Raw genomic sequence first — 72,089 nt, 5'->3', positions numbered from 1 at the left:
TTTGATCCTTAGATCAAAAGTTTAAGTTTACGACTTTGGGAATTCACAAAGGGCATTTGCGAGTACTATCTTTATGTCCGCACTCAGGCCGGATCTCCACCCCAAGTGCGGAGATAAAGACACTATTCGTAAATGCTCCTTGTGAATTCCCAAAGTCGCATACTTAGACGTTTGTGACTCTGGCCTGTAGAGTGCAGTGCGTGCGGGATAAGTGCATGTGGTGGGTGTATGTGTACCTGTAAGTGGTACAATACATGAAGAGTGCAGTATAAGTGCATATGCTGGGTGTATGTAAGCCAATGAGTGGTACAATGCATAAAGGATACAGTGCTGGGTAGTGCGCCCATGTTGAATGCAAGTGCTGGATGTATGTTTGCCTCTGAATGGTGCAGTACATGGAGGATACAGTACTTAACAGTGCGTATAAGCAGTATACATGCACTGGTTGTGTATGTACTTGTGGATAGTACAATACATGGAGGGCCTTGGTTCCATTTTGGGAAACCCAGGCCTGCATGTTGAAACATGGAGTGGAGGTAGAGAGATCTCCCCATTGAGTTCTGTGGATTGTTGCATTCCTGTAACCTGGGTGGACACAAAGGGCCTCGCCTGCACACTTCAGAGGGTGCTCTTTGATTTAATGAGATCACAAGGGAGGGGCCTGAGCACATTTCAGGAAGAAGATGTGGGTGATAAGAGAATCATAAAGAGTAGGGCTGTGGGCGCTGGGCTAAACTTTTGATGCACATGCCACCGTGGAAGAGATCCAGGTGTGAACTCTAGTCACTCCTATCTCCTGTGTTGTGGAACTATTAGCTTTGAAGAGATCCCTGATGTAGCAGACTGTTTATCAAGAGGAAGAGGGAGTTGAGGAGTGTGTGCTTCAAAAGAAGCAGAACCCAACATAACACTTCAAAGACTCAGACCATGAAGCACATCTGGTGTCTGAAAGTGGGCTATTAGAAGGGAAGTTAGAGACCCCAAACATTGTCTTCTCCCAAGCAGCCAGACAGGCTGTGTGAGGAGGGGAATCTCTGCAAGACTTCTGCCTGTGACCAAGTCTGAGGGTCAAGATCTAACACCCATGGAATCCAAGGCCACCTGCTCTGGAGCCTGTAGCACCAGCTAACCATGGCCAGGTTGCACAGTGCAGAAGAGGTGAGGATTGGAGGGAGCAAGATCCAGTGGAGAGCTCTGTTGATTGGACTCCATGTGCAAGATATGAGGAAATGACTGCTGCACTGATTGGGTCATTGCTTATGTGCAGGACTGAGTGGGTGACCCCACGTATGCCAGGAGAGGGCTGCCATGAAGACCGCATTGTGCGGTAGCAGTGTGGTACCCTGTATGCCACGCAAACGTGGGACGCATAACAGGATTGTCATAGCCACCCCCTCAGGAGTGAACTAACACTTATCCTGCAGGAGAATTTGCAGGAAATCTCCAATCACTGCAGGAGCACGACTACGAGGGAAAGAGCCTGCACCCACTGTGTCCGGGTTTGGTGGACTCACCTGGTTTGGGCTGGAGCCGCTGTGAGCACCCAGGGACAGGATGCACTCCCAGACTCCGATCACTTCCCTCCAGCTACTGTAGGTGAAATCTGTTGCAGGCCTGATGACCCTGGGGTAACTTGCTGCTAATTTGAGAGTGTGTGCGCTGGAACACTGTTGACTTTAAATCACAGTCGTAGTGGACTGTTGAGACTCAGACTTCTAGTAAGGCATACACTGATGTTACCAATAGTGAAGGAGGAATAACCATGATCACTAACGTGAGGAATGGGAGGGACAGGGAACCGCCAGAGAGCCCTGACCTCAGAAGAGGACTGTGTAATAGTTTGTGAATGTTGTGTTCTTGCTTTGTGTGGGTAGTGTTAGAAATAAAAAAACTTCTCTTTTTTCATAAAAAAAAGAGTATTTGGCTGGACAATGATTTATTGCTGCATGCATTTTAAGTTGTGTGCCTGTGTTCACTAAGCTGTATATGGGAGTCAAGGAGAGAGGGAGTGTTTTGCACAGTTACTCAGGATCCATAGTAAGTTGGCACCTGAACATCAGGAGTAAAAGGCCTCAACCAACATGATTGGGCCCAGTAGCCACTGCATGCCCTGTGGCCCTCTGACAGGGGTCAAGGGAGGTCTGGGAGCTCATTAAAGGGAGTGACCTGCAAAGAAGAATTACTACTCTCCTGGAGCCTCTCATGTACTCGGCATGAAATACCCTGTCATAGCCATAGTGAGCTAGGAAAGTGCATTTTGTTTGGATAAGATGATTTTCTCGGAGTAGCACTACTGCAGGTGCATGGCGCTTCACATACTGGAGGAGGAGCCCTGTTTAAATTCGATCTATTACTCCATTGACAATCCAGGTCATAACAGTAAATGCATACATGGGACAGATAAGTGGTTCTTTGCAGTATACTCGTGGTGACCGCGTGACGGTAGCTCATGCATGATGACCTCATGTGGCCCATCACGAAGTGTGTAGATGCAAGTCATGATGTGTCTGAAGGACCCTCATCAGGGTTAAGATGGATGTTATGTGCACACCAAATCTGACAAAAACCATAACTGTCCGCAAAGAAACCTCTCATCCCACAACTCCTCTCCTCCCCATACTTCCTCCACAGAAGCATTTATCACTGCCAAAAACAAACCCGCAGAAATCTTCCTCCCAGTTACAACTGCTGTTGAAATAAAAACTGTATTCAAAGGATACAGTAGTGCTTGCACAAGGTAATCAACTTCTGAAACGCAAGGCTGCACCATATTTACAACGATATGGTGCAGCCTTGCATTTCCCCCTGCGCTAGCGCTACACTTAGCAGTGCAGCGCCAACGCAGGTGATCGAGCAAGGTTTCGTATTCTAGAAACTTGCTTGTATGCAATCCTCTCAAATAACATGTAACATGCTTGCCTATGTGTATTACTAACAAGTAACCAGAGTGTCTAAAAATGGCCGCCAAAAACGCGAGAAAGTCTCTGCGCATGCGTCTACTGCATCTACGTAGAAAGACGTCTTCTTTCGCTTGGTGGGAAAACTTTGCATCTGCGCAATAGCTTTAAAAATAGCCGCTTGAAACTCACATGGTAATGCACATGCTATTGCATAACCTAAACCTATAAGTTCTACTAAGCACTAATGTGAAAAGATTAAAATAAGTAAATGGGGATAGAGTAGAGATAAGTGGTATACAGTGAAATCATTTAGTGTCGCACTCTAACGTGTCTTTTCCTGACTTTATTATTAGTTCATATTTGGGCCTCGGAGGGCGACTGAAATCCCTACCCTACCTGAACCGTGCGCAGGTGCATAGAAACTTGCCGGAAACTATGATGGCACACTTGAATCACAGCCAAGGCCACATCGGACGAAGACGCCTGGGAAAGAAAACTATTGACCCGGACAAGCAACAATTTTGAGTAAAATGTATAACTTGTATTGATCATAATGTGAAATGCGGGTGAGAATAAAGCTATGGGAAAGTAAATTAAGGGGCGGAAACATAGAACAATAGTCCAAAGAGAAAATATTACTTTTAATATGGTGTGATGAACTCACCTCCTCACCCTGACCAATCAGAATAGGGGAAAACATGAAGATTGAAACTTTCGGGGGTGGTACACGAATACAGAATAGTATAATTGAGGTAAGTTAGCTAGAGACTTTGTCAGACTTGTCAGATCTGTCATTCTGACTCGTCACCGACCCAACATGTATGCTGATACAGATTCTGTCCAAGACACTGTCTCAGACCCTGCTGCTACCAGAAACTCTGCTTGAGAAAATGAGATACTGATCGATAATCTAATCAGGAGATTTCGGAAGAGGGACATTCGGGGAGAGTAGTGCCAGAGAGGGATGCGACGCTGGCGTTGCACTTTAGAAGAGGTCACCTTCCCAGATCTGAATCTTGCCAATCCTCTGTCTACATCCTGTCCTGGGAGATTCTATCTGGCCTATCTTCAAGGTGTTGGGTTCATCTATCACCTTAGGTAAATATAATTCTGTGAAATCTGTCTTTGTACCTGCTCTCTCTCTCTTCTCTCTTGCAGGTACCGTCTTCATTGATCATTATTATGACTTTGCTGTATTTGACTTTTATCTTTCCTTTTGGGAGAAGGTGTTCAAGCTATATTTGATTTTGACTCACAAAATTATTGACTTAGATAAAGTTTTTACATTTTTTTGAGTTTGTGGTTATTTCAACCTTAAGTTAAATGTCATTTTCTACCTTAAACTATCTCAGCAACCTGATTCATTGAGTAAAGGAATTCTTAAGGAAATCCAATTGGTAAGACTTGGTAAAGGTGAAAATCAAATTACAGGTACAACTCAATATTGATGTCAGTGGGGTTTACTAGCTTATCAGTGTGAATGGTTTGGGACCAGGTGAGTATTAGGTATGTGTGTGTGTAACCCGAGCTGGTAACCCACTCTCCATCAGTTCTGCTTGGTAGCAAAGGCATGGTTAGGTTCTAGTTAGTTAGGTAGAGAATGTTGTGGATTGAATTATTTGATTTATGCATTAACAACCGTTACTCGTTAAATGTTTATGTATTGTTTTATGTTGTCTGGAATTTCCCTGGAATATTGAATAGTGGGTGGCGAATGGAAGCCATACTGCAGTGAGGTTACTTGTCTGGATCAGGAAAGTGCTGAAAGTTACTTAGGACTAGAAGCACTAATTTAGGGATTATTTTTCTTTCGTATAAAAGTGAGAGTAATTGGTAGCAAAGGAGTTCGCTGGTAAAACTTTGGTCTTATATCACCTAGAAAAGGGGTAATACTGAAGGAGTAGCAGGATCTCTGATGCTTGTGTGAAGAGTAAGCGGAAGAGTTTTACTCGTAGTGTGTGAAGAGTAAGCAGAAGGGTTTTACTCGTAGTGTGTGAAGAGTAAGCGGAAAAGGTTTGCTCACAGTAAAAGGTTGACTATTCTTTGTATTTGGAGGATCGGACACAGTAGCGAATGTTTCTATGTTGTTGATTAATGAAGATTACATGTAAAACTGTGAGAAAATAAGTTTTTGCATTACCTTGAAAAGGAGGGGTCTGTTGCGGGTGCTGCACTTACATCACAAAGAGCAGCGCTGGGATTGGCTGAAACAGCAGGTGTGTGACTGACGCAAGAATTGTAAAGGAGGGGTCAGTAGTGAGGAGTGATACTGACATCACTGAGATCCACGCTAGAATTGGCAAAACTCACAGTGATAAATGAACCTTGATTGGTTGCAAGACTAGAAGACGCTATATTATTGGAGGAGTGTATTAAGAAAAGCGGACATTGGAAATAGCTGTAAACATAGAAATCTCAAGAATAATAATAGATAGTGGATTTTGTATGTACGGCCCAACATTAATAGGGACCCGCCCAGACAGAAGATATTTAGGCTTTGCCCACGAACAGTGCATAAAAGGGAGATCGCGCAAAATGTATGGAGAGAAAAGAAAAATGTCATTTATGCAGAAAATTAAGAATTATTTTAAAAAGAATAAACCCATTAAAACTAGAGAAGGAATTCTCATTCCTCCTCCGAAAACTCCCGCATTCTATATGATGGTAGAAAGAGGTTATCATATTTGCGTATGGTTAGAGAATTGTGTAGAATATACAAAAGATGATGGAATACTGGCGTTCCCAGAGTATGGAACATTTAATGGAAGAATATTACATAATTTACGCACTAGAATGAATGAGATAGCGCCAAGACCCAGATTAACTCAGTATGAAGCACTAGAAGAATGGGAGACTGAGGCATTTGAGCGAGATAGACCCCGGAGTGACAGAAATTTCAGTAGATTTTATCCAAATTTTCCACGTGAAACTCGAGATAAGCAGATGAAACAGTGGAGGCAGGCCATGTTAACTGAAGGATTATATCCTGTATTGATGGCTGAGGAACAGACAGGAGGAAAGTGCACAGAAAAGAAAAGGCATTTAACATTAACGGGTTGCAGAGACTCAGAAGATGATTATTTAGAAGATATATTAATGAAAAATCCTCCGCCTTATCAAGAAAGACCTAATAGAACTACTCCGAGTGCTCCGATTTTAGATACACCCTTAGTGCCACAAATAGTACATGAGAGAACAATGGAAAGGGTACTTCAAGAAAAGGAAAGAGAAGCAATAAATAAGAATAGTGACAAATTAATACAGAAGATAACACAGTTAAACGCACATCCCAAAGCTCTGACTATACCAGTGACTATAGGTCCTGTTGTCCCCTTGTACGGGGATAAATCAAACTGTCCTAAAACACCTGTCATGACTACACCCATTGTTGAGCCAAGAAAGGAGAAGCTAGTAGTTGATGACCAAACTAGTGATTGCAAGTCTGTAATTTCATTAATGGACTTGCCAATAAGAGGGCAAATAAATGACACACCCAGAAGAGTCACACCAGGTTGCTCAAAAGTGGTACGATTTGAGACATCCACCGGATCAAAAAGTGCCACGATTGTAACTCCTGAAGAAATAGAAAGATGGGCACAGGAAATAGAGAAACCAAATCCACCACCCAAAATATTAGACATATTCAAATTAAGAGTTGAATTAGAAGAAATGATAGCTGGAAATGTAGGATTAGATAGGTTAAATACCTATAGTGAGGAAGAATTGCTGTTTATTTGCAGAAGCATAACCCGAAACACAAAAGCATTTCATGAAAAATTTGTAAATTTGGCTTCTAAAATGGGAATAGAAATAGGGCGATCCAAAGTATTGCAAACACCTTATAGAGCAGAATTTACTGATAAAGATTTGGAAATCATGAACATATCAGAAAGAAAATTGCAGGTTAAGGAATTAATGACAATATTGCAGAAATGAGGAGACTTAGACAGGGGGAAAGTACGGTGGTCAAAGAAAAAGGAGGAAGCCCAAACAAATCGAGTAGCATCTGAATTTTTAATTAAAGAAACAGAGAAGACAGAAAGGTTATACCCAATGAGAGAAGTTCCAGTAGGAGGTTATGTACATGTCCCATGGACCCGACAGGATATTTTTATCATTTACGAATGATTTCCCTAAATTGAGAGAAAAACCAGTGGAATGGTACAGGCAAGTTGAAAGGTTTGTGAAGGTGTCGAAAGTTTTGTTGAAAGATCTATATGATCTTTTTGACATAGTGGTGCCTGCTGATTTATGGACTGAATGTAAAATTACAGTTGATTGGCCTAATGATGAGTACCCGAGAAATGAGAAAACAGGAGCTCCATCAGAGGAGGTTATGAAGAAATATAACCAAGTAATCACTTTCTTAAAAGGGAAAATACCTCCAAAAGAAACAGATTGGATAAAAATAGATAGAACAACTCAGGAAAAGGATGAGTCTGCACATGCGTACTCTGAGCGCCTCCTACAGGTGTTCAAACAGTACAGTGGATTTGAGAGTATTGGGGATGAGGACATGACTCATTTTGCATATCGGTTTGTGTTAGGGTTACGAAAAGAAATATCTGAAATGATTAAACAGCATAATTTGTGCTGGCAAGCAAAGCCAATAGATGAGATTTAAAAATATGAAAAATATTGTGGAGATGAAATTGACAATAGACAAAAGATTTTTGAAGAAAAAGTGATGTGGGCTCAAGTGGAATTGGCAGAACAGCAAGAACTCCAGTTACAAAATGAGGCAGGAAATACAGGAAGGGGGCAACGTCAGGATGAAAATAAAGGGGATAAACCGAAAGGGCGGTTGAGCAGAGAAGAGGCCAAGAAAAAATTCCCTTGTCATGGTTGCGGAAAATTGGGGCATTGAAAAAACGAGTGTAAGAGCATACAGCATAGTAATGGCCCAAATCCAGATTTAAATCCACAGACACAGAATGAGGTGCTAATGAATCAACCGCAACAGGTTGTAAACCTACAGAGTCAATTGCCACCTGCCCCTTTGCCAAATTTTGTGAGTCAAGCCAAGTACAGTGCGGACACTGGATTCCAAGAAGGAAGTGGTAAGAAAAATTATGTAACATCGCAATTTATTTTGCAGGAGACGTATTTTGGATATCAAGATCAATGACGGTGCCTGAGAGGGGGGGAAGAGGAGTGCGTATGTGGCGCATCCTTACCGGTAGATCAGTCAGGTCCGTATATTGATGGAAAGGTAGAAGGAAATAACATTACCTTTTTATTGGACACTGGTGCTACAGGTTCTACTGTGAGAACAGCAGATATCCCAAACCTAACCCTCTCGGGAGAAGCGATCCAAGTAGTGGGCGTTTCTAATAAACAAATTAGGACCCCTATTACAAAACCAATGGATGTGTGCATTGGAAATTTTAAAGAAATGCACAAGTTTGTAGTGTGCGACTATAGTCCTGTAAATTTATTGGGAAGGGGCTTGTTGTGCAAAATGAATTGCACCATATTTTGCACACCAGACGGTGTTGCCAGTCAAACCCCTGATGAAGATGGAATATATAAGATCATGTTAGCCAAACAAGGAACAGAAGTAGATGAATTATATGCAGTAATGACCAAAGATGACTTACCCGATGAGGTCAAAACGACAGTGAATCCTGAAGTGTGGGATTTTACAGGAAAAGAAGTAGGGTTGATGACAGATGTAGACCCTGTTAAAGTGACTGTGAAAGAAGATGCGGTCTATCCAAATACTCGACAATACAAGATGAGTCCTGAAGTGAAGGCTGGTGTTGCAGCAGAAATTGATCGAATGGTCGAGCAAGGTATACTAAAAGAAATCATGAGTAGTCCCTGTAATTCACCTATAATTGGCATTAAGAAACCAAACGGAAAATATAGGGTAGATCAAGATTTAAGGTAGGGTACCTACCGTCCTCATTGATCATTATTATGACTTTGCTATATTTGACTTTTATCTTGCCTTTTGGGAAAAGATCTTCAAACTGTGTTTGATTCTGACTCATAAAATTATTGACTTAGATAAAGATTTTTTTTAAATTGAGTTTTTGATTATTTCAAGCTTAAGTTAAATGTCAGTTTCTACCTTAAACTATCTTAGCAACCTGAATTATTGAGTAAAGGAATTCTTAAGGAAATCAAAATGGTAAGACTTGGTAAATAAAGGTGAAAATCAAATTACAGGTAAAACTCAATATTGATGTCAGCGGGGTTTACTAGCTTATCAGTGTGAATGGTTTGGGCCCAGGTGAGTATCAGGTATGTGTGTGTGTAACCCGAGCTGGTAACCCATGCTCCATCACAGGCACCCTTTCACCATAGTACAAATTATGTCTGTGTGCAGGGGAGGATTGTTTATGTGTAGGAAGGTGTCCCTTCCTGCACATAAAAAATCCTAAAATGTATTTTTGTCACTTTTATGTGGGCTGCTTCATGCAACACACATGAAAGTCACAAAATGGCTTTTTCTTTTACAGATTGTTGATGTACAGGAAGAGGGACCTCCCTGTACATAAACAATCAATGCATTTTGCTTTTTTCATGTGTGATGCACAAGGCAGCACACATGGAAAAGGCATAAACGAGGAGAAATAATGCATTTCTCCTTGTTTCGCTAAGTTAAGACCAGGTTTTCCTTGGTCTTAATTTTGGTGCTGCCTCCTATGTATGCTGCCCTTGTACATAGGAGGCATCGTCAAAATTAATGGGTGTTGCGGTGGAACGCCCATGGCAACACCCACTGCCCACCCCTTTCAAGCTAACCATAGCATGAAAGGGGGCCTTATTTATAAGGCAGCGTTAAGCCACACTAAGTGGCTTAACGATCCCTTATAAATAAGGCTAAGCCCCTATCGCCACCACAGCGTCAGAAAAAGTGATGCTGTGGCGGCGATAGGGGCTTGTACATATGCCCCCTGGTGTGCTAACACAGAGGATAGTCAACGATTAAGCATGGGCGACTTGGAGCTTAGCTCTGGGCATCAACCATCTTGGCCATGCCCTGAATAATATTTAAAAGTATAACAAACATAAATTTAAGATGGCCGCCAGTGCATGTACTTGCATCTTGGCTGTTTTGGGATTATTTTTCATAAAAGTCCCACGATGTCCACTCATACATATGTGCACATACATGCAACCATTTTGAAATGGAGGAAGTTTAATATGGGAGAAAGAATAAATGGCACTTTGCGTTTAAATCAAATTAGGATTTTTGAGGAATGATCAAACACCACTGAGACTCCCTTTATTGTGTGAAAAGTGTGCTCCATTTCCGAAATAGATTGAGCTTAAATTACTAATCCTTTTTCTAATGCTCTAGAAGCTAAAATGTCCTATTGACTAAATTAACTTTAAACTCTAATAACCTTCAACACTGAAGCAGCTCATCCCAAAACGCTTCCCCACTATCACCCCCCCACCTGAATCCCATCTCAGCATACTCATTTCTTGCCCTCTTTAACTCCTAACTATCATTCTCAGTTCCCTTTCATTCTATTCACATTTGTTCTTAATTTCTCTGCAATCTTTGATAGACTGCTTCCTTTCTCAAGTCCCAGAGCTGGCCACTGTTGTTCACTAACATAGGTCTCCACCGTACAGGCAATAATCGTTCTCTGATATGTCCCCATTTAACTCGATCAAAGCTCTTTCTTCACCTGCCTCACCTCCATTCATCTGACCTCCTGGTTAGCCTCAGAGCGGCCAGATATTATCCACCCCCTTTCAGGCCTTTATAATTCCTATATCTAATCCCCTTTAACTCAATCTGAGCTGTTTTGCCGCCACCATAAAACGTGATAATCTTGATAAATTGCAAACCCACTTTTTGCAGCGGTAATTTCCCCCAAGTGGATCACAATAGGATCAGATCTCTGTTAATTGCCCAAATAGATATAACACAGGCAGCAGCTGCCACCTCCTTACACTGCCTTTCTCAAACCATCGCACTGCCACCTTGTCACAATCCATGCCCAACCTCTGTTCGAAACGTTATCTTCTGATCTCCACCCAGACCACTTACCAATGTCAATAGACTGTTCACAGATTCACACATCCAAGTCCCTTGTTCTTTTCTGACATCCTCCTAAACATAATCACAAACAAGTCATTCCTGGATAATCCATTCATCACCGTGGGACTGAACGTAATCACACCTGCTGTCAGATTTACACCTGTCTAGGCCCTTCAACATCATCTTACACTGTCACATCAGTCACAGGCAATAACCCTCTGTGGTCACCCATATTTTGCGAGAATTAATCCAAAGCTAACAGGAAGGATCCACCCCCAACAGTAACCTGAACACACCATACATGTACCACCAATTTTCAACCCTTTATATTAATTAGAATACTACATACTCTTTTCCAATAATTCACATGACGCGACCTAATTGCCTCTTCTCACGATGCATCTTACTCTTCCTGATCCATTATTAAGCTCTCTCTTCTCAAGCTAACTTCCTCCACTGCAACCCATCAACCTCTTTGTACTCTAACAACTCAGAAAACATAATGCCCTGAAGGACAGCATGGAGAATGTTGCCCAGAAGACTGTGGATCCCAGCTGAACGTGCACACTTTCCTCACTTGGTACACCACTTCCCATAGTATTGTTATGGTGATTGGTTTCCTTCCAGTTGATGCCTTGCCTCTCCCTCTCTGGCTCTGCCCTCAAGTGTCCACTTTCCAAATTCTCCGTGTAGGGCTCAAAGCCCCACAATCATTTCCTTTTAAATTGCATCCCATTCGATTTTCCCACAATCTTTATTCTGCCGATCGTCTATCATACTCCTAATGAAAGTGATGACATCCACCCTATGGTCTTCCATTCTGATGTAGCGCCTAAAGGTTTGAAAATTGTAGGGGTGCATTATATTCACTGTTAGTCGGCACCCGCACATAATCAATACATATTTAGATGTATCGTACATAATGTATTAAGCAAATGTATCAGTTATATCGTAACATAGAAGTGGTAGAAATGTGAAACTACATTGTGAATATATTCGGTGAAATGCATAATGATTAGTTCCTGTTTAATGCAATGTATTAGGCTAACATGTAACCTGGTTGAAGTAACTCATGTATGTCGTTATTCATGTATGTGAAAGTAAAAGTACTAAGGCTTAGGATGTGATTTAATAGTGTGTTTAACCCGGTAGAGGCCTGAATGCACATATATCGTTAGGGAAGAGGCCTGGTATTTTCTTATGTTAGCTGAATGCGGTAGGCCGCAATGATTCATTTCGTTAGAAGTTTTAGGCCGCAGTAAATTGTAAAAGTTAAAGGATGCGAAGTATTTCTCCATCCCATGATCTCACCGCAGGTGCAAGGACAGTTAGTTCGTTAGTAGAAAAGGTCTTTGTCCAAGAGTTGAAATATGGAGAAAGCCAGACATGGGAGTGCATTGGAATGTGCCAATCGCAACTCCTCGGGCCGACGGTGTCTGGGACTCAAGGCCAAGCTGATGGACGATGGAAGATGGACAGCACGGGACGGAAAAGTACTGGAAGAAGACCTGATCGAGGAGGTGTGCCAGAGGGCGTGTTCTATGTTTTGGGGTTTCGTATTAGGGACAGCACCCCGAGGGTTGGGCAGAACAGAGTAGCTCAGAGCAGAGAGAAGAGGTGGGCGAGGAGCTAGAAGGAATTCTCTAGATCGTACTCTCACTAAGTGAAGACTTCTTAGGGAGTTTCACTTCTGACACCTATCCATGATTCTTTGGGTCTCAAGGGAACGCTAAGTAGGGATGCCATCTAGCATACAGTCGGGACAGAGATGTTTGGGTTTAATGATTCCTAATATCGACATTGGCTTGGTAGTGATCTACCTCATGCTTTTAGAATGTGTACTTTTGTTCATATTTAGTCGTATGCGGATTCTTCGTAGAGTAGCATTTGTGTTAGTGCCCATTTACCTGTTGTGCCTTGTATTGAGGTGCCTTTATCTGCAGATGTTTATGTTGATAATAAAATCCCGAGAACACTAGAGATTGGGTCTCGAGTTCTTAATTATGTCAAATTGTGGAAAGTACTCTCTGATAATTGTGTTTGCTCCCTCTACGCTATTGGGCAGGTAAAAAGGTTCAATCGGCCAGAGTGGGTTCTTGGAGATAAACGGTAAACAAGAAAATTGGGTCCCAGCAGTTGGTAGCAGAGACGGATGGTTACTTCCGATAGCGAGGGACGATTAGATTAAGATAAGTGATCCTTGAGACACATATATGATAAGAGATGGTGAATCATCAGATGGTGAGCAGCAGACGACGGCAGACGGTGAACACTGACGGCGAATAGCAGTGCGGCAGGAAGCAACAGTCCTTGGAGTGAGTATGAATAGGATGAGATGCTGTAGATTGCGGTGTTGATTTGTTGTGTGATGTCTTGCGGAGTTGGAGCGAATGTTGAGTGATTGTGAGATCAGGCTGTGAGCGCGCGCAGCCCTGGAATTGTGGTGTAGAAGACACCTGTGGTAGATTTTGTTGACCACCCAAAGGAGATCGAGAGGTACCATCGATCACCTGGACCGAGATAGGGGGAGCGAATGTGTGAGTGCATGACAACTCGACGCTGGTCGTGGGTCGCTGTATGTGAAGTTGAGTACTTGTAACCTATCAGAGGCGATCTGTCTGGTCGGACGGGGACAGACAGTTGCCAACCGAGGTCAACAATTTCGAGAGACTGTGGACGAACAGTCAGAGGCTATGGACGGACAGCCAGAGAAGTAACTTGTTTGGGACAAACGGTTATTTCAGTGTATGAATGGGACGAATGAAGGAGTGAGACGTAACCGTAAAGACAGGGAACTGCTGCGAACGAAGGAAGGTGGCGTCAGAGAGTGCCGCGCTGTGATAGGCCGGTTGGTGTTAGTCACGCTGTTATTGGAGGGTTTGACACCAAGAGGTAAAGCAGTGAGTGGAATCAAATTTTGTTAATCATGAAGTGTTTTAAGGTTTTTCGAGAAATGTGTAGGGGCGACAAACATGTGGTTACTCTGGAGGGAGAAGAGGCTCCTCCTGAGGATACACCAGCACATTATATGGCAAAGAATGTGGGATTGCATACGATAATTTGGCTTGAGAATTGGCATAAAATGACACAAGGTGAAGGGGAATTAGCATTCCCGAGGTATGGCTCGTTCAGGCTAGCAGTGTTGTACCAGTTGAAATCTGTGATGGCAGGGTTACGGCCTATGCCAAGGCCAACACAGTTCGAAGCACTACATGCGTGGATTAGAGCAGCGCATGATAGGGATAGAGGAAGGAATCAGGAGAGGGTGAAAAAGTCGATCAGGGCTTACCAGGATGCCAGATGGGACGCAGCGGAGAAAAGGTGGAGAGTGCAGGCGATAGAAGGAGATAGACTGTACCCCTTACTGATCACATCGGAGGGGGTAAAGAATGTAAAGTCAGAAGAAGAGGATGAGAGTGAGGTGGATGATGACTTATTGGAAAGAATGTTGTCAGAGAGACCACCTCCGTATAACCCAGAGGTCCCAGAAGGGACATTGATTCAGATAGAAAACACCAGAGGAGTAACAGTCCACCCAGAGATGAGAGTAGAAGGAAGACTCTCGATAGGAACAGAGGGTACAAGGAGCCCGTCTGAGGCAAGTGTAAAGGTCGAGAGAGATGCGTGGTTACCGGATGCCTTTAAGGTACCGGTTACCATTGGACCCATTGTTTCGATTTACCACCCAGATACAGAGGAGGGCGGAAACCCAGAACAGACAGCCGAGGGTGTTAGGAGAGAGGTCGCGGAAAGTGGCCTAGCGGGTGCAAGGGCCCGGACTCCGAACCCTATAGAATGGAGTACACCATTGCCAGCCATGTCAGATTCCTCTAGGGGACAAGGAGAACAGAGAACAGAGAGATCGAGGTCTCTGAGAGAGTCGGAATCAGATTTACGATCATGGGTACCACCCTTGAGAGGGCAAGACCCCAGAGTAAGAATAGCAGAGAGAGCGCAGGTCATTTTCGGAGATCGATCCGCTCCAAGGGATATATCAGAAGAAAGGAGGTCGCAGAACCAGGAATGTGAGGATGACGGTAGAGGAAGGGTGGTATGTCGAGAGGTGTTGAGAGGAGCCCTAGGGGCTGGGATGATAGATGTAGTAAGGTTAAAGGCAGAAGTGGACGAGATAATAAGTGGAAGCTTACCCCTTGAGAGAGTGATAACCTATGGACCAGATGAATTACTCTTTGTAGCGAAGGATGTGACTCGGAAGGCACGAGTTGCACATGAGAAATTGTCAGAATTGGCTAGGCGATATGAGGTAGATTTGTCTAAAACTAAAACATTGCAAGGAAGTCATAGGTTGCAGTATAGTGACCAGGAATTGGAGGAGAAAAGGGTCGTCGGATTGAGGGCCCATAGCAGAGAGTTGATCCTAGCCATGCGAATATGGATGACCCTCGATAAATGGGAAGAAAAATACTCCAGGAAGAAAAGCTCTAGGGGAATGATAGGAGGGGCCCCACCTCCGGGTGGAGGGCAGGTAAAGATAGGAAACTTCCCTTTGAGGGAAGTGCAGAATGGAGGATATGTGCATGTACCCTGGAGCAGGGGTGATTTGGCGGTGTTTATGAATGATTTCCCCCGGCTTAAGGAGAAGCCCGCAGAGTGGTACAAGCAGGTTGATCGCTTTGTAAAGCTCTCAAAGGTATTGTGGATTGACCTGAATACCTTACTTGATATTGTAGTTCCGGGAGATTTGTGGGCAGCATGCAAGATTGCCATTGATTGGCCGACTTACGAGCCTGAGAGAAACGCATACACAAATGGCCCGTCACCAGCGGTAATGAGGATGTATGATCGAGTGAACGCCTGGTTGAAGGAGAAAGTTTCACCCCAAGATATTGATTGGGTGAAGATAGACAGGACAGTGCAGGAACCTAAGGAGACGGTGCATGAATTCTACGAGAGACTTTTACAGGCTTTTAAGCAATATAGTGGTCTAGACGTCTTGGAGACTAAGGATATGGGACAGTTCGTCTCAAAGTTTGTGTTGGGATTGAAACCAGAGGTTAGTCTCATGATACAGCAGCATCTGATTTGTTGGCAGAACAAGCCCGTCGATGAGATTTTGCGGTACGCCCGATATTGCACAGATGAGATCAAATCAAAACATAAGAAGTTGAAAGATAATTTGCTGCTTGTTCAGATGCAAACTGCTCAGGGACAGCCTAGTGGGGGAGCGTTGGTGAGGAGACAGGGAAATTATCAGACGGGAAATCAGAATGTTCAAGGGCAGGGAAGGCCAAGGCCAATAGACCCTAGAACAGGCATGGATGTGGCGACATTGAAAAAGACTACAGCATGTCATCAGTGTCACCAGTTCGGACATTGGAGACGCAAGTGTCCCCTGAACCCATGGAATCAGATACAGTCAGAAGGGGAGATAGTTCAGGTCCCTGGGACGGAAGCGATACAGACAGTGACTAGACCTAGAATGGTAAAAGGGGGGAAAGGTGTTCCGCAGGTGCAGGTTCCCCAGCCACCCAGAATACAGAATGTACAGCAGGGAGCTCGAACTTATTTGCAAATGCCAATGTTTGAAGTGAGCGAGGAAAACGAAATTAATCTGTTGGCATCGAAAGGAGATAAGGATTTAATCCTCAGAGCCATTCTAGAGGTAGATCAGAAAGGACCCTTTGTAGAAGCAGACCTTGACAGTCACCCTACAACCTTTTTGGTTGATACGGGGGCTACCAGATCGACTATAAGGTCGGCAGTGGTCCCGGGGTTAGCTCTTTCCGGACAAAGCATCCAGGTTGTTGGTGTAGCAAATAAGAAACTGATTAGTCCACTGACGGAGCCAATTCCGATCAGGATAGGAAATTTCAGTGACCGACATCAGTTCATGGTGTGCGATTCTAGTCCGGTTTGTTTGTTAGGAAGAGATTTATTGTGCAAGCTCAACTGCACGATTTACTGTACCCCGAAAGGAGTGGAGGTAGAAACGAGAGACGACGACGCGACCTTTAAGGTTGCAAATCAGCGTGTGTGTGTGGAAATGTATCCAGCATTGACAGTGGAGGAGCTTCCACTTGACTTGAGGGACTCAGTGTCTATTGATGTATGGGACCTTAGTGGGGAGGAGATTGGTTTAGTCAAGGGAATAGACCCCGTGAAAATCCAGATTAAACCGAACGTAGAGTTTCCGAGGACACCCCAGTATAAGTTATCTCCTGAAACTATTGCAGGGATTAAACCTGTGATTGAGTCTGTGATCAGGCAGGGAATATTAATGGAGATTATGGGTAGCCCATGTAATTCGCCTATCATGGGACTGCAGAAACCAAGCGGGAAATTTAGGATTGTGCAAGATTTGCGGAAAATAAACAAAATAGTTGTTCCATGTTGTCCAGTGGTACCGAATCCATCTGTGATCCTATTTCAGATCCCATGCGAAGCTGAATGGTTCACAGTGATTGACTTGTGTCAAGCTTTTTTCTCGATTCCCCTACATAAGGAAAGCCGATTTCTTTTTGCATTTCGGCTGGAAAATCACGTGTTAACGTGGTGTCGTATCCCCTAGGGGTATACAGAGACCCCATCTATCTTTAATCAGATCTTGAAGAAAAATCTTGAAGGTCTTGTGTTGCCACAGAACTCTGTTTTAGTGCAATACATTGATGATCTGCTCGTTGCGTCCGAGACGGAAGACGCCTGCAGAATTGATACCGTTGCTCTGTTGAACTACCTAGGAGAGAATGGTCACAAGGTGTCTCCAAACAAGCTGCAATACTGTTTGAGCGAGGTACAGTATTTGGGGCACCGAATTGAGAAAGGCAAGAGGAAGGTGTCACCAGATCGCATTGATGCGATTCTGAGAATGCCAGTTCCCTCGACTCTGAGGGAAGTCAGAATGTTTCTGGGAATGGTGGGCTATTGCCGCCAGTGGATCCCGAACTTTTCCTTTGAAGCGAAGCCCTTACAGCGGCTGACGCGAAAGGATGTGAATGATCCGGTACCATGGGACGAAGACTGCTTAAAGTCGTTCTTGAGACTGAAAGAAGCTTTATGCAGTGCACCGGCTTTGGGAAGGCTAGATTATAACAAGGCATTTGCTTTATTCTGTTGCGAAAAGGAAGGATGCGCATTAGCAGTGTTGACTATTTTTCTGCTACTTTAGATCCAGTAGCATCTGCGTTGCCCGGATGTCTCAGATCCGTTGCTGCAACAGGTGTCAGTATCAAAAGATGTGAGAGCATTGTGATGGGTCATCCACTTACTGTTCATATGCCACATTCTGTTGAATTGTTGATGACTAGGACTAAAACCCAGCACCCCACGAATAATAGGTTGACTCGTTATGAACAAGTTATCCTTGCTGCAGATAATGTGACGCTGAAGAGGTGTTCTGTTTTAAATCCTGCTACATTGTTGCCGATTCCAAATATAGATGTAGATGAAGATTATGAGGACCATGATTGTCTCGATTGTCTCGATGTGACTGAACTATGCACCAAACCGAGACCTGACATTGTCGATGAACCGCTCCCAGTTTCAGATGAGATTTTCTTTGTGGGCGGTTCATGTTTAAGAGACAGTGTTGGTCAATTGAGAGCAGCGTTTGCTGTGTGCACCATCACAGGGGTGGTTGAAGCCGCTTGTCTAGAAGGAGTATACTCCGCGCAGGTGGCTGAGCTTATTGCTTTGACTCGTGCCTGTTTGGCCGCTGGTAAGATCCGTGTAACGATTTACACGGATAGCCAATATGGGTTTGGTGTGGTTCATGATTTCGGACAGCTATGGTCCCAGAGAGGGTTCATGACATCTTCTGGTTCACCTATCAGAAATGGGGACTACGTACGACAATTGTTGGAAGCATTGCAAGGCCCAGAGGAAATTGCTGTTGTCAAATGTTCTGCACACACTAAAGGAAATGATTTTGTGTCATTGGGTAATAATTACGCAGATGAAGTTGCTCGATTTTGTGCAGAGCAGGAATGTAAGTTTACTGAGAGCTATGCTGTGGAAAGCGAAGAGATAACAGATTATGATGTGATGTTAGCTATGGCAGACTCATGGGAAGAACTGAAACAGTTGCAAGATGGAGTCTCTAATCAGGAGCGGGACAGCTGGATAAGGGCTGGATGTAATAAGGGAGATGTAGATGTATGGGTTTCGAATGATGGACGAGCTGTGTTACCGGAATGTTTGTTGAACCCCATGGCGAGGTTGATACATGGTGCTGTGCATCTTGGTAGGGACGCAATGATGCGAGTGTTTCGTCAGACGTGGTACAATCCGAAGTTTCGGACAGTGGCTGAAGCTGTGTGCCAAAGGTGTGTCAATTGTCAACAGATGAACGTAGGAAAGAGGACCGCTGTAACTTTGAGTCACATAGGTAGGTCAGGGGGTCCCTTTAATAGGATGCAGCTGGATTTTATTGAGATGCCGAAGTGTAATGGGTTGAGGTACATATTAGTAATAGTATGTGTCTTTTCCAGGTGGGTGGAGGCTTACCCGACACGTAGGTGTGACACACTCACTGTCGCCAAGTTACTATTGAGGGAACTAATCCCGAGGTACGGTTTCCCGACCTCTTTTGAATCAGATAGGGGAACGCACTTCCACAGTGAAATTATGAAGCTGCTTTGTGCTGCCTTGAATGTAGATCAAAGATTGCATTGTAGTTACCGACCAGAGGCTTCTGGGATTGTGGAGCAAGTTAATGGGACTCTGAAGGCCCGAATGGCAAAAGTGTGTTCTTCGACATCCCTGAAGTGGCCAGATGCATTACCTTTGGTTCTCATGAGTCTCCGTAGTGTTCCTGATAGGAGGACTGGATTATCACCCCACGAAATCCTTATGGGGAGGGCGATGCGTTTGCCAGCAATACCTGCTACTGCTTTGATTAATATCACTGATGATATGATACTGGACTATTGTAAAGGCCTGGCTGACGTGGTCCGTTCTGTGTCTCAGCAGGTGCAGACAGCAACGGTTCCAGCTGTAAGTGACCTTTGCCACGACTTGTGCCCAGGAGATTGGGCTTAACGATCCCTTATAAATAAGGCTAAGCCCCTATCGCCACCACAGCGTCAGAAAAAGTGATGTTGTGGCGGCGATAGGGGCTTGTACATATGCCCCCTGGTGTGCTAACACAGAGGATAGTCAACGATTAAGCATGGGCGACTTGGAGCTTAGCTCTGGGCATCAACCATCTTGGCCATGCCCTGAATAATATTTAAAAGTATAACAAACATAAATTTAAGATGGCCGCCAGTGCATGTACTTGCATCTTGGCTGTTTTGGGATTATTTTTCATAAAAGTCCCACGATGTCCACTCATACATATGTGCACATACATGCAACCATTTTGAAATGGAGGAAGTTTAATATGAGAGAAAGAATAAATGGCACTTTGCGTTTAAACCAAATTAGGATTTTTGAGGAATGATCAAACACCACTGAGACTCCCTTTATTGTGTGAAAAGTTTGCTCCATTTCCGAAATAGATTGAGCTTAAATTACTAATCCTTTTTCTAATGCTCTAGAAGCTAAAATGTCCTATTGACTAAATTAACTTTAAACTCTAATAACCTTCAACACTGAAGCAGCTCATCCCAAAACACTTCCCCACTATCACCCCCCCACCTGAATCCCATCTCAGCATACTAATTTCTTGCCCTCTTTAACTCCTAACTATCATTCTCAGTTCCCTTTCATTCTATTCACATTTGTTCTTAATTGCTCTGCAATCTTTGATAGACTGCTTCCTTTCTCAAGTCCCAGAGCTGGCCACTGTTGTTCACTAACATAGGTCTCCACCGTACAGGCAATAATCGTTCTCTGATATGTCCCCATTTAACTCGATCAAAGCTCTTTCTTCACCTGCCTCACCTCCATTCATCTGACCTCCTGGTTAGCCTCAGATGATAGATGTAGTAAGGTTAAAGGCAGAAGTGGACGAGATAATAAGTGGAAGCTTACCCCTTGAGAGAGTGATAACCTATGGACCAGATGAATTACTCTTTGTAGCGAAGGATGTGACTCGGAAGGCACGAGTTGCACATGAGAAATTGTCAGAATTGGCTAGGCGATATGAGGTAGATTTGTCTAAAACTAAAACATTGCAAGGAAGTCATAGGTTGCAGTATAGTGACCAGGAATTGGAGGAGAAAAGGGTCGTCGGATTGAGGGCCCATAGCAGAGAGTTGATCCTAGCCATGCGAATATGGATGACCCTCGATAAATGGGAAGAAAAATGCTCCAGGAAGAAAAGCTCTAGGGGAATGATAGGAGGGACCCCACCTCCGGGTGGAGGGCAGGTAAAGATAGGAAACTTCCCTTTGAGGGAAGTGCAGAATGGAGGATATGTGCATGTACCCTGGAGCAGGGGTGATTTGGCGGTGTTTATGAATGATTTCCCCCGGCTTAGGGAGAAGCCCGCAGAGTGGTACAAGCAGGTTGATCGCTTTGTAAAGCTCTCAAAGGTATTGTGGATTGACCTGAATACCTTATTTGATATTGTAGTTCCGGGAGATTTGTGGGCGGCATGCAAGATTGCCGTTGATTGGCCGACTTACGAGCCTGAGAGAAACGCATACACAAATGGCCCGTCACCAGTGGTAATGAGGATGTATGATCGAGTGATCGCCTGGTTGAAGGAGAAAGTTTCACCCCAAGATATTGATTGGGTGAAGATAGACAGGACAGTGCAGGAACCTAAGGAGACGGTGCATGAATTCTACGAGAGACTTTTACAGGCTTTTAAGCAATATAGTGGTCTAGACGTCTTGGAGACTAAGGATATGGGACAGTTCGTCTCAAAGTTTGTGTTGGGATTGAAACCAGAGGTTAGTCTCATGATACAGCAGCATCTGATTTGTTGGCAGAACAAGCCCGTCGATGAGATTTTGCGGTACGCCCGATATTGCACAGATGAGATCAAATCAAAACATAAGAAGTTGAAAGATAATTTGCTGCTTGTTCAGATGCAAACTGCTCAGGGACAGCCTAGTGGGGGAGCGTTGGTGAGGAGACAGGGAAATTATCAGGCGGGAAATCAGAATGTTCAGGGGCAGGGAAGGCCAAGGCCAATAGACCCTAGAACAGGCATGGATGTGGCGACATTGAAAAAGACTACAGCATGTCATCAGTGTCACCAGTTCGGACATTGGAGACGCGAGTGTCCCCTGAACCCATGGAATCAGATACAGTCAGAAGGGGGGATAGTTCAGGTCCCTGGGACGGAAGCGATACAGACAGTGACTAGACCTAGAATGGTAAAAGGGGGGAAAGGTGTTCCGCAGGTGCAGGTTCCCCAGCCACCCAGAATACAGAATGTACAGCAGGGAGCTCGAACTTATTTGCAAATGCCAATGTTTGAAGTGAGCGAGGAAAACGAAATTAATCTGTTGGCATCGAAAGGAGATAAGGATTTAATCCTTAGAGCCATTCTAGAGGTAGATCAGAAAGGACCCTTTGTAGAAGCAGACCTTGACAGTCACCCTACAACCTTTTTGGTTGATACGGGGGCTACCAGATCGACTATAAGGTCGGCAGTGGTCCCGGGGTTAGCTCTTTCCGGACAAAGCATCCAGGTTGTTGGTGTAGCAAATAAGAAACTGATTAGTCCACTGACGGAGCCAATTCCGATCAGGATAGGAAATTTCAGTGACCGACATCAGTTTGTGGTGTGCGATTCTAGTCCGGTTTGTTTGTTAGGAAGAGATTTATTGTGCAAGCTCAACTGCACGATTTACTGTACCCCGAAAGGAGTGGAGGTAGAAACGAGAGACGACGACGCGACCTTTAAGGTTGCAAATCAGCGTGTGTGTGTGGAAATGTATCCAGCATTGACAGTGGAGGAGCTTCCACTTGACTTGAGGGACTCAGTGTCTATTGATGTATGGGACCTTAGTGGGGAGGAGATTGGTTTAGTCAAGGGAATAGACCCCGTGAAAATCCAGATTAAACCGAACGTAGAGTTTCCGAGGACACCCCAGTATAAGTTATCTCCTGAAACTATTGCAGGGATTAAACCTGTGATTGAGTCTATGATCAGGCAGGGAATATTAATGGAGATTATGGGTAGCCCATGTAATTCGCCTATCATGGGACTGCAGAAACCAAGCGGGAAATTTAGGATTGTGCAAGATTTGCGGAAAATAAACAAAATAGTTGTTCCATGTTGTCCAGTGGTACCGAATCCATCTGTGATCCTATTTCAGATCCCATGCGAAGCTGAATGGTTCACAGTGATTGACTTGTGTCAAGCTTTTTTCTCGATTCCCCTACATAAGGAAAACCGATTTCTTTTTGCATTTCGGCTGGAAAATCGCGTGTTAACGTGGTGTCGTATCCCCTAGGGGTATACAGAGAGCCCATCTATCTTTAATCAGATCTTGAAGAAAAATCTTGAAGGTCTTGTGTTGCCACAGAACTCTGTTTTAGTGCAATACATTGATGATCTGCTCATTGCGTCCGAGACGGAAGACGCCTGCAGAATTGATACCGTTGCTCTGTTGAACTACCTAGGAGAGAATGGTCACAAGGTGTCTCCAAACAAGCTGCAATACTGTTTGAGCGAGGTACAGTATTTGGGGCACCGAATTGAGAAAGGCAAGAGGAAGGTGTCACCAGATCGCATTGATGCGATTCTGAGAATGCCAGTTCCCTCGACTCTGAGGGAAGTCAGAATGTTTCTGGGAATGGTGGGCTATTGCCGCCAGTGGATCCCGAACTTTTCCTTTGAAGCGAAGCCCTTACAGCGGCTGACGCGAAAGGATGTGAATGATCCGGTACCATGGGACGAAGACTGCTTAAAGTCGTTCTTGAGACTGAGAGAAGCTTTATGCAGTGCACCGGCTTTGGGAAGGCTAGATTATAACAAGGCATTTGCTTTATTCTGTTGCGAAAAGGAAGGATGCGCATTAGCAGTGTTGACTATTTTTCTGCTACTTTAGATCCAGTAGCATCTGCGTTGCCCGGATGTCTCAGATCCGTTGCTGCAACAGGTGTCAGTATCAAAAGATGTGAGAGCATTGTGATGGGTCATCCACTTACTGTTCATATGCCACATTCTGTTGAATTGTTGATGACTAGGACTAAAACCCAGCACCCCACGAATAATAGGTTGACTCGTTATGAACAAGTTATCCTTGCTGCAGATAATGTGACGCTGAAGAGGTGTTCTGTTTTAAATCCTGCTACATTGTTGCCGATTCCAAATATAGATGTAGATGAAGATTATGAGGACCATGATTGTCTCGATTGTCTCGATGTGACTGAACTATGCACCAAACCGAGACCTGACATTGTCGATGAACCGCTCCCAGTTTCAGATGAGATTTTCTTTGTGGGCGGTTCATGTTTAAGAGACAGTGTTGGTCAATTGAGAGCAGTGTTTGCTGTGTGCACCATCACAGGGGTGGTTGAAGCCGCTTGTCTAGAAGGAGTATACTCCGCGCAGGTGGCTGAGCTTATTGCTTTGACTCGTGCCTGTTTGGCCGCTGGTAAGATCCGTGTAACGATTTACACGGATAGCCAATATGGGTTTGGTGTGGTTCATGATTTCGGACAGCTATGGTCCCAGAGAGGGTTCATGACATCTTCTGGTTCACCTATCAGAAATGGGGACTACGTACGACAATTGTTGGAAGCATTGCAAGGCCCAGATGAAATTGCTGTTGTCAAATGTTCTGCACACACTAAAGGAAATGATTTTGTGTCATTGGGTAATAATTACGCAGATGAAGTTGCTCGATTTTGTGCAGAGCAGGAATGTAAGTTTACTGAGAGCTATGCTGTGGAAAGCGAAGAGATAACAGATTATGATGTGATGTTAGCTATGGCAGACTCATGGGAAGAACTGAAACAGTTGCAAGATGGAGTCTCTAATCAGGAGCGGGACAGCTGGATAAGGGCTGGATGTAATAAGGGAGATGTAGATGTATGGGTTTCGAATGATGGACGAGCTGTGTTACCGGAATGTTTGTTGAACCCCATGGCGAGGTTGATACATGGTGCTGTGCATCTTGGTAGGGACGCAATGATGCGAGTGTTTCGTCAGACGTGGTACAATCCGAAGTTTCGGACAGTGGCTGAAGCTGTGTGCCAAAGGTGTGTCACATGTCAACAGATGAACGTAGGAAAGAGGACCGCTGTAACGTTGAGTCACATAGGTAGGTCAGGGGGTCCCTTTAATAGGATGCAGCTGGATTTTATTGAGATGCCGAAGTGTAATGGGTTGAGGTACATATTAGTAATAGTATGTGTCTTTTCCAGGTGGGTGGAGGCTTACCCGACACGTAGGTGTGACACACTCACTGTCGCCAAGTTACTATTGAGGGAACTAATCCCGAGGTACGGTTTCCCGACCTCTTTTGAATCAGATAGGGGAACGCACTTCCACAGTGAAATTATGAAGCTGCTTTGCGCTGCCTTGAATGTAGATCAAAGATTGCATTGTAGTTACCGACCATAGGCTTCTGGGATTGTGGAGCAAGCTAATGGGACTCTGAAGGCCCGAATGGCAAAAGTGTGTTCTTCGACATCCCTGAAGTGGCCAGATGCATTACCTTTGGTTCTCATGAGTCTCCGTAGTGTTCCTGATAGGAGGACTGGATTATCACCCCACGAAATCCTTATGGGGAGGGCGATGCGTTTGCCAGCAATACCTGCTACTGCTTTGATTAATATCACTGATGATATGATACTGGACTATTGTAAAGGCCTGGCTGACGTGGTCCGTTCTGTGTCTCAGCAGGTGCAGACAGCAACGGTTCCAGCTGTAAGTAACCTCTGCCACGACTTGTGCCCAGGAGATTGGGTACTGGTGCGCAAACACGTGAGGAAGAGTTGTCTGGATGCTCGCTGGCGCGGACCCTTCCAAGTCATATTGATCACGAATACAGCGGTGAAGTGTGGAGGACTCCCACACTGGATACACGCCTCCCATACCCGTAGAGTTCCAGCACCCTTGGAAGAAACAGCCCCTCTCGAGAACGAAAACCCAGCTGAGGTGGCAGAGCCATCTGAGAGGGCAAGTCAAGCTGTAGGGGTTGCTGACGCAGCTGGTTGTGCACTAAACCAAGCCGAAAGAGAACGTGAAAGTAATACAGAAGCTGACTCGGAAGCAGAAGAAGAAAGAGCTGCAGAGGGCAGTGCCGAGTCAAATCCTGCAGAAAGAGAAAGTAGTGCACAGGGTACCAGTAGGGAGACTGGGGGTGCCACCGAAGCAGAAAGGGTTTGGCCCGTGAGTCAAAGACGGGTAAACTTGAGATCGGCATCAAGAACAGATCTCGCCCCAGTTTCTGAAGAATCGGAAGCAGAACAAGGTGACGAAGATCAATCCCAAGGTGCTTTGAGGCGATCGAAAAGAACAAGAATGCCGTGCCAGAAGTACGCCTCACCAGAGTGGGCATATCCAGTGACTGATGACAGGGTTACTGGCCACGGGACGGCTGAGATCGATCACACTGGTCAACAATTCTCCATTTCCAAGAGTAGAAGTGTTGTTGAAGATCCCAGGATTGGAGATCGAAGGAATATTGCCCATCAATATTCCGAATCTGCCACTTCTGAGCATCATCCGTGGTCTGATTTTGGAAACGCTGGACTTCCCAACATTCGCAGTTATCCCAGCTCCCCAAGAACTGACAACCCTTAAACTTGAAATCTTGCAAGGGGTCCTACAGCTGTTGGGACCCACAGTTATTCTGGACTGATTGGAAATTTGGCGTATATAGTTTGAAAAGAAGATAACCTAGGCCCGAGTGGAAGAAGAATAAAGTTAGGGATTTTCCGTTGGAGGGCGAAGAAGAGTTAGGGAAGCCTTCCAGACCGAAAAGATAGGTAATTGGACTTTGCTAGAGGTTCCCCCGGTTAAAGAGAGTAGCTGAACTGAACATTGCTGGATGAGAAAGAGACTTGTGTCAACAGAGACTGTACTGAACATTGAGAACTGTTCAAAGATGGCGGAACCTGGAAATACCCACCGTAGAGCTAAAATAGTGATAGGCACATTGTTTGGGGTAGTGATAGCCGTCATATTTGCAGTAGTAGTAACTTCATACATGGTGGCCCATAGACAGGAGGGGGAGGTTCAGGGAACACCCACACCTACCACTCCGAGACAGGGAGGGGTCACTGGTAGAGATCAGAGAGCTCAGACGCTTGAGAAGAGTCGTATGTTTCATATAGACTTGTCTCGAGCTGATTTCAAACTCAATGCTTATGCGAAGCTGTTGTATCAGTATGTTGATGCGATGGATGCGAAGGATTGTTATGTGTGCATGCAATTGCCTGTTTCAGTAGACGAGGGTATTAGATACCATCATCTACCACTGACATATGGGATTTCTTGTAGCTTATTGCTTAGTTTGTTTTATGACCGAAGACAGTTTGAGTATTTCTTTTCAAATTACAATACAGTACTTCCTGAAGTTCCGGCATACAAGCATTTGAATTGGTATGATTACTACAAGTCAGAAGATAGGCTTCGGAAGTATTTCATACCGACTGTGAAGCTAGACACAGCTTATGCGCATAGACATAATTTGACATGCTGGTTGTCTGAGACCGAAAAGAAGTTCATAGCTCAGATAGAAGATAGGTACAGAAAACTGACTCAGACACGAAGTACAGGCGATAGTCCAGTGGATTGGACGGATGAGGAGAGATTGCACAAATCTAAGGGAAGTTATGGACCAATTGCATTAGATGAAGTACAGAAGGGGAAGTTGTGCATTGCTCGTCCACAAACCTATTATGAGAAGGTCCCAGTGGGACAGAGTACGTGTGATCGCACTTTTACCATGGAGGATTCTGCTAAGAATTTCTTGCAAACTCCGGTACAGGTGATTCTGACCGTGTACTTTGTATGTGGGAAGAATGCCTCTGTGAGATTGCCTGCGAATTGGTATGGTTCATGTTACCTGGCTATCATCTTCCCAAAGATTTATCATGCTGAGGATTTGAAGATGCTAGAGACGGGACGTCATTCTAAAGTGCGGAGAGCTGTGAGTGCAGGAGTAGTGATTGGTGATATATATGGAGCGACTATACCTAGCTTGGGCGTGGTCCTGAATGACGTGAAAATAAGGAGGTTGGCGACAGTAGTGGATGAATTGGCAATGAATTCGGCGAGGTCACTGTTGTTGGTGAATGGAGAAATGTTATTGATACGGAATATGGTTTTGCAGAATCGCCTTGCGTTAGACGTGTTATTGGCAAAGGAGGGCGGAGTCTTGAAATTGTTGAAGGTTCAAGAATGTTGCACGTATATTCCAGACAATAGTAAGGATCTGGAGAAATACATTGTCAATATCACCACAATTCACAAAGAGATACAAGATCTGACAGAGGAGAATGTGTGGGAAAAGATTAGTCAAGGATTTGGTCGCGTGGGAACTTGGTTTGCGAACTTGGGAATGGGATTTCTTGGATCTGTGTTGAAGCCTATAATAATTGTCGTGGTATGTGTGATCTGTTTGTGGGGATTCGTAAGAGCATGGAAATGGTACAGAGGGAATAGAGCCGAAAGAGCCCTCAGAGCGAATGAGCAGAGAATGGCGAGATTGCAGGACCGTCAATATCAGAATCTTAAAAGGATGGAAGGGATCCGACATGGTGGGATGGTAGCAACTGCAGTTTAGACCAGCTTTCATTCCAGGAGGAATGAGAATGATAGTGTGATGACAGTTGTCATCAAAGGGGGGAACTGATGTAGCGCCTAAAGGTTTGAAAATTGTAGGGGTGCATTATAGTCACTGTTAGTCGGCACCCGCACATAATCAATACATATTTAGATGTATCGTACATAATGTATTAAGCAAATGTATCAGTTATATCGTAACATAGAAGTGGTAGAAATGTGAAACTACATTGTGAATATATTCGGTGAAATGCATAATGATTAGTTCCTCTTTAATGCAATGTATTAGGCTAACGTGTAACCTGGTTGAAGTAACTCATGTATGTCGTTATTCATGTATGTGAAAGTAAAAGTACTAAGGCTTAGGATGTGATTTAATAGTGTGTTTAACCCGGTAGAGGCCTGAATGCACATATATCGTTAGGGAAGAGGCCTGGTATTTTCTTATGTTAGCTGAATGCGGTAGGCCGCAATGATTCATTTCGTTAGAAGTTTTAGGCCGCAGTAAATTGTAAAAGTTAAAGGATGCGAAGTATTTCTCCATCCCATGATCTCACCGCAGGTGCAAGGACAGTTGGTTCGTTAGTAGAAAAGGTCTTTGTCCAAGAGTTGAATTATGGAGAAAGCCAGACATGGGAGTGCATTGGAATGTGCCAATCGCAACTCCTCGGGCCGACGGTGTCTGGGACTCAAGGCCAAGCTGATGGACGATGGAAGATGGACAGCACGGGACGGAAAAGTACTGGAAGAAGACCTGATCGAGGAGGTGTGCCAGAGGGCGTGTTCTATGTTTTGGGGTTTCGTATTAGGGACAGCACCCCGAGGGTTGGGCAGAACAGAGTAGCTCAGAGCAGAGAGAAGAGGTGGGCGAGGAGCTAGAAGGAATACTCTAGATCGAACTCTCACTAAGTGAAGACTTCTTAGGGAGTTTCACTTCTGACACCTTTCCATGATTCCTTGGGTCTCAAGGGAACGCTAAGTAGGGATGCCATCTAGCATAGAGTAGGGACAGAGATGTTTGGGTTTAATGATTCCTAATATCGACATTGGCTTGGTAGTGATCTACCTCATGCTTTTAGAATTTGTACTTTTGTTCATATTTAGTCGTATGCGGATTCTTCGTAGAGTAGCATTTGTGTTAGTGCCCATTTACCTGTTGTGCCTTGTATTGAGGTGCCTTTATCTGCAGATGTTTATGTTGATATTAAAATCCCGAGAACGCTAGAGATTGGGTCTCGAGTTCTTAATTATGTCAAATTGTGGAAAGTACTCTCTGATAATTGTGTTTGCTCCCTCCACGCTAATGGGCAGGTAAAAAGGTTCAATCGGCCAGAGTGGGTTCTTGGAGATAAACGGTAAACAAGAAAATTGGGCCCCAGCAATTCCAACTCCTGATCTCTGCCTCTTTGTAGCTCTTGAATTCAAACAACCCCTCCTCCCCTGTCTAAACGTCCATCTGGTAGATGACACCTGCAAACGTTCTGCCTGTTTTACTGCCCCGTGTCTTTACAAACCTGTCAAACTGTCCTCCGCCACTGATACCAACTTACAGAATCTTGACCACTGTCAATTAGATGGGACATCAACGACACCCAGGATGTGATGGGCTTAAAACAACTCATTCTATTTCAAGCAAACCAATATCGGTTCTCTCAGTAGTCGTAGTATTAGGTGGACATAAATGGCACAAGTCGGGGTTGAGCGCAGGTTTACACAGTCCCCCTCCCATTATTTTGGGAGAGGGGACTCTGTTCCACTTACCAGAGGTCAAAGGAGGCTGAGAGGTGCCCCCTTTTGTCCCAGCAATGAATGCTTGCATTTATAAAGACTGGGAGCATGGAACCTGGCCTCACAGTGTTTTAAAACCCTTCTCCATAGGCAGCATCCTATTCAGTTGTTAGAAAGGCTCAGCAGGGCGCCATATTTGTATCGGTTATCTGAGGAAGAAGAGGGAGCTAAACCCCATCAACCCCTTTGTTGCCTAATGAATAGCATAATTGCCACGCTTTTGTGCTTTAAAGCTGGATATGAAGAATACCGGCAGAAAACAAACATGCATCATCGGAACGTTTAACTGTTCAACAAATACACCCAACGCATTTTTATTACACTTTAGATGCATTTAAAGATGTAATCTCGTCTCCTTTCAAAAATAGTGTCAATTTGAGCCATTTCTGAGCTCAAATACACATTGATAATCAGGAAAAAATTGGTGGTTTCTAAAAAGAAAAAGTAAAACAAACCCAAAATAGTTTTTAACATTTGGTCGTGACTGTGTTTGTTTATTGTTGTTTTTCCAATCTGCATATACCTTTGTAAGTGAGAAATATTGCAAAGGCGTAACATTACTGAGATGACGTCACATGGCTGTGAAGTTTTTTATTGTGACATAATTTCCTGTGATGTTTATGTGAATTACATTTGTTAATTAGGGCCAGATGTGCGACATCGCATTTGCAATTTCCTGATAGCAAAAGTTAGCGATTCGCTATTAGGAAATAGCAAACTGCAATGTACAACCGTGTGTTTGACACTGTTAGCGGTTCGCAGTGGGTCGCAAATGGAAATTCATGAGGCTGGTCGCAATTTGCAACCCATTGTGAATGGCTACAATCACAGGGATGGTGGTCTGCTGGGGTCAGCAGACCACCATGTCTGTGTTTGCTTTCTAATTAAAGCAAAAAAAAATTTTGCAATGGAACCCCATTTCCTTAAGGAACAAGGGCCAGGAAGGTGAAGCCAGACCTCGTAGGGGCCCGTGAGGAACGCCTCCCGAATGCGGGAGCACCCTGGAAAAGCCTGCGAAAGGGGGGCGCACAGGGACTGGTTGTCCCGTCAGACCTCTAGCCACCCAATCACAGTGAAGGGGGGCAAGCAGTCAAGAAGGTCAAAAGAGGATGCGGGCCCCCTTTTTAACCATACGAAGACCCATCGCCTCAGAAACCCACCCCCCCCACACACACCAAATGGAAGCCGTCTTCGCAACCGCATGGTGTATGGGAAGGCAGAGGCAACCCAGAGAAATACCCGAAGGGGAGAGTATTGGATAGCGGAGGGATAAAATGTACTATTCCCACTCCAGTGAGTTCAACAGTAGGGAAAGTGTTGGATAGCGGAGGGGTAAAATTTACTATTCTCACTCCAGTCAGTTCAAAATTAAAAACAAGCAAAATATCATCAACAAAACAAAAATCTTTTTTTAAAGTAAATAAAAAAATATGTTAAAAAGAAAAAGATATTTAATATCAAAAATAAAAAACATAAAAAAATAAAAAAATAAAAGCATATTATTACGTTACATAGATATCAGAAATAACGACAAATATTATATTAAATAAATTAAAAATTATTTTCCAAAAAATAAATATTTTCATTTAGGAAATATTTATTAACAAAAACATTCATTATTATATACATTTGGGGGTGTGGCTGGCAGCCAAAGGGAATGGCCGCATGCTAGCGCGGCTCCGGTGCCCTCACCGTATATCCTGATCTTTATCCTGGCGTAAACCTGTAAATTACCCCTGATCGGAGAGGATCCCCACCCTGAAGTCCTGAAGTGAGGACAGAGGGACGACTTCTGTCTGTGGTGCTGGACAACTGGCGTGGACTCTCCTATGCGGCCGGAGGTCGATTTCAAAATGGCGCTGTGCCCTCGCTCCACTGTGTGAAGTGGTGGAAGCCACGGGCGCCAACGAGGAAGTACTATCCAGCTGAGCAGACTGGGGAGAGAGGCTGCGCCTAGGAGCAGACGGCAAGCCGCAGCGCACATCGGCATGGCTTTCTTGGTGACATCACAGTGCATCCGGGGATGGCGAGCACAGACCGCTGGCAGCAAGTGCACTACGCCAGTCAAGCTACTAGTTGAGGCCCCGGCGTCAGGGGCCTGGTGGCTTGATCTCCCGGACAACTGAGGTCGGAGGCTGCATTGTACCCGTACTAGGGCTGAGTGAGGCAACGAGGCTCCCGCTCCCTGACGAGTCCTGGGGAGGACTGCTGAGGAGTGATCACTGGGGGCAGGCAGCGGTCCTAATAGAGTCCCCGGCTTTACAGGCCTAGTGGGCTGCTGCCTCTCACAGACAGCATCGGGGGCACGGATCAGCACACATCTGCTGTGAGAACTGAGACATAGCCTGTGCTCCCAAACGGTCCCCTGATATAACCTGTGGGGCTAAGAGTCGGTCTCTGCAGGTGGAGGGGAGAGCGGACCAGGGAGGCTGATGGTGCGAAGACATCCTCCACGCAGCTCAAGGTTTAAGCTTGGTGGTGCCGGGAGTGAGGCTTTCACTGGGAGCACATTAGACATCAGGATATTCCTGGGCACAACTGGTGACTTGTTTTGGGGCCACAACATGTTTGGGACCTTGGGCGTGGAGCAAATTCCTGTGGACTGCTAAAACAAAGCAGCGCAGCCAGATCAATAGTCACTCTCACCTGCGCTAACGCGCTTTTTTGACCTGTAGTCCTGGTGGATATAACAGTGAGAAGGGGAAATACACTATTTGGCTGTGTCTGTGAGTGACTTTTGTGGCCTGGTTGTGGGACTGCTGCACGGCCTGGCCCTGATCCCGCTTGAACTCGCCCCTTCCCCTATACGGTGTGAGGAGGGAGGCTGAGGGGGCGGACTCCGTTGTCATAGTGAGACATAAATCGCCCTGGTAGTAGAGACTATTTACCTGAGCTGTTCCATGCTCCTTTCTTCGTCCTCTCTCCTGCTTGTGTGGGGTCAGTAAACCAGGAAACCCGATAGGCCGCCAGGGAACTATACCTCCTCCCCTGGGCAGGTGGCGGTGAATACTGGGACTGACCTCTGGACACCCAGGCATATCCGGCCTACTGCAGCTCAAAGAATGGTGACAGGGAAGGGTGCCAAAACGCCAGCGCAAAACAAACTTGGCAAATTTGCCTGGTCAAACTCCGAGGAAGAAAAGGAGGCGGCTACGACTGGGGGCTCAGGTACTCAGAAAACCCTGAAGCCGCAGCAGGAACTGACGTTCCAAGACAACATGGCTGCCATCACGGGAGTACGAACCTCTCTGGAGACTCATATCGATACTGTAAACATTGAAGTTTCACTCATACGAGCGGACCTTAGAAAAATGGACTCCAGAGTGAAAGAAATGGAGGATGTCACAACAGTATTAAACAAAGATACTAACATGCTAAACTAGCAGGTGAGCCAACTACAGGATCAGCAGGCCAAACTCGAGAGACAGCTTGATGAGTATGAAGGGAGACGAAACAACATGCGGATCCTGGGAGTCCCGGACCACCTGGAGGGCCCCGCGGTCGACCTCTTCGTTGAGGACCTCATTCTTAAACAACTGCAGCCAAAGAGACTCTCAAAATACTTCGACATCGAGCGCGCCCATCGCGTCCCGGGGAAAAGACCTAGACCAGGAGCCCCCACTAGGCCGATAATAGCACGAGTATTTAATTTTAGGGATCGTGACATTTTACTACTGTTGCAAAGTGGGTTATTGGTAGGGGCAAATGAAGTCTGCCACTGGCAATAAGGCCACTAACACATAGTGGGACACAGCATAGGTCTTAGAAAATTATTTCTATGCTCAACCCTTGGTAGCTTGGCTGCGAGCAGGCAGGCTTAACTTCAAAGACGGGTATGTAACGCATTTAAAAACACCATTCCAGTAAATAATTAAGACACAACACATAATAAAAATCCAACACCAATTTATGAAAATAGGAAATATTTTTATCTTTAAAATGACACCAAAACGACAAACATCCAATGTAGGGAACCGGAGATATGAATTTTCAAAGATTTAGCAAAATATAGCACTTAGAAGATTATAGCACCATATTAGGATACCTACTCGTGATAGACCGGCTCAAAGTCAAAGTTTCTGGCCGACCGCGATGGAGCCCTGGGCAGCTACAGCTCGCGGCAGGTCCCGGTCTCAGTTTCTACCTTCACACTTAAAAACTTTTCTGGAGCTTTTCTCCCCGATGTCCCTCGAAGCTCCCAGCCAGTCCGGATTCGGTAAGGGTTCGCCGGATTGCCTTTATACGAGCTCCTGGTCAACTTCCTTGGAGCAGACTTAGAAACTTTTTCTTTAGCGCTTCAGCAGGGCAACCCTGGAATCCAGGCCGACACGCGATGGAAGGCAGACGGCTTTGCGTTCGCAGTTGCTCCCGGTCACCTTTTCTACGAGTGGACTTAGAAACTTTTCTAGAGCTTTTTCTCCCTAGGTCTCTCGATGCTCTTATGTAGCTGGATACAGTGAGGGTTCGCCGGCTTCAGATTTCTTCTAGTCCCGGTCAAACTCTGTAAGTTGGACTGATGGAGCTTTTAGCGGGACAATTTTGGATGCCTTGGCCGGCTCGCGGTTGAAGGCAGGCGGCCTGGTTGGCCAGGTTGAGTCGGTCCCTCTAAGGACCTTTTTTCCAAAGTTCTCCAAACTTCTTGAACTTCGTCCTGAAGTTCCTCAAGGGGTCCCAAAGTGTCTCAAACTCACTCCAAGGGTCTGTAAACTCCAAGATGGTCCTTGAAAGTTGAGGACTTCAGTTCCCACAATCCACTGGTACAAAACCCTTACAAATTCACTGGTGGTTCTCCAAGGTGCAGATTTAGTTGGTGATGTTCCAGATGAGCTCTTTTAACCTCTAGCTTTCAGGGAGTCCACTCTTTAGTTCTTTTTCAGCAAGATAATCCACAGGGCTGTAGTTTCAGATGGTGCAGTCTTCAGAGGTCAGGCCTTAGAAATCTTAGCAAAACTTCTCAACAGGGCACTTCTTGCTTCTGTAAGTTTCAGGCAGCAGATCTGGAGGGCTCTGCCCCTCTCAGATACTTATTCCAAGTTCTCTGGGTCAGGCAGGAGGTCACTCCTGACCAATGGGAGCAGGGTAACTCCTCAAAGATATGACCACACCCTGTAGAGTGTGGCATTATTTTTTCCCAGAGTGCATCAAATCTTCCAAATCCACAATGGCTGATTTTCCAGCAAGGAGGTAAGAGCTGGCTAAACAAACCCCTAGGATGGCTAATTTACATAGACTCTCCCCCCTGCATCTGCTCATACCTTCCTTAATCCTACCATCTGCCTAAGGTGGAAAGTTCAGAGTTGCAAATGACACTGTTCTCTGCCCTCCTCTTTGAAGGACATAGTTTACGACTCCTCGCCCTGGCCTGGCATTCCTATGGAACAGCACACTGTACTGCCAGCAGAGCTGGTTGACCCCAGGGGCTCTTTATCACCTCTTCAAGGCAGCCTGACTAATCCACTTAACTCCGACCAATCAGGGCAGACCACTGGAAGGCTGAATCTGTACTTACAAACAAGAAAGTCTTATAACTTCTTGTATGTACACTTTAGGGGAAATTCAACAATATCATATTGTTGAATTTATTAATACCATTCGGAGATGTCTTTGAATGGCACTTGTAGCCCTCTCCTATCAAGAGTTATTAATCAATAACTTCCTACCATGTTAACCTATGTAGCAGGGGATTTGCAATTGGGAAACATGAAAACATATTTTATAAGTACTTCACTATTTCTACAGGACCCCCACCCCATCTGCAACTAGGGGAGACTTTAGGGATTCTGAATCTGTAGAAATATTGCAGATCCTCCCTCCACAGTGCTCCTAGCATCAAAGTCGAATTTGAGCAGAACTTTACCACAATGTGGGGAGTGAAATATGAAATGTCACTTAACCCAGTGCATATAAAACTCACTTTTATAAGGGTGTACATTATAAATATCTAACCCCCCACCCCTGGGACACCTAGGGGAGACCCTGGGGGTGCCTAATATGCCAAAACATTGTAGGTTATCCATTTTTTAGTGTCCCAAACCCCAAAGTCGAGTTTGGACACAATTTACTTTTTAAAAGCAGTCCTGGCACACGAGTGCAAAAAGAGCTGCTGGCCTCTAAACTGCCACGCCCTAGGGTACTAAGGACTTCTAGGTAGTTTCAATCCCCCTTCCCTATTATATACTAGGGGCCTATAGGGTAGGTCATGCCAATCACAGGGGTACCCCACCATACCATTGTGTACCCTAGTGTACGTAGGTGTTTTAACTGTATTCTAATGTGTCTCTTTCAGCATAGCACTGGCCCTGGGCCTGGTTAGGCAGAGCCCAGGGTCAGTCAGAGTCAGTTACCACCAGTATCAGTCACCAAAAATGTGGGGGGTGCCCAAGTCACAGGATGACTTTGCAACAACTACAGACTGCACGTGCTAACCCGCCGCTTAAATTGGAGGGCAGTGTGCTTGCCTTTATCCCAGACTTCACCAGTAAAGTGCAGGCTCAAAGTCGCAGTTTTTTGGCGGTCAAGCAGGCACTGAGAGACGTGAAGGAGGTGAAGTATGCCATGCTCTTTCTGGCAAAGCTTCGGGTTGAATCAGAAGGCAAGGCCTGGTTCTTCTCCTCCCCTGAGGATGCGTGGGACTGGCTGGAGGGCTGGCGCCGAGTGGAGAAACCACATAGAGATCAAAATGGTGGACCTAGTCTCATCAACCCTGATCCTAGCAATGTGGTGACCTGGACAGAAAGGAGAAAGAGTCTGACTCAATGTTGCGCAGCTAAATGTGGTGAGACACTAGTTCAGGTGGAGCGCTGGAGGATAAGTCCCCTAGACTATGACAAATGACCTAACCAAGGCTATGGAAGAAAGGAGTCGAAGACTTTAATATAAGACAATTTAATGCCATGGTAGGTAAAGGGGCCGGGATCCACCACAGGTGTTTTTTATGATATGATGCCATCCTTTGAACACGGCGGGGGGGCATGGCTGCAACCAAGCACCTCTCTAATAGGGACTGGGGCGACAGGCACTCTGCCTTGTTGTGGAGTGGGTAGTTTGTAAATCCACGGGCAGGGGGACAGGGAGGGGGGAGGCATGGGAGAGGGGTAGTGTGTTCATGTTCTCTGTTTGTTTTTTAATCACAAAGTGCCATGGGTCAAATTCCATTGTTGCTGGTCTCATTCCAACTGTAAACTATGCTTTCATTTCGCTCTCTAGCTGGGCCGGGCTCCAATGCCCTTCCACGTCTACCCCCCTGGTTGGGATACCATCGAAAGTGGGGGCTGCCCCCCACAGAGTACCCATGGGTCTTCACTTATACTTTTCACATTACCTATGGCGGGGACTCATATAGAATCTTCATTATCCATTCTAACATGGAACGTAAACGGGCTGGGGGGCAAAATAAAACGTGGAGTTGTAATGCAGTATCTTAAAAGACAGGCCCCTGATCTAGTCTTGCAGCAAGAAGCACACTTAGTGGGGAACAAGTGTAAGGCCCTCACGCGAATAGGGTACAAGTTGCTGGTCCATGCGGGGTTCACCTCGGGCTCGAGGGGGACTGGTATTTTAGTTCGAAAGAGTCTTGCACTCAGTCCCACCCATACCTGGGCAGATCTTCATTTCTGAAGGCCAGCTGGGAGGGGAACTGTTAAATGTGGTCTCGGCATATCTTCCCTCTGCCCTGGGCAGGAGGCGCTCACTGATTTAGGGAAAATCCTGAAGGATCTCCCAATAGGCACTCTCATTGTGGGAGGAGACTTTAACATGACAATGGACGACCACAAGGACAGATATCTCCGACGTCTTCTGGTGTGCCCCAATACACAGATGGCAGATTTCACGAGTGCTATGGGTCTGGCAGACGTGTGGCACACCCTGCAACCAGACTCGACTTACTATACCTATTACTCCAATACACACAGGAGTATGTCCCGCATAGATTACTTTCTCACACACCTAGCGGATATCAGACTTTTTAGGCATCCACATGGTCTACTGAGAGGCAATTCAGATCATTCACCCGTGTGGATGGAGCTTACCTATAGCAATACACAGCATCGTAGTAATATTGTCATTAGTCTCTGGTTGCTCAAAATTCCAGACATAAAAGAGGAGCTGCTCACGCAGACAGACCACTATTTTAATGAAAATGTCGGTTCCGTAGACTCTGGCCAGATACTACGGGAAGCCTATAAGGCGATCCTGAAAGGGCAGGCCCTAGCGCAAAAAGTGGGATATATCAAGAAATAAACTCAACAGCTTTCACAATTGGAGAGTGAACTCCTGCGGCTGGAGGAGTTAAATGCCTCCTCGCCCAGTGAGGACACCATGCATCAACTAACTGTTAAGCAGCTAGAATACAAAACCCTAGCGGCGGAGAAGGCTCGGTCTAGAATGCTACAAACGGAACTCAGGATTTATGAGATGGGATGGGAGACAGGGCCGGGAAATTGTTAGCCTGGCTGGAAAGAAGGGAGCAAGGGGACCGCTGGGTTCCCACTCTGACCACTTATGGGGAGGGACGGATCTCGGAACCGCAAGATATTGCGGAGGCATTTGCAAACCATCTAGAGAAAGTCTCCTCAACTAAATACACGGCCGAGGACTCCCGACATCTGCTTGTAGATATGCATCTACCTACCATTTCAGAGTCAGATAGGAAAGTCATGGAAGAGGACATAACTGATGAAGAAATCTGCAAAGCCATTTATAGTATTCAGTCTGGGAAGGCGATGGGAACCAGTGGGGTCCCTATTGAGTTTCTTAAGTCCATGGCCCAAAAAGTTGCGCCTCACATTAACAATATGTATACCGAAAGCCTGGAGAGAGGACTTCTGCCGGAAGACCAGTGTCTGGCTTCTATAGTTGTCATTCGGAAGCTGGGTAAACCCGCTGACAGTTGAGGATCGTACCGACCGATCTCATTAATTAATGTCAAGGCTAAGGTGTTGGCAAAACTCCTGACTCCCTGCCTGGTGTCAGTGATTCCTTTGTTGGTCCATGCTGACCAGTCTGGTTTTATTCAAATACAGAATGAAATCCGAGGTCTACATCGCAACCCTTGATACAAATTCAAGAAAGTTGCCACTTAGCAATTGCTCCAACAGTAAATTTAAGAAGTAAGCATGTAAAGAAACAGATACACAAGAGTGAAGACAAAAAAGAGGTAAGAGAAAAAGGAACTTGATCTAAGGATAATCAGCATCCCATCATTACACTCTGAAAGTGCCCAGTGTCATCATCTGGGGTACCAAACAACTCTTCTCAACAACCTCCTATGACATCGAGGTGATATGAATGAGTTGTATCCTCTTACCAAGCATTCATCAAAGAGAAGAGGAAAAAAATATTTAGAGTGCAATGCAAAAAAATTTTTAGGAACATTTTTTGTATTATATAAAGTGTTTTTTAAAATAGAATAAGCAATTGACGAACACCGAGTATATAATTCTAACTTGTGTCCCATCAATCGTGTTCCTATCTAAAAGCAGTGTATGAAAAAGAAAAAGAAGAAGCAGTTGGAGACGTTTACTGCTCCTATGTACTGGTCGACATGTTTCAGCCTTCGGGAAGACTATCCCTGGCTTTCTTCAGGACCTCATACTCAAAGCTTCTAGTCGTAGGCTTCGCAAAGAAAAATGGGTTATTACTATACCCTTATAGCTGTTTCCAATTCCTCACTGTGATTATTGATCTATTATGACATCTAAAAACAACAAAAAGATGTACGTTAAGGTTTTGATTTATACACATAATCACATAGTATTTTGTGCTTACATCTTATGTCCCCACTACTCAGAGTATCTACAAAAAATAATAATAATAATCATGCTTACCAATAAACATTGAGGAAAAAACCCCACCTCACTTGGCACCAGCTCAAGTCAAGAAAAGAGGCCCCGCTCTGAAAACAAACGTGAGCCAATAAGAAGACAAGCAAAGGAAAATGCAGTCTCTTTAACTCTAGAACAGTAAAGTACTAGGAAAGGACAAACAAACCGCTTGACCATGTCCCTTACTATTTAAGTATTAAAGGCAGGAGCTTGTCAGCGCAGCAGCAATTGGCATATTAAAATCACAAAACGGGGTATGGCATGAGAATGATGCAACAAATCTCCAAAAACGGAAGAGCACCTAAAATAAATAAATCCATCTGGTTTTAAATGTGAAGACAAACCAGTGGCTCAAAAGCTCGTAATTTATTAGTTAGAGTCCAGCATTGTTAGCACTATTTTGGTATAAAGCCAAGATAGAGCGGTGACTAAGATGGTAAAAGAGTTTGACATGGTTCTAAAAACCGGTTTAAGCAGCGTATGCACGGGCACGGCTTTCAATTTGCAGCTGACAAGAGAGAAAAAGCCGCAGCCGGTAAGCCAGTCATTTAAAAAGCTGTGAATCCATACCTGTCCGTCGGTACCTCCGGCAGGGACTCGCGCTGGGATGGAGGTACCGGACGTGACCAGACGGCTAAATTTTATACCGTATGTTGAACAAACAACACCTGTCGGCAATCAGCAAAAGATACGCCGTAAGAACTTCCAGCGCTTGAAGTATGACGTATGTCAGAACTACAAAACGGCATCATGATGGCCGGTAATTGTAGTTCCCAGTAGCAAATGTTTGTTTATACGGCAAAATATCCATGGGCAGTTTTTAGTGTTAGCACAATGACACTTGGCAACACGCGTCCTCTCTATGATTGATTACAGGACTGAGTGCAACCAAGAATCAACATGTTTTGACTTAAAAGTAAATACCATCACGTGCGCTAAAGTAAGTGCTAAAAAACGTTACAGATCGCAGCTAGTACCTAGAACAGGATCGATCTTCGCGTCATTTATCAAATGGTAAAAAATGTCAAAGCATAAGGGGCCCTATGTCAATTCGTAATTGCTTAGTGGGATCTGAAGATGTTCACAATTGTGTAGTAGGCATTGGTACTGTTTAAACAGAGAAAAGCACACGTTATAGATCGCAGCTAGTACCTAGAACAGGATCGATCTTAGCGTCCTTCGAATGGTAAAAAATGTCAAAACATTAGGAGAGCTACGAAGGGGCCCTATGTCAATTCGTAATTGCTAAGTGGGATCTAAAGATGTTCACAATTGTGCAATAGGCATTGATACTGATTTATCAGAGAAAAGCACAAAAATCAGTAAATTGAAGATCAAAGGAACCCTCTATCAATTTGTGATTACTTCATGAGGTATGATGGTGTACTCAATGGTGTGTTGAAAAAGGTGCTTGGTTTAAGAAAAATATTTCTACATAAACAGATGCTTACGTCAGAGTTATGATGAAAATAAATCAACTCTTACTTCTTACTTAAAGACATCCATGGTATTGCGTCATTTAGACCGCGTACATCACTGGACAATTTAAATATCCATCTCTGCTCTCGTAGAAACAAGAAATTGGACACATCACTGACATGTGGTGGAATATAAGGTTTTTCAAGCACAGTCCAATTAAAATCACCTGCATTGTGGCCCTTTTCAAAAAAGTGTTTGGTAAGTTTTGTCATGGTCTTTTTGCATCTAAATGTGCTTTTATGTTCCTGCATCCGTAATTTAACTTTCCTCGTTGTCATGCCAATATATTGAAAAGGACATGGGCATGTAATGAGATATACCAAGTTTTCACTATTACAGTTTGTGAAACTCTTTTGTACCCATGGTTTGGTAGTACCAATGTCAACAGTTTTAGACGCTTGAGTTTGTGGGCAAACTGCACAGGAGCCACACGGATAGTGGCCCTGGACCGGAGGTAAGCCCCATAGGGTAGTGTCTGCTATATGCCTCTGATCACATGGTCGAGTGTGGACCAATATGTCTTTTAGATTGGTACTTCTTTTCAAGGAAAACAAAGGTAATGGTATTTTGTCTGTGTGGCTGTTCAAAATTCGCCAATGTTTGCGAACACTTTTTTGGATCACATTCGTTAATGTACAGAAGGTAGTCACACAGGTTAAACGCTCCAGTGGAGGTTTACTCACTGGGGGTTCTAAAAGAGCCTCCCGGTTGTTATTGGAGGCTCTTTTATAAGCTCTCTTGATCAGTTTTTTGGGGTACTCCTTCTCGTTAAGTTGTTGTTTAAGATTGTTGGAATGTGCTTCAAATCTATCACGAGTAGAACAATTCCTCCGAATACGAAGGAACTGGCCGTAGGGTAAGTTCTCTCGGAGTGATTTGGGATGTTGGCTGTCAAAGCGAAGCAGCGAATTGCGTGCCATTGGTTTGCGATACAGTTCGCTTTGTAGACCTGTGGGAGTGGCGAAAATGGAAAGGTCTAGAAAAGTAATCCTGTCTTTTCCCACTTCTGCTGTAAATCTCAGAAAATCATTCCTAGTATTGAGCCACTCTTTGAATGTAATGATAGACTCAGAACTACCGCGCCACACAATTAAAATATCATCGATATACCGTTTCCAAAAACGGATCGATTCAAAGAATGGATTAGAAGTGGTCAAGATGTGTTCTTGCTCAAAAGAATGGACGTAAAGATTCGCCAAGCTAGGCGCGAAAATACTGCCCATACTGGTCCCAGAGGTCTGTATGTAGATAGTGTCCTCATATTTGAAAAAATTGTCCTTCATAGCCAATTGGGCCAAGGACATTATGAATGGGACTGGTGTTATAGAGTCTAGAGTGGCATTAGTCAAGATGTTGTAAATGGTGTCTAGGGTCTCGTCTTGCGGTATTGACGTGTAGAGTGATTCTACGTCAAAAGACACTAAATAATCTAGGTCTCGGTCAAAATCAATCTCTGGCAGCAAACGCAAAACATCCTTAGTGTCCTGTAGGAATGTCGGCATAGTCTTAACTATGGGGCGTAGAAAATGATCTACAAACGTGGAGAGGGGCTCCAAGAGTGACCCAATGCCTGATATTATGGGTCTTCCCGGTGGTGGTCGTTGTGACTTATGTATTTTTGGCAAACAATAGAAATACGGCATTACTGGATGGTTCGTGTGCAAAAAAGCTGCTTCTTGTGCAGTAATCCAGCCTTCCGAAATGCCTTCTTCAACAAGATTGCCAATAGTCATTTTGATCCGTTCAGTGGGATCCTCTTTCAGTGGTAAATAGGAGCGCCTATCTGACAATTGGCGCAGGCACTCTTCTCTGTATGTTGTCGTGTCTTGGATAACAATAGCTCCGCCCTTATCGGCAGGCTTAATTGTTATCGTGTGATCTTTCGTTAGCGTCTGAAGTGCATTTTGTTCTTTCTTAGATAGATTATGAAACTGAGATTTTTGATTTTTACATAGACACATTACCTCTTCTTGTACTGCTCTTTCAAATGTGAGTACTTTGTGAGGAACACTAGTGATAGGGGGATTGAATGAGGAGCGTTTCTTCAGGCCAGTATTCTTGTTCTCACACTCAATCTGATCTGAAGAGGAATCATTATCACGAAAGAAATAGAAAAGGCGGATTTTCCGGAAAAACTGTGCTAGTTCACAATTTACTTGGAAAGGGTCGCCTGAGTTTGTTTCTACAAAACCCAGACCTCTATTGAGGACTAGGGTTTCGTCTTCGGTTAGCTGTTTCTGGCTGAGATTTACTATCAAACTTGATCTGCACTGGTCCCTGGTTGTGCATTCTTTTTCGTTTGGCTCCTGGTGCCCATGTGTGATGTTGTGGGCTGTTCCCAATGTACCTGGCTTGGTGCATTCCTTCGTTTGCCTCTTGGTCTCCTTTGGCCATATCCTAAAAAAGGCTGATTAGGATATTGTTGCTGATTGGGCAGAAACTGAGGTGGAAATTGCATTGCAAAATGAGGTGCAGGGGGTTGAAAGTGTGCTGGTGGGAAACCCCAAGGGGTCGGTGGCCACCACTGTTGAAAGTGTGATGTCTGTGGTCCTCCTTGCCAATTCGATCTATTATACCTCCCACGTCCCCTCCCTCGAAACTGTTGTCGATTATCCGTGGGTACTTCTCCTTCATCTGAATTCTCCTCTGAGCTTGATCCTGAATAGGAAGAGCCATAGCGTCGCCCTTTCTTATTGAATTCAGGGGGAGAATAATCATCGCTAGTATATGGATATACTACCTCGTGTTTAAAGCGTAACAAATCTTTTTTGAATTTGTCAATCTTTGTGAGTAGAATATTATCTTTAAACTCTTTAGTTGTTTTATTAGACTCGTCCTGATTCCTCTTAAAAAGGATCGCCGTGATCGTAGTTTTTATTTGTGCCTCAAGTGATTGGATCTCTACAAGGATGGTGTCTGCTATCCGCTTTGCTGTGCATATTATGAGAATTAACCAATCACGTGTGCACCGCCATGCAATTAAGGACCAATCTTTCAAAAAAGTTTTGTCTTGAAGAAAAAGGCGGGGAGCATTCGTGACAATCAAACCCGACGGGGCACAATTACCCCGCAGGTACTCTGCCATTATGGCTGCATGTATGAGAGTGCGAGAGTGAGATTTTTTTAAAAAAAGGACTTTGTTCCAATCATTCTCAGTAGGTGTCTCTACATTAGATACATTATCAAGAATACTAGGTGTAGAATCCAGAATGGATTGGAGAGTTGCATCATCATATGCCAAACCGCTAAATTCTGCCATATTTTAACAGAAAACAGTTCAAGAGAATCTGTTTTATATTAGCAAGACCCGCAGCCGAAGGCTGTGCAAGAACAAACAAATACAAATAGGGTCTGAGGGAAAATATTTAGAGACCTTCCAGGATTCCTAATCCCCCTTTCCAAATATTCAAATACAGAATGAAATCCGAGGTCTACATCGCAACCCTTGATACAAATTCAAGAAAGTTGCCACTTAGCAATTGCTCCAACAGTAAATTTAAGAAGTAAGCATGTAAAGAAACAGATACACAAGAGTGAAGACACAAAAGAGGTAAGAGAAAAAGGAACTTGATCTAAGGATAATCAGCATCCTATCATTACACTCTGAAAGTGCCCAGTGTCATCATCTATTGACATAGGGCCCCTTCGTAGCTCTCCTAATGTTTTGACATTTTTTACCATTCGAAGGACGCTAAGATCGATCCTGTTCTAGGTACTAGCTGCGATCTGTAACGTGTGCTTTTCTCTGTTTAAACAGTACCAATGCCTACTACACAATTGTGAACATCTTCAGATCCCACTAAGCAATTACGAATTGACATAGGGCCCCTTATGCTTTGACATTTTTTACCATTTGATAAATGACGCGAAGATCGATCCTGTTCTAGGTACTAGCTGCGATCTGTAACGTTTTTTAGCACTTACTTTAGCGCACGTGATGGTATTTACTTTTAAGTCAAAACATGTTGATTCTTGGTTGCACTCAGTCCTGTAATCAATCATAGAGAGGACGCGTGTTGCCAAGTGTCATTGTGCTAACACTAAAAACTGCCCATGGATATTTTGCCGTATAAACAAACATTTGCTACTGGGAACTACAATTACCGGCCATCATGATGCCGTTTTGTAGTTCTGACATACGTCATACTTCAAGCGCCAGAAGTTCTTACGGCGTATCTTTTGCTGATTGCCGACAGGTGTTGTTTTTTCAACATACGGTATAAAATTTAGCCGTCTGGTCACGTCCGGTACCTCCATCCCAGCGCGAGTCCCTGCCGGAGGTACCGACGGACAGGTATGGATTCACAGCTTTTTAAATGACTGGCTTACCGGCTGCGGCTTTTTCTCTCTTGTCAGCTGCAAATTGAAAGCCGTGCCCGTGCATACGCTGCTTAAACTGGTTTTTAGAACCATGTCAAACTCTTTTACCATCTTAGTCACCGCTCTATCTTGGCTTTATACCAAAATAGTGCTAACAATGCTGGACTCTAACTAATAAATTACGAGCTTTTGAGCCACTGGTTTGTCTTCACATTTAAAACCAGATGGATTTATTTATTTTAGGTGCTCTTTCGTTTTTGGAGATTTGTTGCATCATTCTCATGCCATACCCCGTTTTGTGATTTTAATATGCCAATTGCTGCTGCGCTGACAAGCTCCTGCCTTTAATACTTAAATAGTAAGGGACATGGTCAAGCGGTTTGTTTGTCCTTTCCTAGTACTTTACTGTTCTAGAGTTAAAGAGACTGCATTTTCCTTTGCTTGTCTTCTTATTGGCTCACGTTTGTTTTCAGAGCGGGGCCTCTTTTCTTGACTTGAGCTGGTGCCAAGTGAGGTGGGGTTTTTTCCTCAATGTTTATTGGTAAGCATGATTATTATTATTATTTTTTGTAGATACTCTGAGTAGTGGGGACATAAGATGTAAGCACAAAATACTATGTGATTATGTGTATAAATCAAAACCTTAACGTACATCTTTTTGTTGTTTTTAGATGTCACAATAGATCAATAATCACAGTGAGGAATTGGAAACAGCTATAAGGGTATAGTAATAACCCATTTTTCTTTGCGAAGCCTACGACTAGAAGCTTTGAGCATGAGGTCCTGAAGAAAGCCAGGGATAGTCTTCCCGAAGGCTGAAACATGTCGACCAGTACATAGGAGCAGTAAACGTCTCCAACTGCTTCTTCTTTTTCTTTTTCATACACTGCTTTTAGATATGAACACGATTGATGGGACACAAGTTAGAATTATATACTCGGTGTTCGTCAATTGCTTATTCTATTTTAAAAAACACTTTATATAACACAAAAAATTTTCCTAAAATTTTTTTTGCATTGCACTCTAAATATTTTTTTCCTCTTCTCTTTGATGAATGCTTGGTAAGAGGATACAACTCATTCATATCACCTCGATGTCATAGGAGGTTGTTGAGAAGAGTTGTTTGGTACCCCAGATGATGACACTGGGCACTTTCAGAGTGTAATGATGGGATGCTGATTATCCTTAGATCAAGTTCCTTTTTCTCTTACCTCTTTTTTGTCTTCACTCTTGTGTATCTGTTTCTTTACATGCTTACTTCTTAAATTTACTGTTGGAGCAATTGCTAAGTGGCAACTTTCTTGAATTTGTATCAAGGGTTGCGATGTAGACCTCGGATTTCATTCTGTATTTGAATATTTGGAAAAGGGGATTAGGAATCCTGGAAGGTCTCTAAATATTTTCCCTCAGACCCTATTTGTATTTGTTCAGTCTGGTTTTATGCCAGGGAGGAATACAGCTCTGAACATCCGCCGTATTCATAATGTCCTAGGGCGGAGGTTGCAGTAGTGCTCTCTTTATATGACTCCATGGCATTCGACTCTATAGAATAACCATATCTCTTTGAGGTGCTGAGCCGCCTGGCGTTTGGCCCGAGGTTCCTAGGGTGGATCAGGCTCCTTTATATGGATTTGCGGGGCCAGGTCAAGGTTAATAATCGCACGTCCCGAATGTTCCTGTTGGCAGAGGCTCCAGACAGGGTTTCCCCCTGTCCCCCTTGATTTTTTCTTTAATCCTTGAGCCACTGGTGTCCTGGGTGAGAGGGGACATCTCCATTAGAGGGCTGAAATGAGCAAAAGGACACAAAGATAAGATTTCGCCATACGCGGATAAAATCCTGGTATATCTAGCATCCCCATATGCCTCCATCTGTAACCTTTTGAATATTTTCACTAATTTCGGTAAGTACTCCGGATATGCCATCAATTTGACCAAGTCGGTACTGTTTGTCCTTCGGGGTCCTGTCCCCCGACTCCCTCCGGGATGTGAGCTTGAGGTGGTCTCAGGTGGTTTTCGATTCTTAGGGGTCTATGTTACACCGGATCCCCAACTCTTCTATGATAAGAACCTAGCTGCCCCACTGGACAGGCTTCATAGGGATGTTAAATATTGGAGTTCCCTGCCGCTTTATCTGCTAGGTAGAGCCGCCCTGTTTAAAATGGTGGCTCTTCCGAGATTTCTCTATATCCTCCAAAACTGCCCATATAGGGTCCCTGACTCCTATTTTAAAAGTATTAAAAGTGAGGTCCGAGTGTTGTTATGGAACGGAGGAACGCCCCCTACAGCGCTGCAAAAACGTACTAAAAGGTGGTATGATGGGGGATAGCGCTTCTGGACATACGACTTTACTACTGGGCCTCCCAGCTAGTGTCTGTAAACCACTGGTCGTACCGTTCTCTGGTGGACCCAGCATATATGCTGGATAGATATCTGATGGGTAGAGAGGGGTGTCTAGGAGCTTTATACATGAAGGTCCAGAGGGGAAGGTACTTGGGCCCTACCGCACAGACAGTCGGAATTTGGGATCAGGTAACTAAACGCTTGGGATGGTCCGGGGTGTTGACTCAGGCCACACCCCTATGGTCTACTCAAAAACTCGGGCTCCTGAGTCATCAACCAGGCTTTGACAAGTGGGACACAATTGGAATTTCCACCATAAGTCACTTAATCAAGAAGGGTAAAATCCTTACATTTAGAGAACTACAACAGAAATACGAATTGTCCGTGAGGGAGGTATTTCGATACTTCCGCCACGCACTTATGACGGCACTCCCAGACCTCATAACATACCGGAATCGTCTCCCCTCGAGGATCAGCTGCTCTCAGAGCCTATTCCAGACAAAGTCATATCACATTTGGGAAGCAACAGATCTCATGGAAGTGGAACAGCAATTTGCCTCACTAGGGTACACATTAATTAAAAGGGTGATAGCAATGAAATGAGGGGGAGCGGAAAGTCCATCAACTGGGAGCTGGGCGGCTGAAAAGGATAAATGCATGATTGCGGAAAAAGAGGTGTTTAAATGCAGATGCTGCCCTAAAAAGTGGGATAAAAATGGGCGGGGTGGAATACGCATAGAGGTGACCTATATATATCCCCCACTGTTTAAATGGAAATGCTAAGAGACAATGGTCAGCTATCCGAATCGCTAGACTGAGTGATTGTTATCTGTTATATTATGGCCACAAGATACAGCATGTTTGTAAAATATGTCTAATGATGCTTTGCGATTCCTTGTAGTTTGAATTCAATCAAAACAATTAATAATAAAAAATAAAAAATAAAAAAAAATATTATATAAATTTAGACTATTTACATCTTACCGTAAAACACCATATTTGCATAATTAATATAATATATTTTCAATTAAACACAAATTATTAATTAAAAAATAGTTTAAAGCACATAAAATGTAATTAACTTTCCAGCCTTTAGACCTATAATCCCCACAACCCACATCTGAAATGTAACTGTAAAAATATTAAGACTATTTACTTCCTACACTATAACACCACACATCTCACACCCCATATCAAACATTTGAAAAAAGTATTTGCATAATTAATTTTCAATTAAAAAAATTATATTAATTTAAAAAAACACATAAAATGCAATTAACTTTCCATCCTTTACACCTATAATCCCCACAATCCACACCTAAAATTAAACTGTAAAAATATTTATTACACAATTACATTTGTTTTTAAATAAAAAACTAATACTATTTAACAACTAATTATAAATTAAGTAGAATTATTTACTCCCCACCCGTCACCACTATAAACCTAAAAAACCCACACTAAAAAAATAATTAAACAATTACCCTAAATAATTATCAATTACTTAATTAATTTTATATAACAAATAATTATTAATTTATTAAAAAATAAATTACTTCCCACCCGTTACCCATATAAATCCCGCAACCCGCACCTAAAATGTACCCCCAAAATTAAAAACACAATTAACATTATACAATCTCAATTAACCCGTTCCGTGCTCATGACGGAACCACTCCGTCATGAGCCACGGGCGCCGTGTGCTCATGACAAAGTGGTTCCGTCATGCTGCGGCCGTTGGCGGCCGCTCCGCCCACGCGGGGCTAATTCCCCGCCTGTGCAGGCGATTAGCGCCGTGGGCGGAGTCATGACGGAACCACTCCGTCATGAGCACAGCTCGCCCGTGACTCATGACGGAGTGGTTCCGTCATGAGCACGGCGCCGCCGCTGTGCCCCCAAACCCCCCCCCCAGCGCCGCGGCGGAATTCCTGCCGCGGCGAAGGGGTTAAATAAATATTAATACATAAACAATATTCATTAATTTATTATAATAAAATTACTTCCCACCCTATTCCTCTATAAACTCACAACCCCCTACGGAAGTAAAAAACGCAAAATTTAAATTAAAATAAAATTAATAGCTACTAAAAATGTAACACATATATTAAAAAACAAACAATACCTATACAAAAAAATACATCACATACATTTAAAATATATACTGAAATAAATTACACTATTTAAAAAAATCGATATTTTAAACAGCTATATTTTTGTAAACAGTATTAATGACATATATTTTTTAAACCAATAATTCTTACCGTAAAGTTGATAATCTTCTCCAGGATAGTCTTGCTGTTGATATTTCTGTGTCACGATATTCGTGTATGTCGACATTTCCAACTCAATATTTTGACTGAATACAACAGCAGGGACACAGGGTGAGCAAATGACAGCACACAACCACAGACAGAATAGAAGAGCTGCTTGCACAGTGTCATTGGGATGCCACATGGCAGGGACACTGGGCAGCAGGCGAGTGGCCAGCAAGGGTCCAGGGCAAGCAGAACAGCTCTTGCAGCCCAGGCCGGTCCTAACGGACGCCCACAGAGTCAGTAGTAAGGGAAGCCTAGACCCACAAAACACACTGAGACACTTGCATAAAGGGGGCCCTCGAGCAGGGTAGTGCTGTCATCCAAGATTAGAGCCAATCATTGGGAGGGCAATGTGTGATGTAAATGTAACGTAAATGAACATGGGTTGCAAATGACCAACCTTTAAATTACTTGTCGCCTAGGATGGGTTAGGAAAACAGGATGCATTTCAAAAATAAAAAATAAAAGATTGCTTTTCATTTTTTAAGAGTAGGCAGTGGTATGTGGGAACACCTATGGCCACCATTCGGCGGCCTTGCACCCATGGGGCCCTGCTGAGGTGCCCCAAAGTCAGATTCCCTAAGCCTTTCTGTGTCAGAAAGGCCGGCACAGAAAGGCTGTGAAAATCTGCCATCGTAATCCCTCAGCCGGAAAGATCCGAAGGCTTTCCTAATGGCAGACTAGCTCGCCGAGCCCATAGGAGGCCATTCGGAAATCCGATTCAGATTCCTTTCCAACTCACCCCATCAAAATGGGTCGGTCGGAAAGGAATCTAAACTGCTGATTACAATGCTGTTTGAACGGCTCTGACCGACGGTCTGAGCCGTTTCAGCCCGCATCGTAATCTGGCCCTGAGTTGTTAAAGCTTATAGATATCTTTCTTTTGTCAAAACTGGATGATTTAAGTTTTGACAACCAATACATCTTTCACAGGTTTGTGTATATTATGGGGTCGATTCTGATCCTGTATTTTTTTTTTTCCGTACGACTCGTATCCGTAATTTTTCCCGTACGAATCGTACAAGTCCCGTCCCACCCGTGAAGTACGATTCGTACGGGAAAAATACATACGGATCGGCCCGATCCGTACGAATTCGATCTGGGAAAGTTGTACGAGACGGACCCGGCCACTATTGCGTACGAAGCCTAAAAAGTCCCACCGTACAAGTACAATCCGGACCGGCTTTCCGATTAAGAATTCGTACGGAAAACGTCCCGGACATGGGGAATGACTTCACCTGCTACAAAGCAAACATTGTACGACTCGTATCCTGGGAAAAGTAGTTCCCGGGGTGCAAGTCGTACAGGGGTACGAGTCGTACAGGCCCCCCATGCATATGTACGCACCTCACAACAACATCGCGTATGTACGCACCTTACAACAACATCATTGCGTATGTACGGTGCGTACCCCGACATCGCGTATGTACGCACCTCACAACAACATCGCGTATGTACACACCTTACAACAACATCATCGCGTATGTACGGTGCGTACCCCAACATCACGTATGTACGCACCTCACAACAACATCGCGTATGTACACACCTTACAACAACATCATCGCGTATGTACGGTGCGTACCCCAATATCGCGTATGTACGCACCTCACAACAACATCATCGCGTATGTACGGTGGTACCCCAACATCGCGTATGTACGCACCCCACAACAACATCATCGCGTATGTACGGTGCATACCCCAACATCGCATATGTACGCACCTTACAACATCATCGCGTATGTACGGTACGTACCCCAACATCGCATATGTACGCACCTCACAACAACATCGCGTATGTACACACCTTACAACAACATCATCGCGTATGTACGGTGCGTACCCCAACATCGCGTATGTACGCACCTCACAACAACATCTCGTATGTACACACCTTACAACAACATCATCGCGTATGTATGGTGCGTACCCCAACATCGCGTATGTACGCACCTCACAACAACATCATCGCGTATGTACGGTGCGTACCTCAACATTGCGTATGTACGCACCCCACAACAACATCATCGCGTATGTACGGTGCATACCCCAACATCGCGTATGTACGCACCTCACAACAACATCGCGTATGTACACACCTTACAACAACATCATCACGTATGTAAGGTGCGTACCCCAACATCGCGTATGTACGCACCTCACAACAACATCATCGCATATGTACACACCTTACAACAACATCATCGCGTATGTATGGTGCATACCCCAACATCGCGTATGTACGCACTTCACAACAACATCATCGCGTATGTACACACCTAACAACAACATCATCGCGTATGTACGGTGCGTACCCCAACATCGCGTATGTACGCACCTCACAACAACATCATCGCGTATGTACACACCTAACAACAACATCATCGCGTATGTATGGTGCGTACCCCAACATCGCGTATGTACGCACCTCACAACAACATCGCGTATGTACGCACCGTACATAGGCAATGTAAAACAGCACAAGGAGGGTCTATTCAACTTGCACAACACCACAAAACAAGTCTACAGTGCACAAAACATGGAAATGACTGACCTGGCCACATCCAAACAGGCAAACAGCGGGCCAAACTCACAACCACCCCTTAGAACACACCCACCAAAAATTAAAACTGAGGCCCACCCACAAATGGACCAATAAAAAGGGCCCACACACACAAACCATGAGCCTTTGCAACAGACTCACTGCAGCTAGAGAGCACACACCAACAACTGTTCCCATCCACCTTAACATATACACCTTCACACAACCTCCTTCACACATACCCCCCTCTTCACATTCAGACACACAACTTCACATTCAGACCCACACACCCACAACCATCCACACCCTCACCCCACACCATGCCCACAGACAAGAATCCAAAGTTCACAAGGGAGGAGCTGGAGATCCTTGTCAATGAAGTCATCAGAGTCGAGCCACAGCTGTTTGGAACATTGGTCAGACAGACCAGCATAGCCGAAAAATCACGCCTATGGCAGAGGATCGTCGATAGGGTGAATGCTGTTGCACCCATCAGAAGGACCAGGACTAAATGCCAAGCCAGGTGGTACGATCTGCGGAGGGCAGTCATGCGAAAAATGAATGACGACTACGGCCCAGAGCAACATCACTGGAGGTGGTGGGCCCCGCAGACCAGTACATTTCCATCCCTGGGAGGAGAAGGTGATGGCCCTGCTTCCGCCGGTGGGAGTACATGGACTTCAAGGAGTTCCAGAGCGTGGTGAGTACACAAACAACTTATGTAACATGGGGGTAATGGCATCCACACCCCAACTACACAAGATGCACGCAACTACCTCCAAACACTCACTGGCCAGAACCATAGTCAAAAACAACGCCAATGCACTAACATGTGTATGCCCCATTGAGAAAGCAAGGCCATGCTATGTCCCATGCTACACGAAGCACTAACTCAAGAATGGATGTCCCGTACGCTGGGAGGGTGGGTGTCACAAAACGCATTGTTGAACTCCAAATCAGACACAATTTCCCTCATCTCATATTGCCCAGGTACATACTCATGCACCATGATCAATGCACAGGGACTGTAAAAGTACTGACAAGATAGCTGACACTGGGCCCTGGTGTAGGCAGCACAAGGCCCTCCTGTGACCAGTGCAAACACAAACACCAAGACAGCAAGGTCATATATCTAGGACAGGAACTCACACTCACTGTCATGGCAGCATGCTCCATGGCGGGACAGCGACATCACCCGGGAGCCCCAGTGCAAAATCACACTGTCACACACACCCCTTACACAAGCAGACACCCCCGGGACAGGCAATGGATGTACCCACTGTCACAATGGACATGTAACACAACAAGAACAATACATAGCCGAAGCAGCATCCAAGCAAAAAATCAACAAGTCAAAGACTCAAGAACACATATCAATCTGTCCCCAGCAACAAACCCATCCACAAGTGAACATTGAGGAGAATGCTAGGCACATACACCTATCTGGAGGAACAGTGCCAACTAGAATGTGTATGAAACATGGATGTTGCATGAAATAGCATTAACATTGACTGTCTCTCACACACAGGGCAATGTGAGGAATCTCCCCCCAACAATGAGGGTGAAGAATCACAGTCCCAGGCTCAGGAGGAACCTGATCCCACCGGCAGCGACGCCTCTCAACACTCCGCTAATGATCCTGATCGACCTGGACCCTCTGCTGTCCAAGCCCCTGCAGCACCTGGTTCAGGAACATCTGTGCCAACCACCACCCCCATTCCTGCCACATCCCAGGAGACACCGAGGAGCCCTGCCCGCAGTGAACAACTGTGCCAGTCTGACCAGGAGGGACAAGGTTCGCCGGGCACCCAGGAGGAGGCAGACAACACCACCACTGCCATTCCTCAGGGGTCCCGTAGACCCGATGTGCCCACAACGGCAGGCCAGGCTCGTGTGGGCAGGGGTGGTGGGAGTGGAGGCAGGCGGAGGCGAGAACCTGACCAGCCAGCTGAAGAGACCGGTATGTCACACATACACAACATCATTGAGGCATACCGGCGTGACACCAGTGAGATCAGCCAGGTAGTTGGGACACTCACAGAGATAAAGGGGACCATCACAGAGATGAAGAACCAGCAGGCCGAGCAACACGCCAGTCAACAAGAACACCAAGGACAGATGGAGGCAAGACTGGCTGAGCTCCTGGTGGTGCAAAGGGACATAAGCCATTCACTCTGTCGGATCGCAGACAACATGGGCAACCCTCCCTGTGCCACCAGGCGAAGACCACCACCAGCCACAGGGAGGGAGGAGGAGGAGGATTTGTCCGACAGAGCATCCCAAGCCTCGTCAAGGCCTGCATCTGAGGGTCCCCTGAGGAAGGTGGGTCGTCCACGGAAAAGACCGTGAGAGGCAGCGGGCCATTCACATCTCCCAGCGTTACAACAAACAAACGATGGACGGAATGCTGACAATGCATACATTCTCCCCCAGTCAAGAGATCTGGGTTAAATCCATCGTTCTTTTGCCCACTACACCACCCCAGTTTAGACATGGCCATATGCAAATCAGTCTTGACCCTGTGCCTCATGGGAACAGTCCAGCCCGAACTGCCAAGCCATTTCTTCCCTGGACCGGAATCAAGCATCCTAGGACCGGTTTCTGGCTATCAGCCGTCATCAGCCAGGAAAGCTTGACTCCAGTGGCGTAGTGAGTACGGGTCCCACGTCTGGGAATACCCATCCCACTTAGGGCGAAAAGCGTTACAACAAACAAATGATGGACGGAATGCTGACAATGCATACAACTCCCCCAGTCAAGAGATCTGGGTTAAATCCATCGTTCTTTTGCCCACTACACCACCACAGTTTAGACATGGCCATATGCAAATCAGTCTTGACCCTGTGCCTCATGGGAACAGTCCAGCCCGAACTGCCAAGCCATGTCTTCCCTGGACCGGCATCAAGCATCCTAGGACCGGTTTCTGGCTATCAGCCGTCATCAGCCAGGATAGCTTGACTCCAGTGGCGTAGTGAGCACGGGTCCCACCAAAGAACGATTGATTCCGGTCCAGGGAAGACATGGCTTGGCAGTTCGGGTTGACTGTTCCCATGAGGTACAGGGTCAAGACTGATTTGCATATGGCCATGTTTGAACTGGGGTGGCGTAGTGGGCAAAAGAACGATGGATTTAACCCAGATCTCTTGACGGGGGGAGAATGTCTGCATTGTCAGCATTCCGTCCATCATTTGTTTGTTGTAACGATTCACATCTCCCAGGTCACCTTGTGGTACTTTAAAATTTGGAACCACATTGGAGGCAGGCCCCTACCCTGCCGACTTTGGTATTAACAAACCGCAAATGACAATTGCGGTATGTACAAGTGTTTTTGTCATGTTTAAACCAATGAATTCACCGTATATATATATATATAATACTACACATTGAACCCTTGGGTTCCATATTAGAACAATAGCCATTTTTGTGATTGCCCTCACATAGGCTGTGTGCTAAGGCCATGCCTAGGCCTAAAGGACACGTACACCTTCTGTGACTTCTCTGTGACCTGTGCAAACTGACTCCACTGCCCGAGGTCAGCCCTGTCCGGCCGGTTCCTTTTACTGCGGCCAAATGGGATTAGCATCAGGGCCCGAGGCATCATAAATTCCTTCTTACCACACGTACCCTGACTAATCTCTTTCACATCTGACTCTGTTTCCTACTGTATGGCTTGTTTTACGAGCAGGAGGTGCCCGTTTATTGGGGTCTGCTGATATCTGATGAGGGTTCTGAGCCTTGCTGGGTTAAAAGATTGTGGGCTGAACGAACTGGAATGTGGGATTGTCATCATGACTCTGCCTTTTCTTTGAAGCGAAAATATGTGAATGACCACTTGTAAGACAGGGGCGGTGTTGCCCAAAGCGTAATATTCTGTATAAAAGAGAAGACTGGTTTTTGTTCTGGAGACTGCCTCATTCAGTTGCTAAGGCTTCTGTGCGACGTAGTCTCACTCATTTGAGTTTAATAAAGATGTCTTTTCATATTTCAGCTTCTTTGCGAAGTCATAGGGTGCTACCCCTGGCACCGCTGGGGTCCTAAAATCCCCGGTACTTCAGTTGGCGCCCGACAGCGCGGCATCAATACAAGTGACTATCTGGAGGAGCGATCTTGTCAGAGGACAGAAATCTACTGGGAAGAACAGGACAGAAATCCACTAAGCAGGTACTCTGAGCACCGAGGTTCTGGGGGATTCTTTGTCTCTGCAGCCCAGTATATCTCTGATCTTTCTGACTTTGACTCTCCAAAATGTCACTCCCGATTAGAACCCTTTTTGGCGTGAGTATTATAAAAGACGTTTGGTTATGTAGAACTTGACAGTTAGAATTTGGATAACCTTTTGATTAGTAAAAATAAGAATTAAGTATAAGTGCTTTGGTTCTTTGTCTTTGATTTGGTTATCGAAATTACCAAAGCCGAGGGGTTGGTTTCTTGGTTTGTTGATTTGGTCATTGCAATTACCTAAGGGTCTCGCATATTTGCGAGTGTATTGGTAGAGATAAACCCTTGAAACTTGAAGCTAGATTAGTGAGCTATAAGATGCCTGATCTTAGCAAGTTTGAAATGTAGCTTTGGAACTGTGAAATTTGTGTTGGCCAACTTTTGGTTTGTATAGGTTTGGATATGCGAATTGCAATTTGTGTAGGCAGGTAATGAGGAGATATTTCTCCATTTGGTTTAGTTGAACGGTGCACGTACGAAAAATACCTTAAGCACCATTTTGATTATAATACTTGCGTTTTCCGCAGTATTTTTGACATGCCTGTTTGTAAGCTCACACGGAAAAATGTGTTGCCTTTTTTTGAAGGTACCATAGTTAAAATGGGTTAGATTTGAAAACATATTTCTTCCTTGGTGATTTTGTACCCCCAGGGAATTAAAATATGACATAATACAAAACAAGGATCCTTCGTTCTGCGCAGTTTTATGAATAAAGATATGCAGAACGATTTTGTGTGGTGTTCTGCTAGGCAAAGCTAGTGACTTGAGCGCATTCACTACTTCTTGGACATACATCTGTCTGTTGGGCTGTTTATGCGGCCTTTTGGAATACTATTGAGGAGCGTTTCTTGTAAATATGACTTACAACTAGTATTTGCAAATGGTTTGGTTCAAGTATAGTCTGTGAGCTGTTCTTTCTTTCTGTCATGCGTATTGATTTGTAAGTCAACTGTGTGTTTAAATGTCTATGTGGTTTTCTCATTAGTGCAACTTCTGTAAGTAAATTGCGACGGCGCTATTTATGAAAAATGGCTAAAGCGCGCTGTATTGTCTGTTTGACCCCCTTTCCGTTTATGTCTGAAATGAGCTCAATGTGTGTTTGTGGGTCTTCTGATGTTTTCAGTCTGTGAAGTAAATTGCTGGTTAATTAATATCAAGTAGAAACTTAGACAAGAAATCCAGAAATGAACCATGTGATGTGCTAAAATAGCTATATGGTGCTCTTTAATTTATAGAATGAGCGTTTGTTAACATATACAAAACTGCCGTTAAATGCTTAAAGGATAAAATTAGAAACACATTCAGTAGATATAAATAAGGCCCCAAAAACGAAATTATCTATTTTTGCAAAAATAAAATAAATTTACAGCATTTTCCTTAGATGCATTGTATTAGATGTTCACAGGCAAACTTTTCAGCTGCAGTATATTTGATAGAAATGTTCATTCAGCCAGCACCTTCCCAGTTGAACACGGGTGGAATTTTGCATAACCGTCCTTTTAAATGAAAGTGGCGCAAAAATGTGACGCGTTTCAAGTTGGGCTTATGCGCTTAGGCTTCTGAGGTAATGTGTCCAAAATAATAGGCAAGAGATGCAGCTTGCTTGTTATACATGGAATTATCACAAAAACGAATAATTGGGATTTTTTTAAAGAAAATTATTAATCATGGAAAAATTATTTAAAAAAAAAATAAGTGTTTTTCAAAATCGTTTTTTGATATTTATAAAGCTTAATACTCATACTATGACCTCCTAGCATTAAAATTTGATTTAAGTTGTGTTGCATCACTAAAATGACAAGCATTCGCGTGTACAATTTTCCCTTGGCGCAGGCACAAACAAGCTCATTTTTATAAAGTATAAGTTATTATTTCCAATACCTGACTCATGGGTTATGTAATAGACATTCTGGTAATGCATATTATGCAAGAAAATTTTAGGATATTCATTTTTTAATGCCTGAAATATCAAAGTCGAATTTGGGTCAAAACACTGTTTAAACTGCATTTTCTTTCATTCAGAGTACTTTTTAAAGTGTCTCAGGCTTCAGTAAATACATACATTTAGGTTTGATATATATTTACAGGTTGTGCCTTCTTATGATTCAATGAGTCAATGTGCCAGTACAACGGCTTGTTTCAATATCAAGGTTGAATGTTCTAACTTAAACTGGGCCTACTGAGAAGTTCATTAATTTGAGGTTGATGAAATGTGTACCATTGCATAAGATTACAACGAGCATTCATTCTAAAAACTGGTATGGGTGTTATTACGTTTTGTGAATTATTCACAGTACATGTAGTTTAATAATCTGGGAATAGAGATAATTTTTTATAGCGCCTAAAAAGGAGAAATTATTTTACAAAATAGAGTGAATTATTGCAAGGTAGGAGGAATTAGGAAGGCCTTCTGGCTTTGACAAATTCAGAGTGGCAGAAGCTGGGGGCTAAGGAGAGCTGCAGAGGCTGGCTCACGTTACGCTGCTGAGATGCTATCTTTAGTTTTCCCGTAAACAATGGAGTAGGCTGCCACGTTGACATTTATGACCGTTTAAATTGGGGCCTTGCCTCTGTGGAATGCAGAATGACCTTGCTACACGGGCCTCTAAAGGTGGGGTTTCTGGTTTCTCCATAACAACATCACTAAAACTAAAGAACTTAATTCCAAAGGGAAAATATAGAAAAGGGGTTTTCTTTGAAAGCCCAAACATCATGTTAAATGCTTTGCAGAACAGATACATTTGTGTTATTTAACAGAAAACGAAGTGTTGCATTAAGTCTTAGACAGAAAATAAGATGCAGCCCACTTCTAAACTTTTTAAGGCTACATGCCTAAGTGAGAACGTATCGCCAATTAAGACTTCTTTTTCACAGTGGAAACTGTAGGTGCCAAATTAATATGGAGTGTCATGTAACGATTTTTACTTTCAGAAAGGTAAAACTACGGTGGCTTGATGTTGCCAGGTAACTGACGAGAGGGTAACAGTTAAGTAATGGAAATTTATTTTTGTGTATTTGGTCCTATCATGAATTGTTCTTGCTGGTCCTGTACGTTAGAAGAGAAACAGTAAAGTTATATTTGACAGCAGATTTCCATTGCCTGGTGATCTGCTGTCAAAAGGAGGGTAAAGATTTTAAACCTGACAAATTAAACAGGCCCGTATATTGGGTTTTGGGCTGCAGGTTTACAGTGCATAAAAGTAGATGACATGGTGATGTGTGTCACCGCTTATTTACATATGCTATTGTTTTGTCTATGCTTTTTGTGCTTGATATACAGCAAGTATATCTGATGGCTTGACGTTTTGTGCGTTTTTATTATTTTTTGCATGTTTTCGTTGTTTTTGTTGCTGCTTTTGATACTATTACAAGTTTACCTGTGTTGTGAGGGGATGGTCATGACGATGCCCATCGCTACGCAACAGTTGGTTGAACTTGTTCTGGTTACTAAATTCCACAGCTAATGATATTTCATGCTGTGAACATGAGAGACAACACTTTACCAGTGCATGTCTATTTGGCTATAATGGTAAGGAAAATAAAAGAGATATACAGGATCGAAGTGTGTCACCTGTAGTTAGTCACGTTACTGCCCCTTCCCTTAAAGGAACAGGCAGCCTTACATTTATGTATCCTTGATTGGACCTAAGGATGAAATTATAGATCTGTGACTCAAGGTGGCCTAATTTCTATATTACATTAGTTAATGATGTTTTGCTTCCTAAATAGCCTATGGCTTTTGTTCCATTAAAAGAAAACTAGGTTTTCATTTTTCCCCGAAGAAGGAACTGGAACATTACCTAAGATTACCGTATATGGTGTAGCCGCCAGCGGTTGAGTTAAAATGTATGTAACTTTGGCATTTGTGTATCACCCGTACTCTTGGTGTTGTGTCACATGCCTGACTATCACCCAAATAATTTTTGGTCTTCCTATAGATTTTTTTTCTTTTGTTGCTTCTCCCCTGACCAATGTCGCATCATGCTTAGTTATTGGGGATTTTAGTTGTGTCCTAGTTCCAATTCCCTTTTCCGTATTCCTTTCACCAGTCAGCCCATTTATTATTGTAGGTGTATTGTTCAGGTACACACTTCCAGACTGCATGTTTATGTATAATTCCCTTTTGTATGGCCAGACTGGTTTCCAAGAATTTTCCTTAGGCCTGCTTCAATGTTCTCCAGCCTGACTGTCAGGGTAGCGATAGACTGGTTAACTGACTCAATATTATAGAAAGACAAGTTTTCCATATCAATAGGAGATATCTTACGTTTACCCTTTTGAACATGCTGAATTTTCAATGTCTATTTTTAATGTGGTTTTTACCCTTTTGTTCCTGCTGCTTTAATTTTTGGTGGGATCAGATGTGTTCTAATCATGCAAACATCAGGACCCTCTAGTTCTTGTCTTTTGTTTGCATATTTGACTATTAGCCTGTGTATTGCATATTGCGCCTGATGTGAAAGTTTTCTACATGCCCATGATAATTTGTACCATGTGATTTCTCTATTGAGATGTTCTAGATAAGGAATTTAGGAACACCTAGATGTAATCATTCAGAAAAAAATGTGTTTGCCCCATTAGACAATGCCACCATATGTGAAGACATCCATTTAGATAGAATTCTCGTGTAGTTATCTACCCTTAGATGATGGAGGCTCTCACACGGAAACCCAATTGAAAAGATTAGAGACACTGTTTTGCCTACTGTCTTTATATTTGTATTGCTTTTTGAGAATTACAGTATATTCTAGACCAAAATTGTCCCATGGCGTGTGGCCACTCCTTTGAAACTCGCAGACCACCTGTTTGCAGTCCCCTTGTTATACAATGAACTGTTTAAAGCATCGCACTTGCTTCATCAGAAGGCGTTCAACATCAGAAAAGAAGGAGGAGCTGGTTTTGCCACAGAACCAGAATTTCAGTGCACAAGAGCGCCTGTCATGTGCTGGTAACCTCTGACATTGTGCAGTCCCTTGAGCCCCTTGGCCTGAGTTTTTGGCCACACACCCCCCTCTTTTCCTTTGCTCCAATGGAAGTGCAGTGCACCGGCAGATCCAAGATTGACAAAAGGCACTAATTCTAGGGCCCATGAAAGAGCAGCCTGAGCGTCCTCCGACACCGAATGATGAGTGTTGGATCCTGAGAATGGTCCCGGGTCTGCACAAGATGATCTGTGCCCATGACCAATGAAGAGCATATTATTTGTAGTGTCTGCAGCAGAGGAAAGACACAGGTGCACTGCCTTGAGACATTGAGACTCTCGTGTGAGCTGTGGGTGTTTGCCAGGAGGGCACTCCAACTAAGCAGTACTTTTCTCATGAAAGGCTTGCATAGAGAGGCCCATGCGAAAGAAAACAACAGAAGAAGATTTGATGGACAATAGAAGCCTGCCAGAGAGGCTTTTTGAACGGACTCTGGGCATAGGTGGTTTCACAAGAGGTTTCCGTGTGATTGTATAGAGTAGGTGTTAAGGAGACTGATTGTTTTGCTGGCATTGTTTTAAAGTACTATTCTGTTTAGTAAAAGCAGAATAAAGTCCATTTTCTGTGGAAAGAGTATTTTCACCTCAGAGCATTGATGAGGGTCACCACTGTTTCACCTGAACATATAAAATGCATAGGAGCCCTAAAGGTGTTACAAGATAATTTTAGGACTTGCTTTCTGCTTAGGGTTGTGAAAAATTATTATTTCATTTGTAATAGTGGTCACTACTTTCTCCCGTTGTCTATATGTTTTTAATAACGAGTTTTCTAGTGTTTTTTAAACATGACGTTGTCATTTATGGGTGGGATCGTTTTTCTCTACTCAATTGACTTCTGCACCCGCTTCCCAACCTATGTCTTTTCCTACTGCTGCTTCTTTGTACTCTTTTCACCCTTTTCCTGAACATGGGCAGGTTAAAAGATTAGAATTCGTAAGCAATTCTTTTGTACAGCTTCTGCATCAACATTAGTTAGTAGTGAACATCACTAATTATTGGGTATGTGATCTTATGCCGCCTGCTACAGACAGAGGTATTCCTTATTTTGTCCCGCCATATGTGGCCTTTGTGCTACTACATGTGTAAGGAAACATGTATCAGAAGACGAGCTAAGTAATAGGATGATGCTACAGCACATCTCCATGACTTCATGAATATTGACCTAGACTCGGATTGATGAGAGTATAGTTATTGCCTATGTAAGGGCAAAAGGAGGGTCTGTGGTACTTTAAAATTTGGAACCACATTGGAGGCAGGCCCCTACCCTGCCGACTTTGGTATTAACAAACCGCAAATGACAAATGCGGTATGTACAAGTGTTTTTGTCATGTTTAAACCAATGAATTCACCGTATATATATATATATATATATATAATACTACACATTGAACCCTTGGGTTCCATATTAGAACAGTAGCCATTTTTGTGATTGCCCTCACATAGGCTGTGTGCTAAGGCCATGCCTAGGCCTAAAGGACACATACACCTTCTGTGACTTCTCTGTGACCTGTGCAAACTGACTCCACTGCCCGAGGTCAGCCCTGTCCGGCCGGTTCCTTTTACTGCGGCCAAATGGGATTAGCATCAGGGCCCGAGGCATCATAAATTCCTTCTTCCCACACGAACCCTGACTAATCTCTTTCACATCTGACTCTGTTTCCTACTTTATGGCTTGTTTTACGAGCAGGAGGTGCCCGTTTATTGGGGTCTGCAGATATCTGATGAGGGTTCTGAGCCTTGCTGGGTTAAAAGATTGTGGGCTGAACGCACTGGAATGTGGGATTTTCATCATGACTCTGCCTTTTCTTTGAAGCGAAAATATGTGAATGACCACTTGTAAGACAGGGGCGGTGTTGCCCAAAGCGTAATATTCTGTATAAAAGAGAAGACTGGTTTTTGTTCTGGAGACTGCCTCATTCAGTTGCTAAGGCTTCTGTGCGACGTAGTCTCACTCATTTGAGTTTAATAAAGATGTCTTTTCATATTTCAGCTTCTTTGCCAAGTTCTTTGTTATATTACCATGAGAGTGGAATTTTATAATACTACGCCAACATGGAAAACGAAGTCATAGGGTGCTACCCCTGGCACCGCTGGGGTCCTAAAATCCCCGGTACTTCAACCTGGCCTGGCACCTGGCCTTCATATGCAACAGCATCACCTCATTGACTGACATTCTCTGCCACATGGACTTGCTGGTCACAGTCTGACCAATGATGCCAAACACTGTGGTCTGGACTCTGCAGCTTTCAAATGCCAAGGATCCCACCTCCCCCTGGGAACTTTGGATTCTATGGTCCCTGTATTGCACCTTTTTCTTGCACAAATCACGGCCCAGACCTAGAATAATTTTTTTTTTTTTTTATGTTGCAGTCATTTTGCATGAGTCCACAACATAAGTGTGGGGATATGTCAAAGTATGCCTGAGTGTGGAACTAACTCCAGCCATCCATACACTGGGATCTGAGTCCGGTCGAGGACACACATGGGTCACAATGTATCATCAAATGAGACATTGAGCCCAATACTCACCCGTGATGCCCTCAAGCTGCTGAGGGGGGGCTTGCAATCCTGCTCGGACAGACCAATTTGGAAGAGTATCATTAAGGCGTAGAGGTCATGGGTCATGTGGAGGTGCCCGGGGAGGGAGTCCCAGGTCTGTTTGGCGAGGTGGGAGAACTATCTCCTGCATGCAGTTGTTCTGTGGATGTGATGAATGGTGGCCAGGGCAAGGTTGTCTGCACGGAGTTGGGCCAACGGGGTGTTGGATGACAGACGTGCAAGGTCGGTTTTGGGTCTGGGGTTGTGGACTGCCTCCTGAGTGTGGGTGAGGAGTCTGAAGGTGATCCTGCAGCAGACAGTGAGTAATTGTAGCTATCTCAGGTGGACGGTTATGTGGCTGGGGTGGGGGATGTTGAAGATGAGGTGTGCGGATGCACCCTGGATGTGGACAAGTTCTCCTGCAGTTTTGCTGTTGTCCCTCCGTACAGGGTGTTGCTGTAGTTGACCCGGCTGGTGTCGTGGACCTGGGGGACGGTCTGTCTTGCCTTGGAGTGGATCTATCTGTGGATCATTTGTAGCATGCGGAGGGTGTTGCAGCATGAGGTGCAGATGGTGTTGAGTTGCATGGTAATTGTGAGCGATGAGTCCATGATGAACACCAGCTTGCATGCGTGGCCACTGGGTGCTGGTGCGGTGCCCAGGCCGGTGGGTCACAAGGAGTTGACCCAGCCGTAAGGGGACAATCCTCACATGATGACCTCAGTCCTGTCCAAGTCCAGCCTCAGGTGGCTGATGTTCAGACATTCGTCAATGGATCTCATGCCTTCTTGAAGGTTGGATCTGGCAATGGCTGGGTCTTTGGTGAGGGTGAGGAGCAGCTGGGTGTCAGTGGCATACGAGATGATGATGAGGACGTGTGCGCAGGTGATGTTCGAGATGGGGGTCATGGAGACATTGAGGATCGTCATGCTGAGAGATGAGCCCTGGGGTATGGGCCAGATGACCCCATGTACCACATGCGGAAGGGTGGAGTCCGACTCCCTGGGCCTTGCTGGTGAGCTACTTGTTGATTTAATCCTGGGCCCTCCTCTGGATACCAGTGTTGGAGATGTGTGAGCTGACAGTGTGGTAGCACATGGTGTACAATGCTGTTGAGAGGTTAAGGAGGGTGGTCTCACCATTGTTGAGCAGGGCAAAGTTGTCGTTGGTGGTGGCAATTATGACGGTTGCAGTGGTGTGATTACTGTGGAAGATGGTCTGGTGTCGGTTGCCTGGAGCTGTTTGCATGGAGGAAGTTTGTCAGTTGCTCGTTGAGTGTCTTCCTGATGACATTTGCTGGGTAGGGAAGCAGGGTGATGTTCCAGGAGTTCCGGCGGTACTGCCGTCCATTATTTAAGAAGGGCCTGGGTCTCTGCACGCCTCCAGCTCCCATGGAATGTTGCAAACTCAAAGGAGACATTCATGACGTGCTGGACATGGGCTTCAAGGATGGGGAATGATGTGGTTGAGATGTTGTGTGGGAAGGGGCCTGATGGAGAGCCAGAGTGGATGGTGCACATGAGCCAGGTGGTGTATTTGCTGCTGACGGGAGTCCAGAACCTGAGGGGGGTTTGTCCCGCGGATAATAGTGCTGTCTGCCTCTGGCTGCCAAGGCTGTCGTGTATGTCCATGAGCTTGCAGTGGTAGAAATTTGCAAGGGATTTGATCTGCCTTGCAGGGGTGGGGTGTTGTCATTCCACTCACAATGCTGATGAGCTCCTTTATGTCGTGTGTTGTGGTGCCTCTGCCCTATCTGAAGGATCTCCACTTGTCCTTGCTGATGATATGGTGATGGCTGTGTGTGGTGTTTTCCAGGGCTGTAAGATAACTGATGGTTCTTTGTGTTGAAAGGTTTGCACAAGAGTCCGGCTAGATCTGTATGAGTCCAGTAGGTCTGCCTTGTCCCAGGTGGCTTAACTGTTGTGCTTCACAGGAAAGTCCGTCAATGTGGCAAGATTGTTGATCAGTTGCTTATCCAGTGTGTGAGGTTGCAGGGTGTGGCGAGGGTGTTGGTTCGAGTGTCCCACACAGCTTGTCTGTGGTGACTTGCATCAAGCATCTTTGGGGGATCGGTAGCGAGGTGTGGGGCAGTGTGTTGCTTGTCAGAGACGTGGATGCAAATGTTGATGGACCAATGATGGATGGTGGTGTGGTTCTCCTCCAGCAAGAAGTTACTGGCCCCCAGCCACATGTAGCCTGTGGAGGTGAGGGCGTGCGTGCAGATGTACGTGTTGATGGCTTTGGGGATTTGTGGATGTAGGCCTGGAGATCTGTAGAGGAGAGTTACTCTGAGGGTTGCCAGGGGGTTGGTGCAAATCCGGATTTGTGACTCTGAGGGTGTACTTGTGAATAAATTGCAAGTCATCCGCCGGGATTGTTTGTACCGTCCCTGCGGGTGATCTTGTATCCGTCAGAGATGGCAATGAAGAAGTTGTGTGCTGAGGATGCTTTTATCCAGGTTACTGTCATGAAGGTGATGTGTGGGGCTGTTGTGTTGAGGAGGTAACAGAGTCCAATGGCGTGCTGGTGGACGGAGCGGGTGTGGAGTAGGAGGCACATGACCTGGTTGTTCTGACAGGGTCTGGTAGACGGGGCAGCGCTGTGTAGGTAGTTGGAGTTGCACACTCAGCCTGCGAAGGTGTCGTGTGTGCGCTTAGGGGTTGCCTGATAGCAAGCGGTTGCTTGTCTGGTGGACATTGCTTGGAGGGATGGCTTCAGCATGAGCCTTTTGTGTGACGTGGGTCATGCAAGGACCAGAGGGTCGTGCACTGTGCACGTTGCAGGTGCAGACGGTCCTGCCTTTGGCAAGGCGTTGGCGCAACAGTGGCACAGACAAGCTGCTGGCTGCATTAAGAATGGGTGGAGGGGGGAAGCGAGGAGCATTTTGGAGGTGTGTGGGTTGCAGAATCAGGACACTCGGTGGGGCGGTGCCGCAGGTGAGGCAGCAGCAGGCGGAAGGGGTGAGAAACTAGGCAAAAAGTAGCACAAAGACAAGGAGGTCAGAAAGGCACAGTGCAACAGGTGTATGTAAAGGAAGGAGTGTCAGGTTACTCATGGGTCACTCCGAGAAAATGTATGAAGAATCAACAAAAATGACGGCCACAGGATCAGGCAACAAAATCCGGAGCTGCGCACAGGAGACTCACTGTCAGCAGGCTTTGACGTCCCATTGTGGGGAGCAACCTGCACAAACACATACACAACCAGGTACTTCATGCACAATAGAGATTATTAGCCATGAAGAAATGCATGCATGTTGCCGAAGTACACATACACTCATATGCTCAATCTTTGACAATTATGCCATAGATGACGCATGCAAACTGGCAAGAGATCTGCAGTGACAGAGATGAGGCACTTTGGATTGTGCTGAACACCTTTATAGCACAAACTCACACAAAGGGAAATGCATCCATACGAACAGACTCACAGGTCAGTTGACAGAACATGTGGGACATACGCTGGACCCCCCCTTCACAACACGGATGTTGTAAATCCCAATGAACTGGCACTCAAGTTAAGGGGATGAGCCAAACACATTCTGCTGCACATGGAGAGGCTGCAAATCACCATAGAGCCTGTTGTTGTGATGTCCCACACTATGTCCACCCGTAGCATCAGCAATGTTTCAGAGGCAAGGTTTACTCACATTGATGCCTTCATCAGACTCCACACTCCACTACAGATGACTGTCAAGAAGGGTGACTATCATGTCATGGCAGTGATGCTACATGTTATATGCTCCATGGTAAGAAGACATGTATGCATGGTACCACAACATGCACAGAAGCAGTCCCCACACATTCCCAACCCGTACCACCACCAAAAAGCCTTGCTGCAATCCTTACCCAAACTGACATTTCCACATGTCCGTGCATGGAACGCTGATTCAGCACAGGTTGCAATCCTCATGAGGAATAGCAGGAGGACAAAGATGACACGAGCAGGCAACAGGCGCAAAAACCTGGGAATGACAGACACACAAGAAGTCACCTAAAACAAATCTCGCCACACACATGGTCAGTTACGAAACATGAACAATGTTGGACACATGCAAATTTCAAAGAAAGTCTCTCCGCAAAACTGTGTGGCATGACATCATCACTCGAGTGACACATCAGTACACACATCAAAGTCACTTTGCATTCAGACAGCTGGACACACACATTGCAACACATGCCACTCAATGCTACAAGCTTGCACACTCATACCCAGTGACTCACCATTATGAGAAGAAGTTGCGTATGAGCTGACTCCGGATATCATCCTCCTCCTCCTCATCACTTGCCTTGTGACCAAGCCCTGGATCCTCCACGGGTGGGTGTTGCTGCTCATCAGGATCAAGGATGAGTGGCACTGCCTTCTCAACGGCCATGTTGTGCAGCATGCAGCACACAATGAAGATTTTGCACACCTTCTCCGGTGCATATGGGAGGGACCCGCCTGTCTTGTCAAAGCACCGGAATCGGCTCTTCAGGAGGCCAAACGTCCTCTCAATCACTCGCCTGGTCTGCCCGTGTGCATTGTTGTACCTGTGATCTGCAGCTGTTCTTGGGTTGCGGAGAGGTGTCATTAGCCATGGCATGTTGGGATTTCCAGAGCCCCTACATGGAAACATCATGTAAATAAGTGGGTCAGGAGATGCCGTAAGAGCCAAAGATACCGCAACACACAGGACCAACAGAGTATTCCCACCAACAAGACATGCTCGTTCGTTGTGCAGCCGCAGCATCATTTGTGGCACCCTGCTACGCCTCATGATGTAGGCATCATGTGCTGATCCTGGAAAACGTGCACAGACATGGGAAATCAGCATGTTAGCAAGACACACCACAAGGGCATTTATTGAGTGGTAATGTTTACCATTACGATAGGCTTGCTCCTGTGCCTTTGGTGGTACCAAAGCCACATGTGTACCATCAATGGACCCAATGACATGGGGCATCCCTCCCAGGGCATAGAAATCACCCTTCACATCTGTCAACTCCTCAGGAGTAGGAAATTTGATGAATTCATCAAGGTGCTCCAACATGGCTGCCAAAACATCACGCAGGATACGGCTGAACATTGTCTGTGACACCCCACCAACATCAGCTATGGTCAATTGAAATGTACCTGTGGCAAAAAAATGTAGGGCTGCCATCACCTTCATCTTTGGGGTCAGCGCAGTAGGATACCTGTGTCGCGGTTGGAGGTGTGGTGCCAGCTTGTCGGTCAAGTCCACAATCAACTGTTGAGTGAATCTGTAACGTCGGATGCAGGCACGTTCCCTCATGACAGCCAAGTCTGGCATTGTTCTTGGGACAGGCGGTGCCCTGCAAGACATTGTTAGGAATAATGAAGATTGAGAGTCTGCCAACATCAATGTCAATGAACATAGCACATGCTAAACTACTACTAAACATCAGGTAACTATGGAGTCTGGTGTGTGCAATACATCCAGGACACATATGCCAGCGTGCTGGCACTCGTACGAAAAGCCAGATACACCTGTTGATTGTCAAGTCTACATGACATGCCCTGAAATGAGCTGGGGGCAAGTCTGAGTGAACAGCCAGAGATATCACCGGAGTGACACACATCCACATAGCTGCATTGGAAGGATGTCATCTAATCCAGACAGTTGACTGCAAGGCACACACACAGGTCACATGGAATGTCAAATGTACATATGAAACACATTGCGAAGAAGGGGTACATGTGACAACAAATAAACACAGCCATTGAGACGACGCAGACATGTATGCCTGGGAAAATATGATGTCCAATGCACACAGACCCTACAGCTGTGGGCATCCACATGTGGCATGGTGTGCGTAGATGTGTGCTATACCCATCTCCACACAGACCCATGTTGGATGCACCAACAGCAGATGCAGTTGACGGAACACTAACAGCAAGCTCATGGGAACACATGACACCTGACATAGTCACATAGGGGCACGCTGATCGTGACATGTCAGTTGATAGAGTGTCCCTGTCCCTGGCATCAGGAGACAGGTGCGGGTGTTGATGACTGTGCCATCCCACTGCTGCTGTGCATGACACAGTTGGACTACAGACACACATGTGGCAAGTGGCAAGGTGATGTGTGCCACAGACTGTCCCATCACACATGACATGTGTCCACAGGTCATCACACATCAATTGTGCAACTAGATGAGTGAACCTGTGCAATATCACTGGCTGACACACCTATGGCCTGCACATGAAAGTATGCAATGACAAGTACTTGATGGACATCCTTGTGCGAATCGTAGCCCTCCATTCCTGCCATGTGTATGCCTCGTATCACTATTGTACTGGTGCCGTACGGGTACGTGTGAAACGCACCGTACACCCGCATTCATTGCGTGTGTACGGTCCGCGTCACTGTTCTACTGGTGCCGTAGGGGTACGTGTGAAACGCACCATACACCCGCATTCATTGCGTGTGTACGGTCCGTATAACTGTTCTACTGGTGCCGTAGGGGTATGTGTGAAACTCACCGTAAACCTGCATTCATTGCGTGTGTACGGTCCGTATCACTGTTCTACTGGTGCCGTAGGGGTACATGTGAAACGCACCGTACACCCGCATTTATTGCGTGTGTACGGTCCGTATCACTGTTCTACTGGTGCCGTAGGGGTACGGGTGAAACGCACCGTACACCCGCATTCATTGCGTGTGTACAGTCCGTATCACTATTGTAGTGGTGCCGTATGGGTACATGTGGAACGCTACGTACCCACGCATTCATTGCAAGTGTGCGGTCCGTATCACTATTGTACTGGTGCCGTAGGGGTACATGTGAAACGCACCGTACACCCGCATTCATTGCGTGTGTACGGTCCGTATCACTGTTCTACTGGTGCCATAGGGATACGTGTGAAACGCACCGTACACCCGCATTCATTGCGTGTGTGCGGTCCGTATCACTGTTCTACTGGTGCCGTAGGGGTACGTGTGAAACGCACTGTACACCCACATTCATTGCGTGTGTACGGTCCGTATCACTGTTCTACTGGTGCCGTAGGGGTACATGTGAAACGCACCGTACACCCGCATTCATTGTGTGTGTACGGTCTGTATCACTATTGTAGTGGTGCCGTATGGGTACGTGTGAAACGCACCGTACCCACGCATTCATTGCGTGTGTATGGTCCGTATCACTATTGTACTGGTGCCGTAGGCGTACGTATGAAAGGCACCGTACACCCTCATTCCTTGCGTGTGTACGGTCCGTATCACTGTT

Source organism: Triturus cristatus, chromosome 1_1 (genome assembly GCF_964204655.1).
Source record: "Triturus cristatus chromosome 1_1, aTriCri1.1, whole genome shotgun sequence".
Classification (NCBI taxonomy): domain Eukaryota; kingdom Metazoa; phylum Chordata; class Amphibia; order Caudata; family Salamandridae; genus Triturus; species Triturus cristatus.
The sequence above is the reverse complement of the archived record's forward strand: the minus strand, read 5'-3'. Positions refer to the sequence as shown.